The sequence below is a fragment of the Mauremys mutica genome, chromosome 7, assembly GCF_020497125.1.
Source record: "Mauremys mutica isolate MM-2020 ecotype Southern chromosome 7, ASM2049712v1, whole genome shotgun sequence".
Lineage (NCBI taxonomy): Eukaryota > Metazoa > Chordata > Testudines > Geoemydidae > Mauremys > Mauremys mutica.
The window spans coordinates 58,738,490-58,793,609 of NC_059078.1; the positions used below are offsets into that span (position 1 = coordinate 58,738,490).

The following is a 55,120-nucleotide window of genomic DNA, read 5'->3' on the forward strand; positions in this document are numbered from 1 at the left end:
CAGAAGGGGAGATGTACTGTGCTGCAGAGACCCAGCCTAAAAGGCCTGTGGGAGAAGCAGCAGCTATTCACCGCTCTCTGTGCCTGCTGGAAAGGATCAGCTGGAGCCACTGTAGCAATGCACTGACTTCTCCAGCTGCGCTAGCCAGGTTAGCAGTACCTTGGAGTCTACGGTGTTGAAAGCTGCAGAAAAGGCCCAGTAGTTAGAGCATGGCTGCATTGCCAACGCTGCAGGGAGATGCCTAGAAAATGGAGTAGCTGCACACTCCCCCAACCAGAGTTTCTGCAGTGCCTGTGTAGGGTTGTACTGGTCCTTTCCAAAGTAACTTTCCCACCATGTCTTGAGATGCGATCTCTGTTCACAAGCCGGTCTTTCCTCATTGCCAAGTGAGGTTCTGAAGAACCTGACCATGCAAGCTAAACCTGAAAAGCAAGTTAATTCACTCCCCACGCACATCTCCACCCCTAAAGAGGCCCACAGTCCCTGCTGAGGGATTTTGCATACACCAGCAAGAATGCTACCATTTCAGCATTCCCCTGAAGCACTCTATTCCAAAAACCCAGAGAGCCAGACAGAAGGCCAGCTTTGTATACAAAATAGCGGCATGGGGCCCAGAGCAGATTCCCAGCTCCTGAGCTTAGCCGCCCCTAAGAGGGCGCTGTAGAGGAAAGCAAGGCCAACCCTGCCCCTCTTGACCCCAGGATAGGAATGGGGAGGCATGTCTCCCAGTGGGCACCTCTCTTGCTTGGTACCCCACAAATCATAGCTTTGGCTTGATATACAACTGCACGTTGTCCTCTGTAGCTCTCGAATTGTCTTTCACAGACAATTAATTGATTTAGAGAAGTGACTTGCCGACAGCGACACAGCAAGTCACGGGCGAAGCTGGGTTCTTGCTTAGCTCCCTGCAGATCACAAAGGGAACCTTTGGGTCAAACATGCTGCCCTTTTACTCACAGAGGGAAATGGGAACATCCCCTCCCTGGCTGAGCCCACTCCCTGCACACAGCGTTCCTGCCCCAGGAAAAACTGTGACCAACATCTTTCCAGGATGAATACGAGCTAGAACTGACTTTGGCGCTCACTCCTGCAGTTCCTTTGTTGGCCAAAGAGGGCGCTGTAGAGGAAAGCAAGGCCAACCCTGCCTCTCTGCTCCACAGAACTAGCTCTGCACCTGGAATGCGAATGGACAGTGAAAACAGACCCAGCGCATAGCAAGAGAATCCTCCCAAGCAGCGAGGCTTACTGGGAACCAGTACTTAGCACTGGCCTCCTTGCTGGCTCAGGCTACAAACAGCATATGGAACTCAGCTAAGCCATGGACCCCAGCCTTGCTGCACTGAACTAAGTCACTGAGGTACGACGTGGGCTGCAGAGGAACTACCGACGGCCCACCCCTCAGGGGCCGAAGAGCTGAACGAAGTACATGAGCTCCCCTCCCACCATGAGACACCCACGCATTCCAAGTTGCTCCAGGGTGACCAGTGACTCATAGTTGATGTATTGGACACAGCTGCACTAGGACAGGCATGTTGTGAAACTTGTTACACTGTGTTTTTGAAAAGCCATCTAGCCCTTTTATCTCAACCATCTCTAGGCCAAGGCATGAAGGCCAGGGGTGGCCAGCGCTCTTGGCTCTCATAGTCCTCTTTCCTCTACTACCAGCTAGGAGCAGGTTATTCTTCCTCCATACACCTCCTGTTAGTTGCTTGGCTTGCCACGCTCTTTGTCTGCCCCATCAGCATGCACCACTCAGACTCAGCAGTCCCAAGTCAGAAGGGATGTAAGTTACATAGGACTGCCAGAGAATGAAACCAGTGGGGTCCAAGGTAGCCCAGTTGTTGGTCTCAGACAGCAGCCAGGAACAGGTGCATCTGAAAAGTGCAAGAATCCCCGTGAAGCATAAATGACACGTCAGTAAGCAGACAAGGGTCTACGTCAGCATCTCTCACTGTGTAACCGAAAGGGGGAACAGATGCCCTCCAGTCTGCCCTCTAGATTTGTCCTAGAGAGCAGAGGACACCAGCTGACCATCTCTTCTCCATCATCCCGGTGATGTCAAGAAGGTGTAAGGGAGGGGCTAGAATTTGGCCTGTTGTACACAGGGTGATTACTCGTGCCTCATAGGAACCCGAGTGGCATTGGAAGGACATGAAGCTTGACACAAGTCTGAGCCAGCTAAAATCCAAGCAAGCGCCAAGTGCCCCTACCCATTCATCAGCGGGGCCCGGTTCTAATACAGGATACTCAGGACAGCAATCTAGGTGCTGTCCCACAGATATACTCAGATAAGGACAGACTGGGAGATGGGCCCAGGAAACACAGCAGAACAACTGGCAGAGGCGGGATAACGGGCCAGCTATTGCAAGACCCGTGACAGGCTTGGCCAAGCTGCCAGCGCAGAAACATTCATGCTGGTTCCAAGGCATCGCCGAGTGCATTTTCCATACAGCTGCAGGTAGATTGTAAGACTAGAGCACGGCTTGGCTCCCAAGCGCACAGCTCAGGTGGCTGCAGGCACTTGGTCCTTGGCGTTACCTCCATACCACACCCTCAGGGTGGGGAACAGGCAGGCCCAGTCACATCTGAAGCTTGGTTTCCTTTATGAAGTGTATTGTTCCCTTTAAAAAGCACTAGCTTTAAGGCCACTGGGCTGGCCCTTGAGCCGTATTGAGCTAGCCGCTCTCTCACACGATTCTCCTCCCCCTGCAGACTGGAGCTCCTGCCTCCATCTCTATGCTCTGCATCTTCCTCAGTCATCCCTACGTCAAGCGTGTGCGACTGGCCTCACAGACCACGAGGCCTCGCAAATAGGGGAGGATGGGAGCGTTGCCTGAAAACCCAGCGGAGGAGTGTGCAACATGGCAGGGAGGGAAGAGTTGGCTGAAGAGCGAGGCAGGACGTGCAGAGACATGTCGGGAGGCAGCAGGGGCTTGTACAGCAGCGGGAGAGACCCCCAATTGTGCTGGCTTTGAGTAAGACCCGACTAAAGCTACAGCCGCCTCTGCCTTGAAGGAGGCGCTCCTCACACAGACCAAACACCACTGCTCAGGGGAAAGAAGACAGTTTATTAAAAAATAAGTTAGCACCAACACAGCCTAGAGCACCAAGGGAAGCAGTCAGAACATCTGCCCAAGAAATTTAAAACAAAGACCAATTTTTAAACTACCTTTAGGGTGCCCTCCCCTGCCCAAAGTTGGCTGCCCCGCTGCACCTGAAGGAGTCCTGAGTTCAAGGCCTCGCTAATGGAGCAAGGGAGAAACGGTGACTACCCCAGACAAAGCGCCACTCCTGCCCCCTTATGCCTCACCGCAGACCCTAGCAAGCCAGAAGGGTAACACCAGCATCTAAACCATCGCGCATAAAAGAAGGGAGCAACCCCACATTCCTCCCCGGAAACCTACCCACTCGTGTCCCGCCTCAATGCTCCCACAGTCCTGGCCAAATGCATCCACCCGCACCTTGATCCATGTCCCCACCCACGCGTGCTGTACACAGAGGCACACACTGGCTTTTGCGCCGCTTTCCCCCTGTTCCCAGCCACACGAGCAGCAACCAGACCACTGGACAAGCTTGAGTCTCTACGTGCTCCTGGGCGGTGTGTGCGCTCACACTGGAGTCTGTTTCACGCCCTGAGCACACCATGCACTACTGCGCCTTCTTCCCCTCCAGGAGATGGCCATTCAGACACTTGCCGTTCAGATGCATGGGACTGGCACTCTTTCCCCGGTACCACACAATGGCTTTGTACAGGGCATAGGCAACACAGGCCAGACAGAGAAGGAAGAGAGCAAGGATATCCAGGCAGAAGTACTCGTAGAAGGAGAGGTCGTAGACAGCTGGACGAAGGTACGGCACCCCGTCGTGGCGGAGGACGTACTCCAGCCAGTACACCGTGCGGTTCAGAGCATGCATAGGCGTGTCTCGGTGCAGGGCTGAGATCTGCTTGGCTGCTTTATTGTAGCTGCAAGAGGGGAAGCGAAAAAAGTAAGTCACCCGCTGTTGTTTCACAGTCAGTCACGTCTCTGGGTAGAACAGCCCCTTCTGACTCATGACGGGCCCGAAGCCTACAAGCCTCATCTCTCACCTCTCATGAGCAGGCTCTAGATCTGTTCCCCAGGTCCCTACAATCACCGTCACTGATAGTTTTACTCGTTAGCCCTGCAGAGCCGATGCAGCTATGGCCATGCCAGCCAGAGTCTGTTCTACCTCACGCATCATGAGCGGAGCGGTCAGCTAAATTCTAGTGACAGAATCTTTGTAACAGGCATCACCGTCAAAGGCTTGAAGGACCCAGCTGGATTCTCACATCCTAGGGGGAGCAGGCAGGTGGCAGAGGCCCTTTTCTGACTCTGGGCCTGATCCTGCATAGTGCCAAGCACCCTGACGTCAACAGCAGTTGAGAGTACTTAGTAATTTAAGGGAGCGGGCCATATGACAGCACTTCAAACACAGGATCCTGCCAAGTCCTCTCAGGAACATTCTAGCCAGTATCACCCAGAAGTCACTTGCTGGCCGAAGGGTCTTAAAAAGCAGGTGAAGTATAGTATCTAGTAGATACAAGCCCTAGCACTGTCTGTGCTTACTAGTCTCCGCATAAAGGTAGTTTGGGCACGACCAAGCAGATAGCAAGGTGAGGACTTAGGTGGACCCGATAACATGCTGCTATTGAGAAGGGAGGCGTTTTGAACAGCAGCATCTCAGGGAGCATTCCAAGGGAAACCCAGATAAAACCAGATCAGTCTCCCCTTCACCATAAAGATGGGCAGACGTGGTTTTGGCTGCTGCTGGCATCAGTTTTAAAAATCAGAAGGCACTGGAGCGTCCAGGCAAGTGAGCGACGCACCTGGTGGAACCACTGCTTAAGCCAATTGTTATGGGCTTCCAAAAGGAGGATGCAACCAACTGTTCATCTGCTCCACTTTAACTCAACAGCTCCATCACTCAGAGAGCCTCACCTGGGGTTGGAGAGAATAGTGACTATGGCCTGGTAAAGGTCCTCTTCGCTTACTCGGCTCCAGTCCATGAGAATTCCCATCCCTTTTGCCTGAACTCTTGTCATGATGTCGAACTGGTCCCCATAGAAAGGGAACCCCACAACTGGCACCCCGTGATAAATTGCTTCGAATATGCCATTCATCCCGCAGTGGCTGATGAAGGCTTTCACGTTGGAATGACCTACAGAAAAGCAAGAAATGGTGACCCCCCTGCAGATGCCCCAGTTTGCTCAGGCCTTCTCCATACTAACACTCACTGTACCTGTACAGATTTGGGAGAAACAGGGCATGTCTTGGGGATAGGAGGAGGGTGTAGAACCCTGAGGGACCCCACCATCTCCTGCCATGACACACGGCTGACCAGATAGCAAGTATGAAAAATCAGGACAGAGGGTGGGGGGTAACAGGTGCCAATATAAGACAAAGCCCCAAATATTGGGACTATCCCTATAAAAATCAGGCATCTGGTCACCCTACATGACATTGAGCTGGTCAGACCCTGAAGGAGCAGAAGGGGCAGAGGTTGGTTTCACTAGATAAGGAAGCGATTGCTTCCTGATCAGACATGCTCTGGATGACACACACTACAGTGGCATTTTCTTTGCTTTGGTTGTGAGCAAAACCCTGAATTACGGTATTTCTCTCCCTGTCTTTACCGAGCAGGTCGTTCTGGGGCAGCCACTCCATCATCAGCGTATTCTCACCCAGGTTATTTGGCTTCTGACCAAAGTATCTGCCAGAAAAAACAGAGAAGGGAAACCAAGAGAAAATAGACTGAGCTGGAATCACCCTTGGAAACCCAATTCCCCATCAAACTACATCCAGAGATAAAGGCGCCCACTCACCTCCACACGACCCTTTGAGGAAGGCGTGCAAATGCCCCAGCCATCTTCTCCACCAAGTCGCTTGGGAGCGCTCGGATCCCAATGCCAAAGGAAACGACGACAACACCGGCATTCGCAGCTTCCACCCAGTGGCGAAGGCCCTGCAGGTGAACACACATAGCTGTGCCTCACAGCCTGTCCTCCAGAGGGTTTGGACACCCCACCACTACCATGGGAAAGCCTCCCTGCAGAGGGGGAAGCTTCACCCATCAGTACCTGTAGAACTTCAGCTTTCATGGACACAATCTGGCTAGAAAGAACACCTTCCCCACTGAACCCAGCACAAGGTGGTCTCATTGAGCTGGCAAACAGTTCTAGAGTGTTTTCAGATCATAGCTTTGCCAGGAAAGAGCAAAGTTACCTGGGCTCTGGTCAGCCTCTCAGCTGGTGTTGGGAACTATCAAGAGAGCCAGTTTCATGATGCTGCTTTGGAAAGCTCTGAGCAGCAGGAGCGGGGACTGGGGTCACTAACCGGTGAGGAGGACCCCAAAAATACAGGCCCAGGCCTGGATAGGAGTGGAGACTTGTCCTCTTCTAGAAACCAGGCAGGTCTGGAAGGGATGTGAGGAGAACTGGGCACCTTCTCCATCCCAGCATCAGAAAGGAGCCCCTGAAGCAGGGCCTAGGGACAGCACTTGACAAATCCCAGCAACGCCCCTCTCCCAGCAGCTGCGGATCTCAGGGTCTCATTAGGATTTTGCTGATGGGACGCGCCCATCCTTGTCTTTAGTTAGTACCCACCGCTGGCTAATTGATTTAGTCCTTCAGGCCCAGATCCTCAAAAGGTATTTAGTCTCCTAACCTCCACTGGTTTTCAGGCTCTGGGCCCCAGTTACTAGGTGTAGGCAGCGGTGCTGGAACTACAGGTGCTGCCGCACCCCTGGCTTGACGTAGTAACAACAAACACCAAATACACGATTTTCATCATTGGCACCCCCACTATAAAAATTCTCCCAGCACTCCTGGGTGTAGGTAGGTTTTCCAGGCTGCCAAAAGGCTCTGTGTGCACACATGCACGCACACACGCCTGACTCTCTTTAGCAAAGGGAATTTAGCCAGCTGGCTCATTATGGAGCTGCAGTAGCAAACATAGGGAACCAGTTTTCCCTTATCAGATCCCAATTCTTGGACTGATCCCAATTCTTATCTCCACCTCCTTGACCCCTCAGGTTTCCCATGGCTCTTCTCCTAACATAGGAGGATTTCAGGGGAAGGTTTTCAAAACTACTTCAAGGAAGGGGATGTCCAATTCCCATCAAGCACCTTTGAAAAATCTCTCTCTAACCTCCAACTTCCTTGAAAACAAATGTTGACAAGGCCTTAGTTAATATGTGCAGGGAAATTTCCCCCCCCCCTTCCATTTTTCAAAAAAACCAAAAGAATGGGGTATGAGGGAAGATTCAAGGTGGGAAAAAGCAACTTCATCTAGAAACTGCAAATCTTGCATTTGCCCTCAAAAAGGCCTATTGTCAGAGTATGATGTGTCAGCAAGTGAAAGGGTCTATTCCAGAGTTATTCTCATACAGTATCTGACCCTTTAAGACCTCTTGGCAAGTGCTGGTTGGGTTTTTAACCCTTTCTTGACAGCGTGGGTCATTCTGTGAGCAAGAAAGTCAGAGATTAAATTAAATGATTGGAGAGTCTCTTGAATGTCAAGGAAAGATTTTCTTCTGGAGGTGCAACTGTCTGTAAAACCTTTATTTTTAAAGAAACAGGAAATTCTGGTGCCCTACCTCTACTTGTGCTACATTGATGACATCATCATCAAATGGACCCACGGAAAGGAGGCCCTTGAAGAAATCCACCTGGATTTCAACAATTTTCACCCCACCATCAACCTCAGCCTGAACCAGTCCACACAAGAGATCCACTTCCTGGACACTACAGTGCAAGTAAGTGATGGTCACATAAACACCACCCTATATCGGAAACCTACTGACTGCTATACTTACCTACATGCCTCCAGCTTCCATCCAGGAGGCATCACACAATCCACCCACTCACCGAGATTGTCATTTAACACAAATACTAATCCACATTTCCAGCACAGACCACAAACGTTCAGCTACCTGAGGGTGGAAGGATAGCTCAGTGGTTTGAGCATTGGCCTGCTAAACCCAGGGTTGAGAGTTCAATCCTTGAGGGGCCCATTTAGGGATCTGGGGCAAAAATCTGTCTGGACATTGGTCCTGCTTTGAGCAGGGGGGTGGACCTAGATGACCTCCTGAGGTCCCTTCCATCCCTGATATTCTATGATTCTACCTTAAATACAAGAAGGATATAATAACCAGAGCTACTGGAATTGCTTCCATACTGGGACATCAAGGTTTGGGCCCCAGCTCAAAATGAAAATATCTTAATCTACATGCAGGTCTACAAATGCCTTCCTCTCCCCAGCCCTAGCATCCTACAACGCAAACAGCTGAACCACCAATTATCTCACTTCTTAACCCTCTGAGTACAGCATCTCACAGCCAGTATTCCACTACAGGCCAAGTCTTGCAAGATGCTGGGCATATGGCTGATCCAGAATAGAATGTTTAAGCATACCAGTAATCCCATGGAAGGCAATTGGACAACTCATATTTAAAGGTAAGCATGTGCTTAAGTGCTTTGCTGGATTTGGCTCAGCACCTGGCAGGATTGGTCCCAGGCCTCATCCACCTTCTGATATATACGTGGGGTGTTCCGAACTGTATCTGTAGCCTCCTCACATTACTCAGGCACCATGAGGAAGGGTGGTTACCCACAGGGGCAGAGTCAAGGATAGTTGTGGAACTTTTATTCCAAAGTTCTCAACTTAAGAAGAGTGTTGCACCCAGAGGTGAAAGTAAGCTGGTGCGCCATACCGGGGTATCCCGGCTTCCGCAGCCAGCAATTTAAAGGGCCTGGGGCTCCCAGCAGCAGCTGGAGCCCCAGGCCCTTTAAATTGCCACCAGAGGCCCGCTGCTGGAGCCCTGGGGTAGCGGCAGCAGGGTTCCGGGGGTTATTTAAAGGGCCAGGGCTCCTGCTGCATCTACTGCCCTGGGCCCTTTAAATAGCCACCGGAGCCCCGCCGCCACTACCCCAGGGCTCCGGGGCTATTTAAAGGGCTGGGGCGGTAGAAGCAGGGGAGTCCTGGGCCCTTTAAATAGCCCCCAGAGCCCTGGAGTAGCAGTGGCAGCCGTGGGCTCAAGCAGCGGTTTAAAGGGCCCAGGGCAGTAGCGGCGGCCGACCCTTGGGGCCTTTAAACAGCTGCTGGAGCTCCCAGCTGCTGCTGCTACTCTGGCGGGGGAGGGCACTTACCAGTACAGGGCGGGCTGGCTCTGACCCCCCCCATCCCTGCCCCTTCCGCCCGAGGCCCCGCCCCTCCTGGGGGCCAGAGCCGGCCCCAACCCAGCCCCGTACTGGTAAAGTCCCTATTTCTACTTTCACCCCCAGTTGCACCTAACATTCTACTACTCATGATTTCATTGATATTTATCGACAATCTTAACCAAGCCTGTCATCGGAGGCTGGCATTTTGTCTCAGTTTCAATCCATTGGCTGGACGTGGGGACCCTCCTGGCAAGTCAGGCCACCTTAGCCTGTTCTCGCTGAAGATTTCCAGCACTCCTCCAAGTAGCAGAGCTCCACCAGGGGTAGCAGCTATGGGAACTCTAGTGTAGTCAGGGTTCCTGACACTCAATTCCAATTGCAGGGAAGTGTCACATCTGTATAACCCCACGGAAGAGAACAGGATTAACACAGGGGAAACTGAGGAGCAAAGTCTGGCCTCCAGAATCTAGTACTGGTGATGCTACATAGGAACAGCCATACGGGGTCAGACCCATCACCCATCTAGCCCAGCATCTTCCGACGGTGGCTGGTGACAGATGCTGGGAGAATCGAGGGAACAGGATTAAAAGGAAAACCTGGGGAAGCTTCAAAGACTGGTGAAGCAATAGGACAACAGAGAGGAGACTGCTCAGTTGAAAGCCCCTAAGTCGTCAATACTGGGCTTTTCCCAGGTTGGTATAGGGACTATCATTGCCAGTGCAGAACACCCCAGCACTGTCAGATGGAGGCAGCGTTACAGGCTCCCGACATGGGATGGGGGACCCAAAACTGCATTCCACCTACTCCTCACCCCCAATACACACACTTGTGAACTGCAGAGAGTTACCGTACAGGTTTCACAGCCTGTGGCACAATTTGTGAAGCTCAAGGGTGCTGATCAGGTCCCTCAAGGGAAGAGACACCCTGGACTGATCTCTGATCACAGCCCTTAGATGCCCTGACCAGGACCAGAAAAGTTAACTTCAGAACTCTAAAGCCAGCAGCCCCTGTAAGCAGCCCCTCCTCCTGTACTTACCACAGGAAGGGGCTTTTCAGGCTCAGCGAGGATTCCCCCAGTGAAAATGACATGGGGGAGCGTGGGCCTGGGAAAGTCTAGCACCACATCGTTGCACAGGAAGAAGAGGCTGGTCCCATAGACAAGCTCCAGCATGGACTTCTGCGGCTCCACCCCGTGTTTCTGCATGAGGCGGTCGAACTTGGGCAGGATGACCAGCTTGGTGGCGATGCGAGTGATCACGTAGACCAGGAGATTCCAAGTCCGGCCCACCAGCCCCATCCTGTCCGTCATCAGGGAGTTGAACTCGGGGACATAGGCGACGGGGGAAGTGGCGCCGATCTCAGCCGGGTACCAGAAGCCGGTGGAGATCACGGCGTATTTGACGCCAAGGAGGTGGGCCAGAATGAATCCACACATCTCGTTGGGGTCTATCAAGAACAAGTCAAAGCCCTCACCCTGGAGCTGCTGCAGGAGGGCTGCATCCCCCAGCACTAGATCACAGTTTTCCAAGTACTTTTCCAGGAAGGAGAAGATCTCCAGGGAGGTCTTCTTCCCCTGGAAGACACGCTTTATCTTCTCCTGCACCCAGGCGTCCGCACTCTCCATGCTGAAGATCCCCCTGTATGTTTGCACTCGGAGGCCTGGCAGGAAGGGCTCGGATTCCCGACCTTCGTGGAGGAGAAGCGTGGCGTTGTGACCCCGGTCGTTCAGTGCCTCTGCCACCCGCATGAAGACCCGGAGGTGGCTGTCAAAGATGATGGTGGGCATCACCAGCACTTTGGCACCATGGCAACAGTCCAGACTGAAAGCGGTTGCCATGAGGAGGACAGCAATGGGGTGCGGCAGGAGCTTCATCTCCATCGCTGCAGAGAGAGAAATGGGCAGTTACTGACCAACTTGTGCTGTAGGCCCTAGACACTGTCTCTGTGGGCTGTGGAGAAGGGAAGGTGCCCTGTGTGGTCACCACCTACTGATGGAGACTTTCCACAGGCAGGGTCACATGTTTAATACAACTCAGGCTTCTCCATGCATCATTTTCCCCTCCTCCTCCTCATCTGTTTCTGTGTTCTGTAGTTTCCCCACAAGGAGGTCCTAAGTGGATTTCCCCTGCCTCTTCCCCCACCACTACTTTTTAAAGCCTGGGGCTGCTCTGGAAAAGCAGCACTTTCCCTCACAGCAGACCAGCTCCCTGGGTGTGTCTGATAAGTCTTTACCGCTGTTTACACATGGGCAGAGCCAGTGCAGCTTGGTAAGGAAGCTGGATTCTACCCCTGCTTATGTACCTACAGCAGGTCTGTTTGTGAAGCTCCAATCTGTGATGTCCGCGCAAGCCTGCTGAAAGAACAGCAGGCTCAGAGAGGCTGCGCCGACGGCACAGTTTGGCCTGCAACTCCTTTATTACTCCTTCTCTCATGTGAGAGAGAAGCACTCGGCTCTCCCCTCAGATCCAGGTTACATGTTGCAGGGCCGGCGACTACTACTCAACCGAACAAGGCTGAGACAGAACAAGTGTTCAGCCTGTTTCCCAGAGAGGAGCTGCACTCTTGAAGGAGAGAGCACTAAGCAGTGAGACTCCAACTGTGGCGAGGTTGCAAGATTGTGGCCTGACCAGACCTGCTCACGAGGCAACTGGGCCTCAGCACAGTTTGAACATCTGAGGAGCCACACAGCAGCTTCTCCTGTGGCCATAGGAACACCAAAAGAGGGTGTACAGGATTGTACAGCTGGCTGGAGAAAGGGGAAAGCCAGATGTGGAAGGAGCAGCAGAAGGGGCCCACAGGACTTGCAGGGGTGGGAGGGAAGTGGGATGGGGAGGATTCACAAAGTCGTGACAGCATTCCTAAAGACACCCCCCTCCCCCAGGGAACGCCTTCATATTGCTACATAATTCCCCATTGGAAGCAAAGTTCAACACAGCGCCACTGCACAAATCCAGGGGCATCACCACATCACTGGAAACCAATGTGCCTCAAAACACGAGGCCTTGGCCAGAGCTCACGGGAAAGAGGACCCTAGCTGGGAACATTCATAAGCAAGTAACTGTCCTGAGGCAGATCCAGCACAGAGGCTTGGGAGGAACATGCCCTCAGAGATGTTACAAACAGAATAGAAATGACAGAATTTTTGACTGTTTAGATTCCTGCCCTCATTCACACCCACCAAACCCCATGGAAATCAGTGGAGCTGCAGGGTCGTGACAGAGCAGAAGTTGGCCTAAGATCTTATCCAGGCCTCACACACTAACTTGATCAACCCCCTCTCTCCTTCCCCCCCACCCCAAAAAGAGGACAACAAACAAGCCCTTGCTAAATGCAACTCTGGTGCCGCCAGAGTTGCAGGACGTGTGCTGAAAAGGGAATGCAGCCCAGAGAGGTGAAGGGGATGTGGGGATGGGAAATTCTCTTGCCAATGTTCCCTGGCCGATTTCCGTCAGCAACACATGACTACAGCCCACTTCAGAGAGCCTCGGCACCTGCTTGCCAGGACCCTTCCCAGGCACCATGACACACAGATGCAAGTGGGGGGGAATTATCATGACCCCACTCTGGAAAGCGCGAGGGGAGGAGAGCAGAGGCGGGGGAGACAGCTGTGGTGACTGCATTGGGGAAAATTAAATGTTTGCTTGGAGGAGGGGGAAGGAAGAGGATTAGGTTGGGAGTGGGGCTCACGGCAGGTCCACACAGCCGGGAAGGTGCAGATACTAAAGGGGATCTTGGATAGGCACACGGTAAAGGCAGAGGATGGGGGTTGTACCACGGAGCTTTGCAAGAGTCTGAAAGGAGACATCCCCACACCACGTCCTACTCCCCCGCTTACCTGCGTCTTACTGAATGAAAGGGGCTCTTCTCTCCTGGCAGAGCTGCAGAAAAGAGAACAATCGACAGTCAGCAAAATGACAGGGCAGCCTCTCCTCACCCAGGAAATGAAGCCAGCCCGATCCTCAACTCACTGGGCTACCGCATCCCATCCAGAGCCCCGATTTCCCTAGGGAACACTGTGGGAAGGAGGATTGGTCGGCCAAGGAGTAATGTCAATTTTGCCAAGTCAGTGCAAGGCTCCTTCCAGCTTGCCACGCAGAAGAGAACATACAAGCACTGGGGATACTTTTTGGGAAGACTCTGCAGACACTAGGGTTGGGGAGGGAGGTTTGATTAGAGGGGAGGGTGTGTGAATGTGAGCTTGCGGAGCCTGGGCTGGACAAGCGTCTTGGAGAACATGCAGGGAGGGCTGGGAGAGGGAGTGGGTTTTCTGAGAGCGTGTATGGGGATAACAGGTCAAAAGGGGAGTATAACTTGAGAAGGAGACTTGAGTGATGTGAGTTGCCATGTAAATCAAGGAAATGAAAGATGTGGTTTTTAGACACACTGATACTCCTCTGTCTGCTTTGTCTCCTGAGATAGCTTTGTAAGGCAGGGACAAACAGCCTTGTACAGCCCCGAGTAGAAGGGAGCCCTGATCTCTGGGTGACCCAAATAAATAAGCTTTTGGTGTGAGTGTCAGAGCAGGGGGCTGTTGCTGACCCAGGGGCCTTGCAGGTGGTGCTGGTGTCCCCTCTTTGGGGGATCAATCCCTAGCAGTGGAGGGAGCAGCCTCCAGACCCAGGACTCTGCCATCTCTCCACAGGCCCTTCAGCAAGGCATGATGGGATCTACGGGAATCCTCCCCTTCTCCCTGAGTTGGCCCCACGTCTTCCACCCCCCTCACAACTGACTCAACTCTGCCCTGCCAAAACTCCGCACTCCCCAGGTGCTCCAGAATGGGCTCTGGCTTGGGAACTGGCTGCAGCCCACAGTGCGAGTGGGACTAGGTTTAGAACATGAAGAAAGAGGCACGTCTTAGTCCAGGCTTCCTGCTAACTGCATCTATGGAACCCCTTCTATCTGTACCATGCACGTCACCGCACCATCCGAGCACCTGACAACCAGTCCCCCGCCTCCCGATCCTCGCTCTGCAGGCTGGGTGGTCATATTTGACAAGTTCAGCACTGGGAGCCTCGGGTGGGGGTGTCAGAGGGGAGGGATCTGGTGGGGGGTGGGAAAGAGAGCCCAGCCCCTTTTTGGATTGACGAGCTGGATGCTCTACAGCAAAGGGCTGGGGGAGGATATGGGAAAGGGTCACATGCCACTTTCTCCCCAGTTCGAGTCTCTTCTCCCGGTCCAGTTATGTTTGCCCCATACACCCTTTTATTTTCCCTCCACTCCTCTCTCCCAGCCTAGCCCTCTCCAGGCCCAGATCCCACATACACCCAGCTCAGGCAATCCCCTCCCCCTCTACAAGACTAAGACACCCCATGAGCTCAGTCCCATCCTGCCCCCTCCCAGCACCCCACTGGCCCTGGAGGTGCAGGAGTAGAGGGACCGTAGCTAGCTCTGCTAATCCAGATTAACCCCACTGCGGCCTGGATTCTGAGCCTGCTGCCTGCACGGACTTCTGGTGGAGCAGCTGCCCGCCCCCTGTGGGCAGTCAGGTGTATCGCAGCCATTGGAGCTGCAAGGAGTTCCTTAATGGCAGCAGATGGTACTGCACCCTGCACACTAGAACCATTACAGATGAGAGCTGTGTGGCTCGAAAGCTTGTCTCTATCACCAACAGAAGCTGCTCTAATAAAAAAAAAATAGTACCTCACCTTCCTTGTCTTTCAGTCTATAGTGAGGCTGGTACCGGGGGGCACTATTGGGGGGCCCAACGCATCAGTCCAGGTCTGTACTGTATCTAGGCCAGTAATAACAGATTCCAACAGGGAATGCAAGGGAAAAGGAGGAGGCCACTGTGACTTCATGAGAGATTGCTTTCAATAAGATAATTAAAACAAATCTATATGGGAAACAGGAAAAAAAACCCATACAAAACACCTCGCTAAGGCTTGCGGGAAAAAGAGCAGAAAAAGCAGAATGAGTTAGAGCGCCAAAATGAGTAATATGAAGGGCTCACCATTCATAGTAACTGGGAGGAATTCTTTGGCCTATGTTATGCAGGACATCAGTCTAGACAACCTTCTTGGTCCCTTCTGGCTGTAAGATCTTTGAATCTATAATACTGTCAATGCCTGTCCTGCCTCCCTATATGAGGTTACAGGTGGAAGAGGGTACTTCTCAGTGTATAGGATAATAACTAAAACCCCATACCCTAAGATGATAAACTGTAAAATCTGAGCTACACAGATTGACAAATCCCCCCCCCCCCCCCCAACAGGTCACAATGTAAAACTGCTTTTGTTTCTTTGTGGAATTTTACCACCTCAGGACTAAGCCTTGTTGCGTACCTGGGATGCCGGCAACATTCCAACACCAAATCAACTGGTTGCTCCAGGGATATGTAGGAAAATCTCTCTCATCATTGTTATTGTACAGTCCTGATTGGAGGTGTCACTTGGAGCATACAGCATCGGTCTGAAAATGTGTTTGACCATCAAGTTTATACTAGACAGCTCAGACAGAGTATGGGGAGGACCACAGCAGAGATTAGAAGATTAAACCCAGCTGTGTCAAAGATAAAGGCAGCAGGAGAGGTTGTCCAGAGGTCAGATTTTTATTGGGAGTAGAAACTATTACCAGGAGGTTTTGTTTACCTCTCTATTTTCCTATATTCGCTAAATCTCTGACCATTAGGCTTTGTCTACACAGGAAAATTATAGCAATTTATCTTAATATTAATTTAGAAACAGTCAGTCAGTATATCCATAAAAGGGGGCTGCACCATCTTATTTCATCCTAATATTGGTTTAGCTTAAATTAAAAAATTTAAAGGAACAAGGTAATCTAGACATGGGGATATTATTACATTTGAGACACTTTCCCCCTCCTCCCCCCGCCTCTCCCAGTGCGAAGAAATCCATAAAATCATAGGACGGAAGGGATTCCCAATAGGTCATCTAGTCCAGTCCCCTACACTGAGGCAGGACTAAGTATTATCTAGACCATCTGTGACAGGTGTTTGTCTAACCTGTTCTTAAAAACCTCCAATGATGGAGATTCAACCACCTCCCTAGGTAATTTGTTCCAGTGCTTAACTACTCCGACAGGAAGTTTTTCCTAATGTCCAACCTAAATCTCCCTTGCTGCAATTTAAGTCCATTACTTCTTGTCCGGTCCTCAGTACATAAGGAGAACAATTTTTCTCCCTCCTCTTTATAACAACCTTTTCTGTACTTGCCCTCCCTCAGTCTTCTCTTCTCCAGACTAAACAAATCCAATTTTTTCCAACCTGTTTTCTAGACCTTTAATCATTTTTATTTCTCTTCTCTGAACTTTCTCCAATTTGTTCCCATCTTTCCCAAAATGTGAGGTCCACAACTGAACATAGTACTCCAGTTGAAGCCTTATCAATGCTGAGTAGAGTGGAAGAATTACTTCTCGTGTCTTTCTTTCTCACAACACTCCCGCTGATGCATCCCAGAATGATGATCAAATTGAAAACCTGTTTTGGTCAGCCAAGATTTTATTAAGCCTTTTGAAGTGCAGCTCTGCACCAGCAGAATGGAGAAAAGGAACAGCCTATCCAAGAATAAGCAGAAAAGTGAACTACAAAGCAAAATAAAGCCCCTTTAGATTTTTGATACAGAACAAGTTTTTTTCCGGCTGCTTTCAAATCAGGTTTTGGCTTCTCTGTTACATTGCACAGATTCCAAGAAAGATTGGAGAATTTGGCCATGCCAGTTCTCACCAAGTGAGGGGAGCGCATAGGCAGACAGATTGCTTCATTGGCATTGAAGCCTGTTGGCAGAGTTCACATTTCTGACACTTGGTCAGGAGGAGAGCTCTTAGGAGAAGATTCCCTATACCCATTCCCTCTAAAAGTACTGTTGGGGAAAGAGCCTCTCTCAACTCTAGTTCTCCAGAGGGCTCTCTAGCAAAAAGAAGGAATTCCAGAGACTTTATATACCGGATCTGTCTGAGGTTTGACAAATACACCCAGAAGAATATTTCACACACCAGATGTAGGCTTGAGCCCTTTCCTGCTCCTTCAAAACAAAAAAATAAAAAAAAATAAAAAAAATTTAAAAATCCCCCCCCCCAATGCATTTACCTATAAAGGCTTCAGAAGAGCAGAATTCCTAAATGCAGAGAAGGTGGGAGTTAATTCCTTTCTTTCTCTAGGGCGCCCGGGATGTGACCCTTTAAATATTGCACCCGCCCATGCACTTTAAATGTCTCGTTCCTCAGCATCAAGAATCCCTTCTGTGCTCTGTGTGGATGAAAGGCGTTGAAGCACTGCTGCAGCCTGCTGTCTTTCCAAATCTTCCCCAGAGCAGGAAGGAATAGATCTCCCCTTTTGGTTTCCTTATTTAAATGGTGGGCCAAGTGATGCAGCACAGCTGTAGCTCACCTGAAGCCAGAAGGAAAGAGAGGACTTGTCTCAAGGATGCCAGAGGCTCTTACCTGGGTGGTAAATTAGTGTTCGCTTCTTCTCCCTAGTTTGATCCAGAAAGAGTGACTGCAGCTGCTTTCAGCAGCTTGCTAATAACAGGCTTCGGCTACTGGACTGGTTGTGGTGTAGCAGCACCCTTAAGAAAGTCACAAGTGCGGCTACCGCGAGTTTGCAGAAACTGAAGCAATATGGGTAATTCTGCTGTATAACAGGCAAAAGGCTAATATTTCCACTTCAGACAGGCACTTCTGGAACTAAGAGGAAAAGCCTCCAGGACAAGATACCGTACAGAGCACATTCTCAGGCAGGAAAGACTAACCCACGTTCATTTTTTGAACAAATGTTTTGATATTTCGGTGGACTTCATCGCCACTGGTTCCAGGCCATCGTTTTACAAGGCTGGCTTAGTCACCCAGTCAGTGACACTACCTTTACGAGACTCTTGTGTGAGACTCGAACCCACGCTCCTGTAGCATTCTACACAAACCACTCCAGCAAAGGTCTATAGCAAAGCAAGGCTAGATTTACCCTAGCAGCAGGGGGAGAGATTTTAAACACAAAACTGTCACGGATATAGTCATTTTCTTATGCATAACAGAAAAAAAAAATGAAGTACTAGAGAGACTCTCTAACACAATATTCCAGAAGGTCACTCTGTGTGTCATTCTAAAGCCTAAAATGTCTGTAGAACCAATGTGAAGGGATGGAAGCAACTACAAGCATGGTTGAGAGTTCTTTTTATTCAGAATATGACCAGTTTCAATCATCACTGGGTTTCACAGTCTACCACCATCCAATTTTCAGGTTCTCATCTGCTTTTACTTGACAAATTATATGCATGTGGTGTACAGCTACAGTAAGGCATGCTTGTACCTAGACCAGGGGTGGGCAAACTTTTTGGGGCAAGGGCCACATCTGGGTGAGGAAATTGTATGCAGGGCGGGTGGAGTGTGGAGGAAGGGGCTCAGGACAAGGGATTGGGGCAGAGAAGGGGTGCAGAGTGTAAGAGGGGGCTCAGGGAAGGGGGTTGGGGTACAGGAGGGATACGGAGTGCAGGATGGGGCTCAGGGCAGGGAGTTGGGGTGCACGGGGTGCAGCAGGGAGCTCAGGGCAGGTGGTTGGAATGCACAGGAGTGCAGAAAGGGGCTCAGGGCAGGGAGTTGGGTGCAGGAGGGGTGCGAGGTACAGGCAGAGGGCTTAGGGCAGGAAGTTGCGGGGCGGGAGGCAGGAGGGTTTGAGCTCCAGCCCGGTGCCGCTTACCTAAAGTGGCTCCGGGGTGGCAGTGGTGCACACCAGGGCCAGGGCAGGCTCCCTGCATGCCTGCCCTGTCCCCACGCCACTCCAGGAAGTGCTGCGGCCCCTGGGGGGGGGGGGGGAAAGAGGGCTCTGCGTGCGCACATGGAGCCCTTTGCCTCCCGGCCCGGGGGCTGTTTCTGAGAGCAGCGCCGGGCCCGCAGCACCACCAGGGGTAATCCCGCAGGCCGGATCCAAAGCCCTGAAGGGCCGGATCCGGCCCGCGGGCCTTAGTTTGCCCATCCCTGACCTAGACCATTGTGATATCAGAGGTACGTCAAACATTCACCACCCTTACTCTCGACAGCAAATTTGCATGCAACGGTTTCACTGGCTGTATGAGGGATAGTGCCACACCCGTGCACCCAACTGCAATCTGCACAAGTCTTACAGCACACACACCTAGATACAAATCAACAGCCGCCCATCCCCCACCACAACCTGCATACACAACTCCAAACACATAAGGGTGTGTGCTGCAGTGAAGGGCCTTATTTGCCACCCACACAAATCCATACAACTCTCCCAGCACAACACAACCACACACAAATCAACACACCCACACACCACCACACATCACTCCAAAGCCTAGAATGCCTGTAGAGTCAGTGTGAGGTGATGGAAACTGCTACAAGCATGAATGAAAGCACTTTTTATTTAGAGTATCATCAGGTTTAATCATTCAGGGATTTGCAGTCTGATACTGTCCAGTTTTATGTGCTCAGACATTTTTGGCTTTTTCTTTTAAAAAAAAACAACAACAACAACACATGACTTTACAAATTACACCTGGTCCCAAACAAACAAGAAAGGGATAAATGACCAATCAGCTGAGATACTGGACTCAGAGACAAAAAGGTCTAGAAAGACAGGAAGGGACAAAAGCCTTGAAAACACACCTCTTGATAGAGAGCAAGTTAACAGAATACTTGGAAGTTCACACATCCAAGGAACGGGCTCAGCTGAAATGTATGCTAGGATAGTAAAGGTGTTTAAGAACTTAAATTACTGGATTACTAACAATATTTTGTTTTTAGAATCCATAAAGAACTAAGGAGATACCAGAATGTCCAGCTTCAGCAAAGGAAAGAAGCAATCCTACTAATTACTGCCCTGTAATTACAGCTTCTTTCTGTAGTAACAGTGTATTTAAAAAAAGTAATTAAACATCCTACAAGGTTATGAAACCATGAGTAGGAAGCACTGAGGATTTATAAAGAATAATACTTGCCAGACAAACTTGATTGCTCTTGACAGAACATTACAACATTAGGGCAGCAGTAGACATAGCTGAATTTTAGTAAAGTAGTTAATACAATGTCTCAGAAAGACTTGTTCAAATTAGCTCACCAGTCTTGAAAACTGGCTGAACTACCATAAACAAAGGTTAATGAGAAATGGTTAGAAAAGGGAGCCACTGTTCAGGGGATACCCTATGGATGATAAATCCTAATCTTATTTAGTAGAGCTGAGTCAATTACAGAAGAACGTTGGTGAATATCTGTTGAAATTCATAGAATCATAGAATATCAGGATTGGAAGGGACCTCAGGAGGTCTCTAATCCAACCTCCTGCTCAAAGGAGGACCAATCCCCAACTAAATCATCCCAGCCAGGGCTTTGTCAAACCGGGCCTTAAAAACCTCTAAGGAAGGAGATTCCACCACCTCCCTAGGTAACCCATTCCAGTGCTTCACCACCCTCCTAGTGAAAAAGTTTTTCCTAATAGCCAACCTAAACCTCCCCCACTGCAACTTGAGACCATTACTCCTTGTTCTGTCATCTGCTACCACTGAAAATAGTCTAGATCAGGGCCAGTACAACCATTTAGGCGACCTAGGCGGTCGCATAGGGCGCTAGGATTTGGGGGGCGGCATTTTCTTAGGCAGGGAGCGCGGCGGCCCGATCTTCGGCCACCCCGGTCGCTGCCGGCATTTAGGCGGAGGGAGCTGGGGCAGGAGAGCATGGGGAGGGACGCCTGCAGCAAGTAAGGGGGGGTGTGTGGCACGCAGGGGAACTCCCCGCCCCAGCTCACCCCTGCCCCACCTCCTCCCCGAGCACGCCGTGGCTGCTTCACTTAGCTTAGGCGCCGCAAGCCTGGGAGGCAGGAGAAGTGAAGCAGCCACGGCGTGCTCGGGGAGGAGGTGAAGCAGGGGTGAGCTGCTTCACTTCCATCAGTAAGTGGTGAGCTGGGGCGGGGGAGGGGGTGCCTCAGGGCGGAGGGTGGGAGCTGCCATGGAGGGGTGGGGGGCTCAGGGACGGGGGAGGGCGCAAGGTGGAAGTTTCGCCTAGGGCGCGAAACATTCTTGCACCGGTCCTGGTCTAGATCTATCCTCTTTGGAACCCTCTTTCAAGTAGTTGAAGGCTGCTATCAAATCCCCCCTCATTCTTCTCTTCTGCAGACTAAATAATCCCAGTTCCCTCAGCCTCTCATAAATCATGTGCTACAGCCCCCTAATCCTTTTTGTTGCCCTCCGCTGGACTCTCCAATTTTTCCACATCCTCCTTCTGGCGTGGGGCCCAAAACTGGACACAGTACTCCAGATGAGGCCCCACCAATGCCAAATAGAGGAGAATGATCACATCCCTCAGTCTGCTGGCAATGCTCCTACTCATACAGCCCAAAATGCCATTAGCCTTCTTGGCAACGAGGGTACACTGTAGACTCATATATTCAGCTTCTTGTCCACTATAACCCCTAGGTCCTTTTCTGCAGAACTGCTGCCGAGCCATTCGGTCCCTAGTCTGTAGCAGTGCATGGGATTCTTCCATCCTAAGTGCAGGACTCTGCACTTGTCCTTGTTGAACTTCATCAGATTTCTTTTGGCCCAATCTTCTAATTTGTCTAGGTCCCTCTGTATGCTATCCCTACCCTCCAGCATGTCTACCACCAGTGATTTCCCCAGGAATTGAAATTAGGGGGGGTGTTCGAATTTACAGCGGGGGTGTCAGGACCAATGAGATATATAAAAGAGATATGAATAAAGTAAATGTTTTGTTAGGATTATGCAAATTTAACATAAGAATAATGCAAGTTACACCGAAACACATAACAGGTCTAGATTTCTAAAAAAATATACATTTAAAAAAAAGTATTTAATTTAAATTGACTTTTGAAAAGTAAGCCATCATGGGGTAAGAGGAAAGTCTTCTCATGGATCAGTAACCAGTTGAAAGATGGGAAACAAAGGATAGGAATAAATTATCAGTTTTCAGAATGGAGAGAGATAAATAGTGGTATCCCTGAGGGGTCGGTACTGGGACCAGTGCTGTTCAACATATTCATAAATGATCTGGAAAAATGGGTAAACAGTGAGGTGGCAAAATTTGCAGATGATACAAAACTATTCAAGATAGTTAAGTCCCAGGCAGACTGCGAAGATCTACAAAGGGATCTCATAAAACTGGGTAACTGGGCAACAAAATGGCAAATTAAATTAATGCTGATAAATGCAAAGTAATGCACATTGGAAAGCAATCTCAACTATACATACAAAATGATGGCATCTGAATTAGCTGTTAACACTCAAGGAAGAGATCTTGGAGTCATTGTGGATAGATCTCTGAAAACATCCACTCCATCTGCAGCAACAGTCACAAAAGCAAACAATGTTGGGAATCATTAAGAAAAGGATAGATAATAAGACAGAAAATATCATATTGCCTCTATATAAATCCATGGTACGTGCACACCTTGAATAGTGTGTGTAGATCTGGTCACCCATCCTAAAAAATATATATTGGAATTGGAAAAGGTACAGAGATGGGCAACTAAAATGATGAGGGGTATGAAACAGGAGGAGAGATTAAAGTGACTGGGAATTTTCAGCTTAGAAAGGAGATGACTAATGGGGATATGATAGAGGTCTACAAAATCTTGACTGGTGCGAAGAAAGTGAATAAGGAAATTTTATTTAATCCTTCACATAACACAAGAACTAGCAGTCACCCAATGAAATTAATAGGCAACAGATTTAAAAAAAACAAAAGGAAGTATTTCTTCACACAACATAAAGTCAACCTGTGGAACTCTTTGCCAGGGGATGCTGTGAAGACCAAAACTATAACAGGATTTTAAAAAGAACTAGATAAATTCCTGGAGAACAGGTCCATCTGTGGCTATTAGCCAGGATGAGAGGGATGCAATGCCATGCTTGAGTGTCCCTAGCCTGTTTGCCAGAAGCTGGGAATGGGCAACAGGGGATGGATCACTTGATGATTCCCCGTTCTATTCATTCCCTCTGAAGCACCTGGCCTTGACCACTGTTGTAAGACAGGGTACTGGGCTATATGGACCATGGGTCTGACCCAATATGACCATTCTTATGTAAAAATTAATTATAATAAAAATGTTTAGTACAGAAACTCCCCAACATAATAACCTCCCAAGATAGCAACAATGTGAGATAACAACCTTGGCAAATACTGCATTTTAAAAAAAAACAGGAGTACTTGTGGCACCTTAAAGACTAACAAATTTATTTTAGCATGAGCTTTCGTGAGCTAAAGCTCACTTCTTCGGATGCATAGAATGGAACACACAGACAGGAGATATTTATACATACAGAGAACATGAAAAGGTGGAAGTATGCATACCAACAGGCAGAGTCTAATCAATTGAGATGAGCTATCGTTAGCAGGAGGAAAAAAAACTTTTTGAAGTGATAATTAAGATGGCCCATAGAAGGTGTGAGGAGAACTTAACATAGGGAAATAGATTCAATTGGTGTAATGACCCAACCATTCCCAGTCTTTGTTTAGACCACAGTTAATAGTATCTAGTTTGCATATTAATTCAAGTTCAGCAGTCTCTCTTTGGAGTCTGTTTTTGAAGTTTTTTTGTTGCAAAATTGCCACCTTCAAGTCTGTCACTGAGTGGTTAGAAAGGTTGAAGTGTTGAAGTGACATCAGGAATCATAACATTCAAAAACCAGTGGGAGAACACTTCAACCATTCTGGAGCAAAGTGACTAAAATATAGTCCAACAAACAAATGTTTATTTAACATGCCCCTCACTTTTCCCTCCACCACACTCCACTCACTGGTATTGTCCTTAGTCAGTGGAAACTCAGAGTTCAGAGGTGCTTTCACGTGAGTACACCTTCCAGGTGGGGAACAAAAAGGCACAGTTCGCTCTGGCCACAGCTGTTCGTTGTACCACCGTTCACTCCACCACTCTGTTGCCAATGGCCCTGCACAGTCACCTTCTGCTGTCACCTACCACTGTGACCTCTGCGAGTTGGTCTCTTGAGGTTCCACCAGCTCTCAGTGATTTCAGCTGAGCTCTCAGTGCAGGAACCTCGCTGCTAGTGCAGTCTGGGCTGTCCCTTACACAAAAACACTGTACCCACAGGAACACTGTCCCCACAACAGGACTAAGCACTTAGACCTGATTGTCAGTGATTTCAGCTGCAGTGGTCACTTAACAGAACAAAAGACTATCTATGGAGCCTAATCAGCTCTGTCTTTAAACAGTGGAGAGGGACAGGTCCCCACCCTCTCTCTTGATGCCTTCAAATCATCACAGACTAAGTACAGTTCTACTGCCCTTTACTCATACAATAAGAGCAACATTTCATCCCCCCTTCCCCCACATTCAAGTGGTTTGTAACCCAACCCCAGCCAAAATCTATCACTTGGACAACACAGCTCTGTTTGCTGGATACCTAGGTAGATTAGGTGTGAATGTAAATATAATCTGGCCCTGAAGCCTTAGCCCCCAGCTCATCACTAGCTGTCAGGGAGAACTCATTTAGACTTTGCTTACAAATCATCATTTGAAATTATTAGGTTGGCCAACATCAACTAAATGAATGCACTGACATCATAAAAAACAGCTGTATAAGGAAGCAAGGAAGCTAGTCTATGTTCATACTTTTCAAATCTATTATACTTTTTCAGATATACAGTGTATGATAAAATGTGTAAGCTTTTAAAGTGTGTATTAATGTTTCAGTTTAAATTCAGATTTCCAAACAATCACTAAATTGTTATGTAACTAGCTCACAAAACTGGGGGGGGGGGGAAATTCAGGAGGGGTGTAAGGAAATCACTGTCTACCACTCCTCTCAGTTTAGTGTCATCTGCAAACTTGCTGAGAGTGCAGTCCATGCCATCCTCCAGATCATCAATGAAGATACTGAACAAAAGCCCCTGAGGCTCCGCTCCATATCGCCTGCCAACTAGACATGAAGCCATTGATCACTATGGTCTATGGGTTTGGGTCCTGCAAAGACTCATGCACATGTTTAGTTCCACTGAAGTTAATGAGACTACTCCCAGGCACAAATCTTTGCAGACTCAAGGCCTAGATGAGTTTCAGTCTGAATGTTAACAGTATTTTTCTGGTTACTTTTTACTACTATTAATGTACAGGATGTTAAATTTAGTGCACGAGTATTTGTCACAGGAGAGCCTCATTGGGACATTCATAAGCGATGGCAAACACCACAACAAAGGTTGTGAATTTTAGAATTAAATTCACAACTAAAGTTTACACACAGCTAGTTAGGCAAGGAGTCCACACAGAGGGTATGGCTACACTTACAAATCTGCAGCGCTGGTAGTTGCAGCGCTGGTCATCCAGCTGTGAAGGGCCAGCGCTGGTGTGTGGCCACACTCACAGCTACCAGCGCTGCAGGGTGGCCACATTTGTAGCATTTGCAGCGCTGTTGGGAGTGATGAATTATGGGCAGCTATCCCAGCATTCAAGTGGCAGCAACGTGCTTTTCAAAAGAGGGGTGTGTGGGGTAGTGTGACAGGGACGGGGGGGGGGGGGGGAGAGAGTGGATTTTTGGAATCGACACTGTGCAAAATCAGAAAATTTTCCCACCCCCTTACTGTTAACTGCAAACAACCTGCATCCAACATACTCCCTTCCCCCCCTCTGCCCCCTCCCCCCGTTTCTCTCAAGCAAAGCAAACACTCAACCCCTGCAGGGGTTATCTCATTTCATTGTTGACAGTAGTTACAGATTAATGACAGCAAACAGGAGCTATGTTTGAAGCAGCTCCCGGGTGCGGTGCACAGAGCCCGGAGCTCCGAATTGACAACAAAACAAAGAGAGGCTGCATAACAAAACAAAGGGAATAATTTAGTTAAAAGCATTCTGGGATACTCCTTATACCCTGGAGGCCAATAACAGCGCTGGTGAGTGTCCACACTTGATGACCAGCGCTGCAGAACCAGCGCTGCAACCCTTATACCCCAAGCAGACCTGGGTGTACGGCCAGCGCTGCAGCCAGGGAGTTGCAGTGCTGGTTGTGCCCTGCAAGTGTGGACAGGGTGTAATTGCAGCGCTGGAAAGCCTCTACCAGCGCTGCAACTTGCAAGTGTAGCCAAGCCCAGAGAAGAGAAACAACTCTGCCTACTTTATCCCTCTAGGTTCTTAAACCACACCCGGCTCCACACTATCTGCGTACCTATTTATGTAACCAGCCAAGGGTGAGAACATTTCTAATCATATATTTGATTATAAACCTGGCACTTCACACCAAGAAGAATTAATTGCAGAAGTTGGTGAATACTCTTGATTAGCCAATATGAGAATTTCACAACACCTCTGCAGAAAGACTTGCAAAGGGAAAACAGGGCCAAGTTTACCAAGTTATTCAGCAGGAATTTGCCCAGATTTATTTAAACATCTTGATTAACACAGAGGAGGCAGTCACCAGCGGGAAAGGAGACATTTGCGGATGAAACAAAAGGCCAAATCCCCTTTCCGTGCACTAGCAGGCAATGAGATGGGGATAGGGAGCTGCTTCCCGCCCGTCTGCAGCAGCCGGGTAAGATTCCAGGCTAGTAAAACAGGACCAGCTACTGTACTGGTTGGTTCACTGCAGTAGCCAAAGAGCACAGCTTGCTAGCTAAGGGTAGCATGTATGTGGAGGTCCCGTTTCTCGGGCAATGCTGCCAAAGGCACTCTGCCAACACTGGGAACACCACTGACTGAATTACTTTACATGGGCTCTGAGGAGCGCGAGCCGTTTGCAAATTCAGCTGTAGCTCATCCAGCGCACACCTCGCCCACGTGCTCCGAGCTGGCTACTACCCTCCAGCCCGCTCCAGGAGCTGGGCTTCCCTTCCAAAACCTGGAGCGCTCTGAGGTCGCGTCCAGAGCCGGGGCGATCCCAGCCCTAGGGCCGCGATTAGCCAAGCGGTCGGATCACGATCCCCGCTTTGATGGGCCGGGGTGGAGCCCACTAGCCTGTTCGGACCCCCGGGAGGCTGGCGCAGAGCGAGGCACAGGGCGATCGGGGACGGGGGGGGGGGAGACTAGAGATGGAGAAACGGCCCCCCAACACCGGCCCAGAGAGAAGATCCCCCCCGGCCCGGCCACACACCAGCCCGCAGCGCCTCTCACCCACCTGTGCGTCTCCAAAGGCGGCCGCCTCCCTCCACCCAGCCGCGGCAGGTGCAGCAGCGGGGAGGCGCGCAGCGATGCGGCGGCTACTACTAGCATTGGCCTCCCCCTCCGGCCCCTTTCAGCCCGGCCGGCCGGAGCCCGCCTCTCAGCCCACACGCCCGGCTCCCATTGGCAAGCGGAGCGGCTCGGCCTCCCCGCGCCCCGGAATCCCCGCACACCGCCCTGCCGCAGGCCCCCAGCTGGGAGCCTCCCGCCCGCGGGCCTCGCTAGGGGGCGGCCAGGGGCTCCCGGGGATGCAGCGCCGGCGAGGGCAGGCGGGACGGGACTGGGAGGCGGCACCTGCCTCAGCGCCTCGGGCACTAGCTCGGCAGGAAGGGGGAGCCAGGCGCAGCCCCTAGGGCCAGGGGTGTGTTACGATCGCCCAGCGCCTGCGCCCTTTGGAAGAGAAGAAGGGCAGGTCTTGCGCAGCCCTTTGCCCACCAGGAGGAGGAAACGGCGGCGCTGGAGTTTAGGCGTTAATCATGTGGTGGGCGCGCAGCTGCACAGAGCAGCACCCTGCTGGAGATGGAGTCTGGCGCTAGCTCCGGCCATGGGGCGGGGATTCGGGGTAGGGCTCCAGTAGGGGCCCCGCGCTGGTAGAGTTGATCCCTGCTCTGCTTAGGCTAGTCCTGCAGCCACCCACCCGCATAGCTCCAGAATTAGGGACAGCCCCTAAAGATTTTTCAAATGGAACTGTTCTCTGCGCCCCAGGAAACCAGGGCAAAGGTAGGGACTAAATGCACTACATTGTACACAATTTAGTAGACAGGCTCCTTCCTTCTGTAAACCCATGTGCTCCTGAAGGAGGTGTAGCTCAATTTCTAGGTGCACTGAACAAGACTGATCACAACATGCATATACAAGTAGAGGCTGCAGAACTTAGCCACAACAGGGCAGAGTTCCAGCCAGCCACACGTGCAAGAGGGTGGAGTTTCTCCCCCTCCTGCACAAGGATGGCTTTTTGGTGATCAAAAAGCATTGAGTCTATACGTGCCTCAAGGGTGTGGGCAAAAACCTCCAGCAAGGGATACTGTTACAGTTCAGGGCACCTACATTTCCCTTCTATGCTCCATCCAGCCAAGGCACTCAGGCTTCTGGCTCTCCAGCCATCACCTCTCTTGGGTGAAGATCCACCTTTCTTCCCCTCCTGATTAGGGTATTTTCAGGTTGCACAGCTCCCAGCCAAAGAGTGAGCTCCTCAACAAAGTCAGACTGCCTAAGCAGGCCTGCTTTACTTTCCAGAGTCAGCAAATAATGTCATTGCCACAGTTAAGTTACCACACAGATTTTTAGTTATTTGAGTTTATTGTAAAAGCATTACAGAGAAAACCAAAACCTACACACATGCTAATAAGCTCAACAGAGATCACCCCCAATAAGTGCTGTGGCCAGTGAATGTCCTTCAAACCCCACAGTGTCTTCCTGTCACTACAAGCTGGGAGTTACTCCTCTATGCAGTTTGGGCCTCTTGATTCGGGGAGTAGATAATTCCTAGCCCAAGGTCCCATCCCCAGGGTGAAGCTTCAGAAGATCATGCCCTTCTCCAGACCTTTATGTTCCCCTCTTCCCAAGTATTTCCTAACAACTAACAGTTCATTCTTTAGCCCATTGTTTAAGAGTCCTTTGCAGCCCGTAGCACTGCCCAAGGCTCACATTAATCATGGCTCCTAGGCAAGTTGCACACAATCTCAAAGAAACAAAACATTTGCAGTTTTAATGCAATGAGCTCCTAGGATACTGAAACTTAGTTCAATAAGCTTTGTCCAAGATATCGCAAGAAATTGCCATACCTGTCACAGATGAATTAGCAGTACCCTCTTCCCCTCTGCAACAAGGCTGTCTTGCATGTGTTCAGCTTGACGTGGTACTGGTCTCCAGGCATTGCAGTACATGACACGTACTGCTGCACTTCAGCTGGTGTTATTGCACCAGCTCCCCTAATGACTTCACACCAAAATTATGAGATGTGAGAGGACTGAACCTTGTACAACTGCAGAGGTAAAGGGCTCTAGAAGTGTGTTACCCCAAAATGGCTTACCAATTCCCTTAACCTCACCACCCAATGGGGTCTTACACAGGACTCGCTCACTGCGGTATGGCTACAAGTGAGAAGAAAATATCTGTAGTTATCCTATACTATAGCAGACTACAATGGCAAAGGTGACCAGACAAAAGTGGACACATGCCATTGGAAGACTGGTGTCCAGGCCCCCATACATCCATTTCCGGACTGTGGCCAGAGGGAGGGGGTCACTGAGGGGGCTTACTGGCTGCCCTGCTCCCACCACCTGGGCTGCTCCCCTGCCCCAGATGGGACTGAGTATGGCCAGCTTAGGCCCAGAGAGAGGGCACAGTCAGGTGCCCCGCATCAACACTTCCACCACAGGGAGCTGCTAAGCAATGCAGCCACCAGGCCAGAGCCTGTGCCCAATGGGAGAGTCAAGGGCAGCAGGGGTGAAGTCAGGCTGGCTGCTCTGAATAGGGAGTACAGGGAGGCTGGAGCAGAGGGGATGTAGGGGTTGCTGCACTATAATGGGGAGCAGGGGACAGTTGGGGTGTCAGAGATAGGAGAGGAGCGAGAGATACCGGTACTGAGACTGGGCAGTGGGGGTGGCTCCAGGCTGGGAAGGTAGGTCTTGTGACACAGGGTGAGAGACATGAGCCACATTCGCCTGGCCCCAGCCTGACCACCCTGGTTCGTACCTGCTCCTCAGGAGCTTGCCTCAGCCCCCATTCTGCCTAAGTCACCGCCCAGCCCTCACCACCCCTGCCCTGGGAACAGAGAAAGTCGCAAGCAGCATGTTTGGGACATGCCCAGTATATTGAAAATTGCTGCTTTACAGGGAATGTTGCCATCACCACCACCACCTGGCAGCACTTCCTGTAGTGCAAAAAAAAAAGCATCGCAGCAAACCCACAGTACATAAGACCTTGGTCAGTCCCTTGAATTAATGCAGGCATAAGAACTCTCCCCTGCACATGTGTTCAGATAGCAGGTGAAGCACGCAGACAACTTCTTTACATGGGTATTTACCTAAGGATTTTTTTCCGTTTATGTTCTTTGCACACAGGTTTTGCTCCACTGCGGCACATGGGAAGCCAGATTTAGCTAGCAGAGAGACATCACCACTGCATAAAAGGTTAGTTAGAACCAGCATCTGACCAGATCCATTGACATAACCTGCATTACTTAGACTGTAAGCCCCTGGAGGCAGGGGCTGCCTTTTTGTTCTTTGTACAGCACCTAGCACTATGGGCTCCAGGAACACAAATGGGGGTCCCAGCACTACGGAAAGACAAATAGTACAGGGGCTCCTCGCTCCACTCACCAGAGCCCAGGCTAGCTTCTTGTGCACTCTCGTTACACCTGTTCATATTCCTGCACAGAGCACACTCCTACATATTTCTATTCTTCCCCATCCTTCTGTTCTTGATAAAGGCAGGTATTTATCCTCCGCTCACCTATTTTCCTGAGCTCCCAGCTGCATGGACCATCCCTTATCTCACATTGTCCAATGCCACCTTCAGGTAAGAACACTGCTATTAGAGGCTGACTAGCCACTACCTAATCCAGATAAATGCAGTTAGACCTATTGACCACACCTCAGACATGGTGGTGCACCTTGTCACAGCTAAATAGCTTTCCCCTCCTTTTCCCGCCCCCATTCTGAGTGTCAAAACCCATCAGTGAAATGCACATAACTTACAAACACAAGCTTCTTTATTGTAGGAGACACTTGTGTGCTCACACATCAACCCCCCCAAACTTAAAACTCTTTAAAATGTCGACAGTTCAGTCATTCACGTGCCAGGTGAGGAGGACAGAGAAGGGTACCTGACAGGTCCCAGCTGGGATTCTACTCCAGAAGCCTGCCCAGGAAGGCAGAGGGTATTTTCTTCCCACCCTCCAACTCTATAGACTAGCCCTGGTTTCCTGAGCATGTGCATCGCTGCATGGAAAGAAGCCAGTGATTAGGGCTTATTGTGCAAGCATGAAGGCCCGGTGCTGAGATGCTCCTTCCAACAAAGCTGCAGTTAGTTAATGTGCATCGGGGTGGCTTGTTAGTCACCTCCAACCCTCAATTATCTGGCACTGCTTCTCACACATACCTGGCCTCCTATAACAGCAGGGCTCTTTGCTGGGGGCAGAGCTGTCTGGCTCCATCCTGCTGGGAGGGAGAGGGAGGACGGAAATGAGGCCCTGGGCTATCTGCCCCTCTGGCTCTCAACCGTGCTGGAGATCAGGCTGCGTTGCAATGCAGAAGGGCCCCAAGCAGCAACTTGCCTGTCTTGTACTTAAAGCCAGGACTAACTTCTGCTTGCTGTCTCCACTTTGGCACTGGGTCTTTCAGACACTAAAGCATGGAGGGCAACAGGCATTTTACCTCTGCAAAGGGGCTCCTCAGGCAGGAAAAGGGCAACTGATCCAAGCAAGGGGAGAAGTTTAAGGCAAATCGTGTTACATTCATCTCAACCTCCCACCAGCTGCACTGCACATGGCTAGGACAAAGCATGTGTTGGGGAGTCAGATTCCTAGAGAGGGCTTGGGGCAATCACTGATGTCAGAACATCCCAAATAAAACAGAGTTAAGGGAGTGGAGAGCTAGGTGAGGAAGGGGGCTGGAGGCAGAGGCTTTATCTGTCCTGCCTCTTTAACCTTTCTATTGGGCCAAGGGATTCTCCAAACCCCAAAGCGGCCAAGCAGCCAGGAGTGTCCCCACTTCTTCCATAGCCTGTGCCTTCCCTATGAAAGGAGGACACATCTGGAACTCCCCCAGAGTTTAGGGCTCTGAGCTTCTGACATCAGTGCCAAAGGTGCAGGAGGGAGAGAGAAGTCCTACCAACCTGAACTCTGAGCTTCTCACGCTGGTGGCAACATGCCCCGGGCTGAAAAGCACTTTGCTTCTCTAGCTACCCTGCCTTATGGCACCAGCAGGGTCTGCCCTTGGCAAAAAGAAGGTCACTGAAAGAGGGGGCCTTAAAGAGAGAGGGAAGTAGAAGAAACTGCCCCTCTGGAGCTGTGCTTTGTAAAGCTGGAGGTGAACAGCGAGGGAGCTGTAACCGCAGGTCAATCAGGCCTAGCCACAAACAAGCTACAGTACTTTAAATTTCACAGGTCTCAACAGATAAACTGTCTGGAAAAGAAAGAAACAGATTCATGGAAAATATAAATTTTCTTTGCTTTACAAGGTGGGCGGGAACCTGAACTCCATGGCACCACCAGCCTTTTAAAATAAAACTGTACAAAATTAGGACACCCGGGTAGGATCTGGTGTCACCAGCTCTAAGAAGGCTCTTACCAGGCACTATTCCAGAATTAGTCAGAAATAATGTGGGAGCATCCACCCACTCTTCCACATCCTATGGCAAGGGCTACCTTCTCCCCACAAGACAGCAGGGAGGATTAAGTTCCAGGCAGGATTGGGGTCTACCATGTCCATTCTGTTCACATGCCCATCCAGCTGGCTTTGGGGGACGGATGGGGTATGGACTCCCAAGCCAACTGAAGCTCAGTCACTTTCAAACTTGATGGAATTGACCTGGGTAGAAATAGCACCTCCGCAGTAACTGCCTCTTTTCTTCTTTGTCTTCTCGTGACGGAAGGATTTGCCTTTGGTGAATTTCAGTACGTTGTGGGCCTTTTCTCCCCAGTCGCCTGCAGCTCCTTTCTGTGAGATAAGGAAGAGGGGGGCCAGGTCAGCACTCAACAGCCAACATGGCAAACACTACGTCCTGCTTTGTATACTACCCAGTAACGACTTCCAAGGGCTAAAGGAGTTTTCACCCAGCTCCTCTGCGGGAGGGGCTGGGAGCTCCCCACAGCCAGAGCCCATGTACTTCCCAGTAGAGCCTCCTGGTGGGAGAGGTTCAGATTGGAGAGCTCCCCACAAACACCATGAAAACCCTTTCCCAGATGACCTGTGTTCTAGGGGCAAAACGTGCCAGTTTGTCGCTCTGGCTGGACTTGTCCCTACCTTTGCATCGAATGAGTTGTTAGCTACACGCGAATCCACCTCAATCTCTTCCTCTCTCACTCTTCGGAATGGAACAGCTGGCTGTTAGAGAAAAACATAGTCAATACCTGCACATGGCCTTCTCTTGGCTGGCCCACATAGCAATGCAGGACACTAAACTGGGGGAAATCCTAGTTGCTCCCTGGTCCAGTTTTCCAGGCCACATGAAATTGTGATCTTTCCCTTCGACAGTAAGGGCAGTACAGAGAGGATCCAGAGGGAGTCTATACAGTCATCCTCAGCCAGAAAGATGCTGGGGTCACAATGTGCATCTTCTCTGGGCTCCACATAAGGGGCACTTAGGCTGGCTGAGGAGGGGGAGACGATCTCCTGCAGCCTCGACCACCAGGGAAAAGCAGTGCTGATTGCTAGGACTGAGACACAAGAAAGATTCAGCACGTTTTCTCCTCACTCACCTGCTTCACTTTGGGAAATGAGTGTGGCGTTCTGGTCTTGGTCTTAATCTTCTTACTGTCTGGTGTCTCCAATTCCTGGTCATCTTCGCTCTTCCGCTTCTTTTTAATTGAGCCTGCTAAAAACAATAGCAATTAGACTTCAGTAGGACCAACCTCCACCTGGGGAAGGGGAGCAGTGTCTCTCTCCACTGGGACACAAGTCAGACTGAGGTATGCTGGCACCGTGAGCATGTGCTGTCTGGAGTAGGGTGGTACAGGAACAATGACAGACACTCCATTAATGGCCAATCTAGAGCAGCAGCACTGGATAAGAAACTCCTGGGCAACCATCCTCTAGTGTGTGGATGTGGCTGCTGGTTACATGCAAAGTTTTGTTTCGGAAACCGCTTCTGGAAGACGGCTCCACATATGCTCTGCCCTCCAAACACCCACTGCCTGACAGACACGCTTCCTGGCTGGCACAGATTACCTCCGTTTGCTTTTCCCTGCTCCTCGCTGGAGCTCTCGGAGCTACTCTCACTGCCACCAGCTGGCTTGGGCTCTGGCTTCTTTGTAGCTGGCGATTTGGCTGCAGGTGTGGATGAAGCCTTTGGTTTCTCTTTCACCAAGCTGGAGCTGTTCTGTGCCCCTTTCCCTGGCTTCAACCCGGCGACTGGAGTCCCTGCTGTTGTGGGCTTCTCGTCATCATCACTGGAACTGTCAGACGAGCTGCTGCTACTGCTAGCAGCAGCTGCTTTCTTCCCTGCAGCAGCTTTAGTGCCCCCTGGTGATTTGCTGGCTGGTTTCACTGCTGGTTTGTTCTGCTCCTCCTCACTGCTTGAGCTATCAGAATCTGAGCTGCTGGCTTTGGGGCCCAGGGTGCAGGGTTTGGACCCTGGCTTAGCTGCCTTGCTGGCTGGCTTAGCTGGAGGGGCTTTTTTCTCTTCCTCAGAGCTGCTGGAGCTGCTATCTGAGTCAGAGCTGCTCTGGGCTTTCTTTGCCACAGCAGGAGGCTTCTTGGCTGCAGGTGGAGCTGGTTTGACTGCAGGCTTTGCAGGGGTCTCATCCTCAGAACTGTCAGAATCTGGGAGGGAAGTTTCCAATACAAGAAGATTCCAGTGAGAATAGCCAAGTACTGAACAGACTTGTTCAGTCAGACCAAACTAGACAAGCAGGAGCAGTAACTGGAGTCCCTTCCACTCTAGTACCTAAGCAAAACCTGTTTGGTTTGGGACTTTGTGAAAGGTGCAGAATAACAGCCTTTGAGATTTATGGGCTCTGCTTAGAGCAGGTGTAGCATGGAAAGCTGCCATCTCCTCTCCCCACAAGCACATCTCAACTCTGACCCTCAGAAGTGGCTCTTCTAAGTCAACAGGGAGCTCAGTCTCCATGTTCCAAGTGATGCTTTACCTCTGCTGAGACTGCCACAGGGGGACAAGTGGTTGTGTTAAACACTTGCCCCCTAGGAACTGGACTGAACCACACATACTGCCAAACAAGAACGACTTTTGGGCCCTAGCAACACGGCTGAAGAGCCCTGGGAACTTGCCGCAAGCACAGAATCAAATGACACTAACAATCAGAGCTAAGTTGGGGCCATTCCCGTTCCCACCCCTCAGAAGGGAGGTTTACAGTTTCAAGGCAGCACCATGCACTAGCTGCTCTTAAACGGTGCTGCAGCTCTTTAGTGTGGTTTACAAGCACTATCATGGACAGTGGCTGCAGGAGAAATGGGTTAGGGATGGGACTGTCCTCCTCCTTCCCCTGTATTCTCCCCACTGGAGAATAAAGTTCGGCCCCCAAGTGGCTTTTCACTGAACAGCTCCCCAGTACCCTGTATTTCGCCATGCGGCAGAGGTGTAGGAGTTGTGAGTGATGAAGCATTAGTGGGTACCTGTTTCCCCACACTTCATGCCCAAGAGAACTGGCACTTTGCATGGAGTTGGTTCTGCATGCTTAACTTTTATCATCAGGAATTGGTCAGCAAATATCAGGTCTGTTTGATTAGACAGTGTCCCTGTGCCTCTGTATTCTTGGTACCACAGCTGGGAACACAGACTAAGAGGGTAGGCACGGCACTCACACCTGCTCAGTGGTGGTGGGGCTGAGATCCCCAACCCTTCCTGTCCTGATACCTGAGCTGTCCGAGGAGGAGCTGGAGCCTTTCTTTGCTTGTCCTGGCTTGGCAGGACTCTTCGCCTGTTTGGCAGGACCCTTCGCTGCAAGTGATTTGGCAGTGAGCTTGGTCGCTACCTTCTCTTCCTCAGAGCTGGAATCTAGACAAGAGAAGCACATCCACAAGTGTCAGTGCGTTTTAGGGGCATACAACCAGGGACCCCAGACAGTGGTCATTGTAGGCAAACTTGTGGCCTTGAACCTCACACTTTACGGAGGCACCACTGCCACTGGATTTTTGGCACTCACCGGACTACTATCATCAAATGAGGTGAGGTGAGGCCAGCAGCAGAGCCAGAGAAGGAGCAGGGTGGGCAGAGAAGTAGAGAGCACCACAGCATGTAGTCCTGCCTACGTTTCTGCCCTCGTCCCAGGGAATGGAGACAACAGGAGCTGGAAGACCTAGGGCTGAGAATGTGCCCTAAAGATTTCCATGTTTCTTCTTTGCTGGGAGAATGAGGAACAGCAGCAGGAGGTAGGCCCAACCCGTAAGTGTGTGTGCAGTGAGAGGGTGCTGAGTGGATGGGGAGTGGTGTAGAAACTACGGGATTGAAGAAAGAGTATTGGCTTCACTAAAGAAAGAGCAAAGAGGGAGGAGAGCACCAGGAAGGAAATAATGGAGAGAAAAGAAAAGTGTGTAGTGGGGATCAAAGAACAAAATGAAACAGAGAGAAGGGAATCAATGACAAAAAGAAAAGGGGAACAGACTGGAGTGAACTGGGGAAGATGGAAAGGACACCATTTGAGTTTTCTATTCTACACTCCAGACTGTGTTTTAGCAGTGGTCCAAATGGAATTGAAGATTTATTTTAAAAAGGTTCCCCTTTCTCCCCACCTTGGACCTGGCATAAGGGGAATATTTTTCACCTAGAGAATTTACACCTGGTTCCAGACATGACTGTTATGGAGGACCTGAAGAGCCCAGAAATGGATTAAAAAAACCAAAAAAACCCAAACCTCCTAATCCTGCCATAGGTACTTGTTAGGGAATACCCTTCACACCCTGCAATCTGCAGAGCTTCCTGGACTAGTCACTGTTCTTGTCTGTGCCACTCACTTGTGCTTCCCACCACATCAATACAGGAGGCTGCAGTTTTCAGAGGCAGCCCTTTACCTTGCCATCGACACTGCAAGGAGCTCAGACTCACTCTCACTAAGGATCCTAGCAAGGTGGCTGGGTCTTGCTGAATGACCCCGGGCTGAAAGGACATGTGCAGTCACTGCATCAAAAGTTCAAATCCCTGCTCCCTCACTCACCAGAGTCACTGTCCGAACTGGATCCACCCTTCTTGGTCACAACAGTGGGTGTTGAGGCAGATTTTTTTTTAGCCAGACTTGCTTTGGCTGCAAGAGAAATAATTGCCATGAATCTCACACAGTACTTTTCACCCAGGGATCTGCAAGAGCTTTACAAAGGAGGGTGGCAAGGATCAGAGGGTAGCCGTGTTAGTCTGTATCCGCAGAAACAACAAGGAGTCCAGTGGCACCTTAAAGACTGACAGATTTATTTGGGCATAAGCTTTCGTGGGTAAAAAAACCTCACTTCTTCAGATGCATGGAGTGAAAGTTACAGATTCAGGCATTATATAATGACACATGAAGAGAAGGGAGTTACCTCACCAGTGGAGAACCAGTGTTGACAGGACCAATTCAATCAGGGTGGATGCAGTCCACTCCCAATAGTAGATGAGGAGGTGTCAATTCCAGGAGAGGCAAAGCTGCTTCTGTAATGAGCCAGCCACTCCCAGTCCCTATTCAAGTCCAGATTAATGGTGTTAAATTTGCAAATAAATGTTAGTTCTGCTCTCTCTTTTTGAAGTCTGTTTCTGAAGTTTTTTGTTCAAGAATAGTGACTTTTAAATCTGTTATAGAATGACCCGGGAGGGGTGCGGGGTTTGTGGCTCCAGCCACAGGAGAGGCGGGGGTCCTCAGAACTCCGGCTGCCGGAGGAGGCGGGGGGCCTGCATCTGTAACTTTCACTCCATGCATCTGAAGAAGTGAGTTTTTTTACCCACGAAAACTTATGCCCAAATAAATCTGTTAGTCTTTAAGGTGCCACCGGACTCCTTGTTTGTTTGGTCTTTTTTTAAAAGGAAGGTGGGTTATTAGCCTCTTGGACAGAAAAGACAGGCAATTCACCCGCGGGCAGCATTACAAAGAATTTAGGACTCCAGATTCCCAGCTCCTGGGATTCCTAACCACCTGGAGTAGGCAGATGTCAGGGCTCCTTGTCCCCTCGCATGGCACACTACAGACCAGGCCTAACTTGCAGCCCATTCTTGGGCTGCGAATGCAGCATCGCACATGAGCACATGCTCCCTTCTCAACTCACGCAGGGGGTCAGATACAGAAGGGATTGTCATTCACATGATACATTAACCCAATGCAAGGCCTCTGCCAACTTCAATAATGGGCCAGACTCATCCCTGGCATAACTCCACTGAAGTAAATGGAATTCCAGTAGGGTTCATTTGACCTCGTGTCCAAATTAGAGATGGGACTGAGCACAGTCCGGAACTTAAGCTCAGATCCTGGAGCCTGTTTTGGGACAGATACTAGCTGCCCTGAGACCTTTAAAAAGGCAAAAACCAGCAGCATATTCCACAATTGTCAGGTAATGTCAGAAGCCACTCCGTGGCCAGGAACCGATTGCACCCCACACAGGCACTTGCTGCACAATCTAACATGACCTCTTCCTCTAGCCTCCCTCTCCCCACAACCCACCTGTCGTTCCCTTCTTGGGCGCCTGCTCCATTTCATCACTGCTGTCCGAGCTGCTGTCTGAGGAGTCACTGCTCTCAGCTTTTTTCCCAGGAGCCTTTGCAAGAGAGGGCTTTGCTTTGCCCTTTCTTGGCTCCGTGACCTTTGGGGGTGGCACCGCACTGTATGGACCTACAAAGAGACAGGATCAGCGGGAGCACCAATGCAGACACACCAGCCCTGCACGCTGGCAAATACGGCACATGTCATGCTGGACTTCCCTGTTTTAGCCAGGCGATGATATAAAACAAGCCAGTTATGCTACTTGCTCCTGATCACTTGCACAGTTGTGATCAACAAGGGTTTTATATTCAGTATGGTGGGAGGGGACATCCCCAGAGTACTGCCACTCTGGACTCCTTCAGCAGCAGCACCACTCTCCTTTGCTGGGGTGTCTCCGTAGCATTCCTCCCTTTCAGATTTGGGTGGTCTAATCCATAATTTCTCAAATGCGGGCCCCATGAGACCACCAGGGGGTTTCCCTGCAGCTACAGCAGTTTCCTGGGCACTGGAGGGGAGGGAAAGCATCCCTGTTACTCCTGCATGTGCCACCTCTCTGAAGAGAGTGTTGGAACTAGGGTGACCAGACAGCAAATGTGAAAAATCAGGACGGGGTGGGGGTAATAGGACCCTATATAAGAAAAAGACCCAAAAATTGGGACTGTCCCTATAAAATCAAGACATCTGGTCACCCTAGGTGGAACACACAACACTTAAGGAACAAGGTGAGGAGGCGACGAAGCGAGTGGTGTGAGAGGACGCAAGCAGCGGGGGGCGAGTGGGGTGTGAGAGAGGAAGTGAGTGGCAGGGGTAGGCCTGGTGGGGGAGTAAAGAGGTGAGTGGCAAGCCAGCAGCAGGGTGAGGAGGCGGGCAGAGGGTCTGGTTGCGAGCGGGGGAGTGAGGAGGTGAGTGGTGAGCCACTCAGGGAACAGGGGTTCTCGTGGTGGGCGGGGGGGGTGTCTGTGGCGGGCAGAGGGGGTGTGTGGGGCAGGGGAGTGAAGAGGCAAGTGGCGGGGGTAAGGAGACGAGAAGCAAGTGGGGGACTGAGGAGGGACACAGGAGGTGAGCAGCGGGTGCATGGGCAGCGGGTGGAGCCTCCCTTTGGGGAAGCTAGCCCCTGCCTCCCCTGGCAGCCAGAGCCCTGAGACCCCATGTCTCCCCTGCGGCTGGGAGCCACAAAACCTCCCACCCCTCCCGGAGGAGCCCCAGGCTGGCCGAAGCCCCAAGTCCCCACCCCCACATCTGCCTGGAGGAGACCCGAGCTGGCTGAAGCCCAGAGCACCCCCCTTGAGGAGCTCCAGGCTGGCCGAAGCCCCGAGCCTCCCACCTGCCCAGACTCAAGCCACCCAGATGTTTTTCATTATTATTTGGACTTCTGAAGTAAATTTAAAAATGCTTTGACATAATAGAATTCTTGTACAGATAACCACTTCAAAAGAAACAATAAAAGAGACAAGAACGTGCAGAGCACCTTATTTGTGTTTCTATTCTGTTAGGTCCAGTAAAGAACAGCAATAACTGTGCATTGTTTTTATTACTGAGTCTGCAAAAAAAAAAAAAAAAAAACCCCAAAACCTTACATAAATAAGTAACAATGATTTGGATGTATATATGTGCATATTACTTGTTGAGTGCTGCACTATGAGGCCTCCAAAATATTTGTTGCGACACTTCCACTGCTGCTACTGTTCATTTACTGCTCTGCGCCTCAACGCCTCAACTCCTCCCCCCCCCCCCCCACCCGGGTAAAGAAACCCATCTACATTTCACGCTTGCTTCTGTTTACTGGAGTCCTAGGAACTGTTATACTAGACCAGGGCACAGGGTCCACCTAGTTCATTACCCAGCCTAATACTAGCCAGCACTACACGCTTCAGAGTAAGGTGCATGAAGCCCTGTAATGCACAATTATGGACTGATCTACCCACAGGGAATTTTCTTCCCAACTCCAGTCAGGCTGGGAATCATGCGTGAGAACAGCCTCTAATAGCTCTCTGAAGAGCAGGATGCTCAGAGACAATGACCACATAAGAGATGCAACCAATGTAGTTTTCACCTCAAGAGAAGGTGTGGGTTTGAGGTTTAAGCCATGTCTCAGCCGGACGCAGCTTGAACAAAGCCCCTGCAGTTCCACGCTTGCTGCCGCCACCGCCACAGCTTCTGGGCCACACCAAGCAGAGATGGGCAGCTAAACCTCTCTAAGGCTAGTAGTGGCAGCAGGCCTCCTCTCCACAGTACCAGCAATGTTTTTGGTACTCACCGGGCTTCGGCTTTGATTTTGAGGCTGGCTTTTCATCCTCCGAGCTGTCAGAAGAGTCCTCACTGCTGGAGCTCTCTTTGGCCGGGGCTCTGACTTTACCTGGGGGCACCTGCGCAGCTGCAGGTTTGGGCAGTGATGTTTTCTTGGGAACAGCCTTATTGCAAGGAAGACAGACAAATACCTTTCCTCGTTAAGGAGGCTGAGCTTTGAGAGATAGGTGCTGCCCAGACACCACCCCTACTCTGCGTAAGAGTCCTCTCTTCACCTCTCTGCCTTATTCACTGGACATCAGATTTCCAGGATAGAGCCAGGAACTAGGGAAATTTCTCAAATGCCAGGAAGCACATTACAGGCCTCATCAAAGTATCAGGATGGGGGGAGGGATAGCTCAGTGGTTTGAGCATTGGCCTGCTAAACCCAGGGTTGAGAGTTCAAACCCTGAGGGGGCCGATTAGGGCAAAAATCTGTCTGGGGATTGGTCCTGCTTTGAGCAGGGGGTTGGACTAGATGACCTCCTGAGGTCCCTTCCAACTCTGATATTCTATGATTCTATGATTTCTTACTTCACATTAAATTCCTCAATGGAAGACTCTTGCTGAGAAAAGGTGAGACAGAACATTAGTAGCTAGAGAGCAAGAGAGATGGGGCACCACCACTCACTCTCAGGGGTGCTGAGACATTAGCAGTGAGGTATCTGGGAGAAGTCAGAGATCTCTGGGAGAGGTTTCTAAGAGCTCCCCCTGCTGGGGTCCAGCTCTATTTCAGGGAAGTTGCTCTAACACTCTCCCCAGTGGGACTGCAGAAGCAGTGCAGGAATTTGTAAGTCTGGTAGAGTAGCACATCTGGCAACAGGAAAGCAAGCCACAGAGAGGGTGCAACATGCAGTAGCTATAAAGGGATTCCTGCCTCAGGAAAGAGGAATGGATCACCAAGTAGCAGAGAAAACTGTTGGTGGGGTTCCTAAGACGCAAAGCCCCAGCAAGATGTCACAAAAAGCTACAATGACGGCATGAGCGTGCACTCAGCTGCTATGCAGTTTTGGAATTACTTTACACAACCCTTAGATCAAGGACAGAGAGACTCAGAGAGACACTCTCTCACACCAATGGAGTCATCCATGCTTGTGTCACCATGTACCTTTGCTGATGCAGCCTTTTCCTTGTCAGAATCCTCGCTACTGCTGCTGCTGCTGCTTTCTGCCTTGCCATTGGCCGCTTTGCAGGCAGCTTTACTTCCTGCTGGAGATAAGGCAAAGAAAGGGTTTAGAAAACATGAGAGGTAGGGAATGGTAATCACATTCAATGCAAAAAAATGTTCTGGACAGCACCAGCTCCCCACTCTGCACAAGGCAAGACTCTCCAGCCCTCTCCTGGGAAGCCACTCATTCTCCTGTTTATCAGCCCATCTAAACAATCTCTCTGCAGACTGCTTTTTTCATTATAGACCAAATAGAAATCTCAGACTCAATCCTCTAAAGAGGTTTAGAGGCATTTTTTTATTATAAATTGGCAACACAATTTGAACCTGCTAGTTTCAGAAATGGGTTGTTACTAAACTGAATTTTGACATTTACTCATAGACTCAGACTTTAAGGTCAGAAGGGACCATTATGATCATCTAGTCTGACCTCCTGCACAATGCAGGCCACAAGACCCCTCTCACACTTGATCCCCACCAAAATTCATCAGAAATGTTTGCTATACTAACAGCATGTGCATGAACTTGTGAGCAAAAATCAGTTTGGCATAAATCCTTTTCAGTCAATTAAGTACAGAAATGGAGAGACATACATACATTATGGTTTTAACACCTATTGCTCCCTATTATTCAATTTTGTAGAGCATTTAGTAATCACTGTATCATATTAGAAATAAGGTGTGTGCAGTCTAGTTGTAGACGCGTTGCTCCCAGGATATGAGAGAGAAGGAGGGTGAGGTAATATTGGTCTAATAAAAGATATTACCTGACCCATCTTGTCTTATACTAGAAATAAGTTAATCATAACAGAAGTTATTTTTCCTGTAACGTGAAATAATTCTCATTTTCTTTCATGCTTAGGACTTGTTTTAATATACATAATGCTCTGAAGTTAGAGCACAGTTAACAGAGGTGATGGTATATATTTTTACAAATAAAGAGAGCACCACTAGTTAGATGAGGTGGTGGTTTATGACCCTCATGTTGGTTACAGTTGAAGGAGTCTCAAGAGCTCCATGCCAGTTTCCTACAATCTCTGCATTATTTGCCAAGAATCAAGTAAAGAAGACGTGCATGAAGCAGGTGAACAAGGATTGCACGGACTAAGGGAGGCAACAGCCATTACAAAGAAAAAACAAGATAGCAAATATAGAGAGGCCATTGACAAAATTGAGTGTATCTTTCATTCAGAACACAGTATCAGTCGTGTGACACAGAAATTGTTATGCGCATTACACTGACAAAGGCAAAATCGAGAGGTTATAGAAAACAAGAACATCTGCAACTGATATAATCACATGTGGCAAGCTGTAGTGATCCCAGGAAATACAAGACAGTCCCGTGTTGTGAAACTCATGGACTGGAGATGCTGTATGCTTTGTCAAGAAGTACACTCTAAAGAGAGACTCATTTCTGTAACTATACTCAAGATGAATGAACAAATAATGAAGGCAGCTCTATTTGACCACAAAATTAGTGTTTGTTTAGTTGGAGTAAGTGACCTCATAGCTCCTGAAGGCAAGTACTACCTGACTTGTTACATCCCATTTATGAAGTCCATGATGAAAAAGAGTGAGGGCACCAAAATTACTGACACAGCAATGCTTTGGCTTCAAAATGAGCTTCAGCAAGCAGTCAGTCAAGGCCATGGGCTTGGCAATATTACAGCAATCTTGCAAAGAAAACTGGCATGGAAATTCCGCACTCCTACATCTGCTGTAGATCATCATACACTTGGAAACTTCAAGCTCCAGCTGGGGATATATGTCATTTTATTGCCTGATCAATCGGCTGCTGAGACACTCTTAGTTCTAATCAAGTATAAATATGTACCTCTCTCACAAACAATGGATTCTTTCCAAGATGATGAGATGGCTACCCTCAAGATGACCTATTTCTGTCACAGGTACATGTTACACTGAAAATTCAGGGAGATGCTTTGTCACACACTGGCCACAAAGATTTCAGTATCAGCAAGGATGATGCAGTTGCTTGCATTGTAGACAGCCTGTACAACTTTAACATGTGTGCTTAACTTGTGTGAATTAAAATGTTTACTAATGTTTTATCATGAAAATATTTACCTGTTTTTAAAAACAGGTGTTTTGAGATTGTGTGTTGTATTTGTACACTTTCTTTTAAGGTGCAAATGCTCAAGTTAGAAGAGCCATGTAAACAAGCCCTTTCATGGTTGTATAATGTATTAAAATATGTCCGGTACCTCTTGCAAATTAACTGAAATTCAATAGCTTTATAAAAAGGTTGTCCATATTTAATCACTTATTACATCCTACAACTCACTAAGATCCAACAAATATATGTTGATCCTAAACTAAAAGTAAATAAAGATCACTTAAGTGATTTCCACATGTTACTTTGTTCTCTTTGTAGAGGCCTTTATACACAACATACAGCTTGGGAACAACCATATTTGGATTCTGTACAACCTAATTATCTTAAAAAGACTCTCTGGCAACTTTTAACAAAAAATGCCTCTTACTGTTAACTTTTCTGACAACCCGACTAGTCTAGTACTAGTTGGGGGAAGTTATTGTGATACCACTGATTCCAAGTCCCATAACTATAGGCTGAGGGTTAAGTTTAACTGAAGTTAGTGTTGTCTCAAAGAGTGGAAAGCATTAACAAGCAGCACATGGCCCAAGCAATTAATCAGGGATTGGTGACAACCATTGGATCTAGTTAGGCCACAAGATGTAATTATCCATTTAGGATCAAATTCAATTAACCCGTGATCAGATTTATATCTGGATTTCCAGAAATCAAAGCCTAATATATGCTACCAGTGCAGCCCCAGGTCCCCATCATCAGTGATCCTACCCAAACAGCAAGTTGGACTGGGTCACCCGAGTGGCCATGCTAGGATGGTATCTTCTCTACCAGCGTGTTTGATCACCTAGACCCCAGGTTCTTCCCTGGGGTTTCCAATTCACACACGTCTGCTCAGTGCAGCCAGGTACCTGATTTTGCTGCTGTTTTAGCTGCCACTTGCTTCAGCGGCTGTTTCTTTGGTCTTTCATCCTCTGAGCTGCTGGAGTCTGAGCTGGAGGAGCTCTTAGCCTTCTTCTGGGGCTGGGTTTTGGTGGCAGCTGGCTTGGCCTGGGCTTTGGTTACCTTCTATCGAGAGAGGAAAAACTAATCAGAGACCTTTCTACTCAACAAGGCCTAAAGGGACAGAGGAGTGAGAGACAGGACAACAGTCCAGCTGGCACACCCATTCTATACCGATTATCTGCATGGCCTTCCAGTCAAATATCAGACAACCTTGAGTTGGGAGTTCTTATTCTGGAAAGCTGATGCTCTATTTTAGGCGCATAACCCCAAATGTACAGGAAATTCCCTAAGCTTCGACAGCAGGAGACACTTTTCCCTGAACCCCAATACTTCCAAGCTGGAATGACCTCTCTCCCACTTAACAGGAAAGGGAGCAGATGTACCCAGAGACTTGAGGATGAGGAGAACAAAGAGTCAGGGTGCCCACACAGGGCACTAGGCCCTCAGACTAGTGACTATCCCAGAAGGAAGAAGAACACCAGAAAAAGATGGCTCCAAGTTGGGGTCTGAAAAATTCCAACACATGGATGATTATTCTAGATCACCCACTGGAATCCACCCAGGGTCTCTTCCACGCATGTGAATTTTCAGAACCCGACCCAGAGCCATCAAACAGGGATGGATTTGGGATTGGTAGCTGCGTGGTGGTCCCTTCCCTATGAGAAAGTACTAGTCTGAGGGGTCAACAGTGCTTGCTGGACACCTTGGCCCTTGTCCTCAGCCTTAATAGGGTACTGGTACCTCAGCTCCATGTCTTGCTCATGAAGAACACAGCTCCAGATATTAATTCTCAGCTTGGTGGGATCAGCACACAGGGAAAAGGGAGGAAATACTATTACTCTCCCCCCGCACTAGTTACATGCTACTATTTCATTTACAGATGGTGATTAGGGATAACACCCTCTTGTCCTGAGCATTTTATACACTGGTTACTCTGGTGGCAGTGTAAACAAATGCAGACTTCCCCTCGGGTTAAAGGAGCAGGCCACAGCAGTCTGTCTCAGACTCATGGGAGAGAAGCAGATTGCAATACTAGATGGGAAATGCACCCTATAGATCTGCCTCTGCTTTCATTAGAACCAGTCCACCGACAGATTTCATGTTACAGGACTAACTTATTCGTAGAGCTCTAGTCACATGCTGAGTGCTTTATAGAGAGCTAAGAACACATGTCCTCTACCTCAAAGAGCTTAGTGTGTAAGCAAAATTGCTCTGAGTCTGGATTAAGGCCTGATAAATAGAATAAGTGTTCCAGGACCCATGCTTTGTAGCCACCCCCCAACCCCAAGAGTAGTTTCAGTCCCCACACAGTGTTAGTCACATTTAACATTCTCTATTACGGTGGAACATGCTTTGGAAAGGACAGGAAGGAAAAGCTGACCTGTGCTGGCTTCTTTTCTTCCTCCTCAGAGTCCGAATCATCGCTGGAGTCCTCGCTGCTGCTCTCTGCTTTTTTGGCAGGAGGCACTGCCTTTGCTATCACCTTCGGCACAGGCGCTGACTTAGCTGCTGTGTTGGGGAGAGCAGACACTGATGACAAATTCATTCCCAGCCTCACTGCAGCTGTCATGTCCTGTTCAGAGACTCAGGTGTATACCTCAGCTTCCCAGAGTGCAGTAGAGGGCTCCACAATGACTAGCCAAGGGACAGAAACTGCTTCTTTCTTGCCATGCACAAGCTGTGCCACTGAAAAGGACATACTTCCTGCACTGAGTGCTCATTACAGGATCCAGCTATTTTATCATATCATTTAAAACCAAGACAGCTGCTTTTTGATGATGGGTTTCCAAAGAAAACTGCTTCACTGCACTGCTGGGCCCTATGGAACTGCCAGCCTACTGGCTTAACTTGCTTTAGCCAGATCCACTCCTTCCTGGCCAGTGCTTTCTTCCTCTGCTGGATACTGCATGTAAATTGTCTAGCTAGAGATCATGTTCCTAACATTCTTTAGAAGATCAGGAGCAAAGCCTTGTTCAAATTCAGGATTGGGAAGGGCCAAATTAAGTCTCAGCTCAGTTTCCTGTTGCCTCATTCCTTCCTCCCTGACTCCTATGAGTTCGCTGTCTGCTTCTCATCTCCTGTGAATCTGCAACCAATGTGAGCATCCCGTGAGCTGGACAGAATATGCAACACCAGGCAAAGCTGAAAAGGGAAGCACTCTACACGTTACAAGTGAGGGGCCTAACCCAGGGGGGCACTGGAGGGGGGACAGGACCTTGAGAGAGGGGGAAGTCTCACATCCTTGGCAGAAGACACATAAGACACCAGTGTTTTCAATTTCCCTAGCTGACCCCCAGCTGTCCTCCATCCACCAGGAGGCCATGAGGCAGGGCAATACAAAGAGAAGCCTGATCAATGGAGGCTAATGCAGGAAATTTCACTAAGTACTTCCTGACTGGCTGCTCTGTGGCCCAATCCTCCTCTTTTGAGTTTTTCCCCCCCGATTTTCAGACCATTTAATCCCTTCCCTGAGGGCCCTCACTGCAGTTACTAAGGCCATGCCTACACTTACAAGCTTACAGCGGCACAGCTATACCGAGAGAACTAAGATTGCTTTTGTAGCCGCATTATGCTGACAGGAGAGAGTTCTCCCGCTGACATAATAAAACTAACTCAACGAGTGGCAGTAACTATGTTGGTGGGAGAGCACCTCTTGCCGACATAATGCTGTGCACACAAGCGCTCATGCTGGCAAACTTTATGCTGCTCAGGGATATGTTTTTTCATATCCCTGAGCAACATAAGGTTTGCCGACATAAGTGCTAGTGTGGACATGGCCTAAATTCAGCGCAGCCCTAGCATAAGCAGACACATTTCTCTTCACTTCAACTAACTGCAAGAACTTAAGCCAGGGCTAAATTGGACCCACTATACAGCAGCAGAACAAGGCAGCATACTTTAAGCACCAGGGGAGTTCTCCCTCTCATGTCATAAACCTAGTAAGTTAGACATGAAAAGGAGTTGAGGGAAGCACACCTAGGAGCACTGGGGCAGTGGCAGGGGATGGAGAAGACTGATGGGAAATAGCATGTCCAAACACAATGCGGTTCAGGGTAGCGAAGAGCTGGTACTTCAGCACCAGCAAGCTGGATAACAAAACTTAAAATAAAAAAAATTCTTAATTATGATTTTAAATTAAATCAGTGTTTTATTTATATAATGCTAGTTCTTCACTGTCTTCCCATTTTATGATCCTATTTCTGAAGCGGATGTTCTGTATTTATTTTTTTAATTAGTTTCCTAATTGTTAATAACATTTAGGATTTTACACTAGCAGCATAAGCATGTAAAGTGAAAAGTGCAAATGTTGGAGGATGGCACAGATCTTACCAGAACTGAGATCAGGCAGTTCATGACTGCTATTCAAAGACCCAAACACCAACTGCAAAGCACCAGCTCTGAATCCAGCCTAAGAACTTTCCCCAAGTTAATTTGTGTGTCACTTGCCCAACCCAAAGGTTTTTTGCTAAGAAGTTTCACAGTGGATGCTCATCTATGCTGAAAAAGACAAGTCCGGGGCCTCATTAATATCTATACTGTGAGAACACCAACTCAAAATTGATAAGCAATTTTAAAAAGCAAGGTGGTGCAAATCACATCACCTTCCCACATATTAAAAACTTCCCCAAGTGAAATTCTTTGCTATTTACCTCCATTAGGTTTGAAATCAACAGGACTTGTGTTCCTGCGTCATTTAGGTGCCTAAATATGAGCACAGGAGCCTAAATAAGCTATTTTTTAAAATTCTGAACTGTGGACAAGCGCAAAGTAACTTTGTTAGTGTACTGGAAATCTAAAATTTTCATTAACAATAAAGCAATTTTGTTTTAAAGTGACAGGCTTCATACCACTAAGGGTTGCAGTTTTAATCTCTAATGCTGCAAATACTCATGCACATTTAACTTTGAGCAGTGATTCTCAGACTGTTGGTCATGACCCCGTTTTAATGGAGTTGCCAGGGCTGGCTTAGATTTGCTGGGGCCAGGGGCCAAAGCCAAAGCCCGAGCCCCACTGTCTGGGGCTGAAACCTGATGGCTTCAGCCTTGAGCAATGGGGCTGATTACAGACCCCCTGCCTGGGGCTGAAGCCCTTGGCCTTTGGCTCTGCCCCTGCCACCTCCAGGCAGTGGGGCTTTGGCACCCCCACTCAGGGTGGCAGGGATCGGCTGGGCTCGGGCTTCAGTTCTCCCTCCTGGGTTATATAGTAATTTTTATTTTTTTTTGGTCAGAAGGGGGTCATGATGCAATGAACTTTTAGAATCTCTGACTTAGAGCATGAGTAGTCCTGGTTAAGTGAATGGGGGGAAAGTTAGTACCTGCCTAAGAGTTTGCAAGATCAAAGTTTTTATTTTCAGTATTTTGTGTTTTGCCTACAGCAGTTCATATAAAATACTCTTTTAAAAAGGCATTTAAAAACATTTAGAATTTAGTTCAGTGGTTCTCAACCAGGAGTCCAGGGCCCCCTGGGGGGCTGCAAGCAGGCTTCAGGAGGCCCACCAAGCAGGGACAACATTAGACTCACTGGGGCCCAGGGTAGAAAGCCAAAGCTCCACTGCATGGGGCAGAAGCCGTGGGCTGTGAGCCCCAACACTCGGGGCTGAAGCCTGAACGATGTAGCTTTGCGGTGGCTCCTGCAGCATGGGGTCCCAGGCAACTGCCCTGTTTGCTACCCCCTAATGCCAGCCCTGGCTTTTCTAGGCAGAAAACTAGTTATTGTGGCACAGGTGGGCTGTGGAGTATTTATAGCATGTTGTAGGGGCCTCAGAAAGAAAAAGGTTGAGACCCCCTGATTTAGTTCATTATAAATTTTTGAGTAAAATTGCAATAGGACAAATTTTCCCATTAGTTTTACAAAGTCTCGACCTGATTTATATCAGGTTTCAAAAATCAACTGATTTAAATCATGATTTAGATCGCTCTACCATGACCGACCACCAGGAAGAACTCATTGGAGCAGTCACGAGTCTAATTCTACCTACATACTACAGTGATGAGTGCTATAGAAAGCCTCATGATAGGTAATCAGTTCTGGTATCCGGCAGCTCACAGGACAACCGCAGTTAAAGCATCCACCCAGCCTCAGCCAATGTGCAGATACAATATGCCTCCAGCTGCTACAAAGCTTGATTTATACTCAGAGCAAGCTTAGTACCTTACTTACAATCAAACTGGAAAAAAAACCATTATGAAGGATGAGTATGTAAAGTGAAAAGTGCAAGTGATCGGGGATAGGTACAGATCTTACCAGAACTGAGATCCTGCAGTTCATGACTGCTGCTCAAAGCCCTACACACAACCTGCAAAGCTCTGAATCCAGCCTCAGAACTTTTCCCAAGTTTACCGTGCCCACTTGCCCAGCCCAAAGGCCTTTTGCAAACCCCACCTGGCTTCTTGGCTGTGGTTTTCTCATCTTCTTCACTGGAGCTCTCATCACTGCTCGAGGAAGATTCTTTCTTGGACTTCTTAGCAGGGGGTCCATTGGGAACAGCCTTCCGTTTCTTAGCATCAGGGGATCTGTGGAGGAGAAAGACTTAGTTCTAAACAGTTTCTCCCAGCTCCAGAGAGCTTCCTAGCATTTCATCTGTTCTACTACAAGCAAAGCAGCTTATCCCTTGAGAACACTGGACCCTCCCACATTCCTGTCAATAGCATCTGAAGGCCCCAACCAGAACTGGGGCCTCCCTGTGCTGGGCACTGTACAGCGTAAAAGACAGTCCTGATGAGCTGACTATCTGAATAGAAAAGACAGACAAGGGGCTGCAGGAAGGGATAGTACAAACAGAATGAACAACGTGACAATTTGCCAATGTCATGTTAGTTTTCTTTTTTATATCTTGGTGGGCAGGGTGTTCAGTTGTACTCAGGCGTTTGCAGGTACAGGAAAGGACTGTTTTCATTGCCACTGCACAACAATATACAAAGTGGCTACAGCCACTCAGTGAGGATTCAAGATCTGGTCTATTTGCACTAATAAGAGTTCTCTTTATACAATAGATAACTTAGTTCTTTAGCGCTATGATAAGATGCTAATTAAGAGGTCCTCCAGCTAAAATTACCAGACAAAGATTTTACATACAGTATGTTAAAGAATTTTATTAACTTATATGGCTTATTACAGATTGTTGTTTTCAATTCTATTATTTTACAGTAGTACCTTTAATGCTCATTAAAGATGCAACTGAAGGTGTTGATGATGCTTACACCAAAGGCTAATAAATTGAAGCCACAGGTTATACTTTGCATTTATACTCTGAAAAATGCAATCACTGAATTATGCATACTTATTGATTCTTCATTTCCCTATTTTCTAATAGTTACCTTCATTTTAAGTTTTAATTTATGTTTTATATGTGCAATTAATTTTCAACTTTGCTTTTCAGTTACCCTTTTGAAGGCATTAGCTAGACTAGATAATTAAAAATAGGGGATTCTTACAATGGAGAAAGTACATAACGTCACAACTGCCAGGTTCAAGTCATTTGCATATCAGTCTCCTCTACATCAGGGTGAACCTGCCAACTAAGTAGATTTATTCAACACAAGATAAGGGATCTCTGTTCAAAAGACCCTGAATCTGGAAATGTGTGTCTTGGGTTTTAAAAACACAAGAGGGAGCTGGGTAGAGAAAAACAACAGAACCTGTGAGAAAATGAGAAAAGCAGAATGCTGCCTGACCTCATTTTTCCAAGCATCTCTGGGGTATGAATAATTTGTTTTAAACAAGATTCTCATTCTGGGGTTCATGAGAGATATCAGATCGGGGTTCCTAAGTTCACCACACATAGCCCGCATAACCACTACCCTCTGAATTCCTTCCTGAACACAGCAACTGAGGCAGCTCCCTTGGGATCATGAGCCTGCAGACCTTTCCAGCTCACAGGAATACATTTCTGCTTCAAATTGCCCTTGGTCCCCCATGCTTCTTTCCCGCTCTTTCATCAGTTGTTCAGTCCCTAATAACCTCACCTTACGCTCACTGAATAAATTCTTGTCTCTGACAGCAATGAGTTCTGGTGTGGAATAAACAGACTCAGGGGCAGAGAGCAGTGCAGCACTATGGTGTGAGGATTTGGGGGTCATAGCATAATTACCAGACTTGGACTCGAGACCAACAAACTGGCTTATGTAGTACTTTTACAGCAATGTATCATAGCTGGGTATGGATCAGCAGGTTGCAGGCACATGCCTCAGCTATGTCATGAGGCTGAAGACATAGGGTCTAACTACCTAAGAAGTTCACCAATAGCTTCTTAATGGCCACAGCTAGATTAGCTTGCAGCATGGCTCCTTTTACAATTCTCAAAAACAAGTAGTTTTGTGGGGTCCATGCATATCTATTAGATAGTAACCCCTAATAAAGAAAGAGGGAAAACATTGTAATACCTTATTTTTTACTGTTTCTCTAATCCTTTTAAGGTTTCCTGAACTATCTGGCTTATTTTCCCCCTTCCCTAGCCTCTTATCCTGAGATCAGCTGCCCTTTCAACAGCTGTTTTGTTGCCCAGCAGCCAACTTTAATGGACATTATTTTACAAAAACTAAGGATATGTTTTCATTGCACAGTTAACATGGATTCTTACCTGGTGTGAGCCTTACCACCTCTACCTACACAGAAAAACCTGTGACCCAGATATGGAGTTCTTTAAGCCCAAGGTTGCTTATCCAGATGGGGGTAACTGCCCAGAGAAGTCATACCCTAAGTATGGAATACCAAACAACTCACATTTTAGCCTTTCACTTGAAATAGAGTTAAAAGTGGCTGAAAGGGCCATAAGCTGCTGCTGAAATGGCAGCTTGGAACTTTGTGGGCAGAAGGCAGATTAGAAGTGCCCTGCAAATATTTTTTTAAAACAGGTCTTCTTTATGATGGATAAAGATGACTGGGAACTTATTGTTTATATCTTTACCACAGAAATACCATAAGCTTGGTTTCCCTGGGTTTTGCTGGAGTACCTTTGGGAAGTCTCAGGGATTCTATTGGGAGCTCTGTCAGTTTGCAATAGAAAGTAACCAAAAGAAATGTCCCAGATATGGACAGGCTAAGTCTGTCTCAACAGATATTCCAGGAGGGGAGACACTTACTTCAGCCAATAGTTGAAGACATCCAAGAGAGAAGCAGCATTAGGATCCTGGTCTGTCTGTAAACCAGAAACATACAGGAATATTAGCACTGACAAACCACATAGACTTCTCCAAGGAGTGCCTCCTATACTGTCAGTGGAATGGAAAACTCTGCCCCACAGGCAACTGCTTCTACATTGATGTATAACAGGTGGTAGACTTAGCAAGTGGAGCGTGTTGCTCATAAAATACCTTCATAAGCATTAAAAGCTAAAGTTAAGAAGCCTCTGTGTGATCTTAAAAATGAGACAACTTGAGTAATTTAGGACACAAGATTCCACCACCTATAGATTTATTAAAATCTAAGGCCAAGATTCTACAGACACTTCGGCTACATCTGCACTAGGAGCTCTTTAACTGGTATACTATCCCAGCAGTATGTGGACACAGCTTATACTGACAAAGCTGCGCTTTGCACAAGCATAGTGAATCCACTCCCCAGAAGCGGAACAAGCTACATCAGTAAAAGTGCAGCTTTGCTAAAATAGCTGTGCCTACAGCAGCAACTTCTGTGGGCATAGCTGTCAATCAGGGATCACTCCTCTTCAGACCGCTGACCAACCCAACAAAGCTGTGCTGGCAGAAGTTTGTAGTGTAGACGTAGCCTTATTCTTAACTTTGTGCACTGAGTAGTTTCATTAATGTTAATGTGGCAACTCAGTATGTAGAGTTAAGCATATGCTAAAGCCTTGCAATAATGTAACCTAATGAGAGGGGAAAATATCTACTTAACATATTGATTGGATAACAAAAAACATTCCAGAAGAGTTATCACTATTAGTATCAAATTATGAAGAGACAAGAAAAAGTTGGGAGAGAGCAGAGAGATCTGCAGAAAGCTTGGGGGAGTCCTTCCAATTTTGCAATGACTTTCCACCGTTTTTGTTCAAATTTCAGTGAGGTTCAGTGCAGACTCATGTATCGAATACAACATGCAGCTGGCCTGAGAGGAAGGTAAATGTGAAAGTACAGCGTATGGGTGGAGGCAACTTGCCCCAAGACTCTCGATTTATGACATGACATGTGGTGTTTGGCTCCTCAAACACTCTAGTTGAATGCACAACCCTACTTCCCCCATGGAACAGTCCCCGCCCCACAGAACCTCTCTTTCCGGGTCCTTCCCTGTACAGGAACCCCCTAATTACAACCTCCCCTCTCCTCATGGCCCCCCGGCACAGTTCCCCGTCCACACCAGGACCCCAGGCCTTTAGGGTTCCATCCCAGTACAGTCCCCCCCCAGGGCCTTCCCCCACACACAGCCCCACAAGGTTCCCCAGTACAGCTCCCCCGCAGAGTCCCCTCACTACAGCCCCCCCCGGGTCTCCCCCGCGCCCACACTTCAGGGCCCCCCTCACCACTCCGGCCGCCCTGCCGAAGGCCCGCGCTGCCCCCTCGAAGTGGTTGTCGCGCAGGAAGGCGAACACGAGCGGGAACAGGTCGCTGGGCACCACGCGCGGCTCCGCCATGCTTCCACGCCGTCAGCCGGCCGCCCCTACCACGTGTGCCGGCCGGGTGGGGGGACGCACTACGTCGTGGGGTCATAGGTCAAACGGGGCCTCGGAGGCGGGGTATGTATCCGCCATCTTGTTATAGGCAGGAGCACGGCCCCCTCCCTCGCCGAGAGCGCCACCTGTCGGGCCAGCGGCTGCAGTGCACCCGGCCGCGCAAGGCACGCGAGGCGCTCTCTAGTGCGAGGGCAGGAAGGTGCCATGGCAGAGACTGACAGCGATGGAAGAGCAGGGAGGTGAAGAGTAGTAACGTCCCTTCCTCCTCCAGCATCTGCTAGGGCACGGCTTTGGGCTGCCCCACATCTGCGCACGCTGCCTGTAGCTCACCCGGCCCACCCCAGCAGAGCTGTAACTAGGTA

The 55,120-nt window shown here is 49.0% G+C and overlaps 2 protein-coding genes and 1 long non-coding RNA gene across 7 annotated transcripts; 1 reads left to right on the forward strand and 2 right to left on the reverse strand.

Annotated features, from left to right (window-relative positions):
• Nucleotides 1–3,060: 3,060 nt before the first annotated feature.
• Nucleotides 3,061–27,656, reverse strand: LOC123374048 (2-hydroxyacylsphingosine 1-beta-galactosyltransferase-like). 3 transcript variants are annotated; one of them, XM_045023467.1, is made up of 8 exons: nucleotides 27,223–27,239; nucleotides 15,460–15,586; nucleotides 13,014–13,056; nucleotides 10,215–11,059; nucleotides 5,843–5,982; nucleotides 5,654–5,730; nucleotides 4,959–5,178; nucleotides 3,061–3,964 (listed from the first exon to the last, which is right to left on the reverse strand). In XM_045023467.1, the coding sequence occupies exons 4-8, from the start codon at nucleotides 11,055–11,057 to the stop codon at nucleotides 3,649–3,651; spliced, it is 1,596 nt and encodes a 531-aa protein (XP_044879402.1). In that variant the 5' UTR covers nucleotides 11,058–11,059; nucleotides 13,014–13,056; nucleotides 15,460–15,586; nucleotides 27,223–27,239; the 3' UTR covers nucleotides 3,061–3,648. The 3 variants fall into 3 exon arrangements, with proteins under 3 accessions (XP_044879402.1, XP_044879401.1, XP_044879399.1); XM_045023466.1 differs by lacking the exons at nucleotides 15,460–15,586; nucleotides 27,223–27,239 and adding an exon at nucleotides 27,565–27,656; XM_045023464.1 differs by lacking the exon at nucleotides 15,460–15,586 and having other exon boundaries at nucleotides 27,223–27,321.
• On the forward strand, nucleotides 7,720–10,779 carry LOC123374049. The gene is made up of 3 exons (XR_006580989.1): nucleotides 7,720–7,773; nucleotides 8,373–8,473; nucleotides 9,561–10,779. It is a non-coding gene; the product is annotated as an uncharacterized LOC123374049 (long non-coding RNA).
• Nucleotides 27,657–28,562: 906 nt separating the features above from the next.
• Nucleotides 28,563–54,808, reverse strand: NOLC1 (nucleolar and coiled-body phosphoprotein 1). Of its 3 annotated transcripts, none has more exons than XM_045023463.1 (14): nucleotides 54,609–54,808; nucleotides 53,215–53,270; nucleotides 50,516–50,646; nucleotides 46,515–46,642; nucleotides 45,040–45,196; nucleotides 42,002–42,099; nucleotides 40,865–41,018; nucleotides 38,569–38,736; nucleotides 37,102–37,188; nucleotides 35,805–35,945; nucleotides 34,160–34,753; nucleotides 33,691–33,806; nucleotides 33,236–33,316; nucleotides 28,563–32,929 (listed from the first exon to the last, which is right to left on the reverse strand). In XM_045023463.1, the coding sequence occupies exons 1-14, from the start codon at nucleotides 54,717–54,719 to the stop codon at nucleotides 32,771–32,773; spliced, it is 2,181 nt and encodes a 726-aa protein (XP_044879398.1). In that variant the 5' UTR covers nucleotides 54,720–54,808; the 3' UTR covers nucleotides 28,563–32,770. The 3 variants fall into 3 exon arrangements, with proteins under 3 accessions (XP_044879398.1, XP_044879397.1, XP_044879396.1); XM_045023462.1 differs by having other exon boundaries at nucleotides 33,691–33,803; nucleotides 42,002–42,102; XM_045023461.1 differs by having other exon boundaries at nucleotides 42,002–42,102.
• Between the last annotated feature and the right edge of the window lie 312 nt (nucleotides 54,809–55,120).

Coding starts and splice junctions, on each gene's coding strand:
- NOLC1 (XM_045023461.1), bottom strand. CDS start 54,719: ATGGCGGAGCCGCGCGTGGTGCCCAGCGACCTGTTCCCGCTCGTGTTC. Junction 34,754..35,804: donor CTCCTCCTCGGACAGCTCAG/GTATCAGGACAG, acceptor CTTCCCTCCCAG/ATTCTGACAGTTCTGAGGAT. Junction 33,807..34,159: donor GCAGGGAAAAGCAAACGGAG/GTAATCTGTGCC, acceptor TATTGTTTTTAG/CAGGCTCAATTAAAAAGAAG.
- LOC123374048 (XM_045023466.1), bottom strand. CDS start 11,057: ATGGAGATGAAGCTCCTGCCGCACCCCATTGCTGTCCTCCTCATGGCA. Junction 5,983..10,214: donor CTGAAAAGCCCCTTCCTGTG/GTAAGTACAGGA, acceptor GTTCACCTGCAG/GGCCTTCGCCACTGGGTGGA. Junction 3,965..4,958: donor ACTATTCTCTCCAACCCCAG/GTGAGGCTCTCT, acceptor CCCCTCTTGCAG/CTACAATAAAGCAGCCAAGC.